The sequence below is a fragment of the Balaenoptera borealis genome, assembly GCF_965194805.1.
Source record: "Balaenoptera borealis genome assembly, contig: HAP1_SCAFFOLD_1674, whole genome shotgun sequence".
Lineage (NCBI taxonomy): Eukaryota > Metazoa > Chordata > Mammalia > Artiodactyla > Balaenopteridae > Balaenoptera > Balaenoptera borealis.
In genome coordinates this window covers 35,578-97,885 of record NW_028122564.1, presented here as the reverse complement: position 1 = coordinate 97,885, position 62,308 = coordinate 35,578, and the positions used below count along the sequence as shown (strand labels likewise).

The window sequence follows — 62,308 nt, the reverse complement described above, 5'->3', positions numbered from 1 at the left end:
AATGTAAATTGGTGCACTATGGAAAACAGTATGGAAGTTCCTTAAAAAAAAGAAAAATAAAGTTACCATGTGATCCAGCAATCCCACTCCTTGGCATATAACTGGAGAAAACTCTAATGTGAAAAGATACATGCACCCCAAATGTTCATAGCAGCACTATTTACAATAGCCAAGACATGGAAGCAACCTAAATGTCCATTGACACGAATGGATAAAGATGTGGAATATATACAATGGAATACTACTCAGCCATGAAAAAGAATAAAATAATGCCATTTACAGCAACATGGATGGACCTAGAGATCATCATACTAAGTGAAGTAAGTCAAAGAAAGACAAATACCATATGATATCACTTACATGTGGTATCTAAAATATGATACAAATGAACTTATTTACAAAACAAACAGACTCACAAACATAGAAAACACACTTATGGTTACCAAAGGGGAAAGGAGGGGGGAGGAGTAAATTAAGAGTTTGGGATTAGCAGACACAAACTACTATATATAGAACAGATAAACAACAAGGTCCTACAATATAGCACAGGGAACTATATTCAATATCTTGTAATAACCTGTAATGAAAAAGAATATGAAAAGATTATATATATGTATAACTGAATCACTTTGCTGTACACCAGAAACTAATACAACGTTGTAAATCAACTATACTTCAATTAAAAAAAAGAAAAAGAAAACCTCCTTAATATCTCTTCTAATATGTCTGTTGAATTCTTATACATGTTCCTGCACTTAATTTGTTGTCATTACGGTACATAATGAATCTCTGGATATTTTGCCATACATTCATGAGAAAATGAAAGTGAAAAAGGTAAATAACTTTATCTTACAGACCCTGTGAAAGGTTGACCTAGAAAAATAAAAGAACTCACTCTTTAGTAAAGTGGTATAATGCGACATTATTGAACAAAACTCACTATTTCATTTTGAGCAAATTAGACCATAGATATATTAAAATGTAGTTGATAATATTTAGTTCTTTGTAAAAAAGATGTTGAAAAATTAGCAGGATGACACACTTTACAAAATAAAGTCGATCAAAGTTTGTTAGAATACAGTTCTTATTAAGAAAACTGAGGTGGCTCTGAAAAGATCCTTTGGTCTGCGATGCTCAGGTGGTCCGGAGGCAGCTCATTTGCCGGTGATGTACCGAAGTAGTGCCTTGGTGGCGCTGGTTATGGCGTGCTTGCCCCTCTTCCCAGGCAGCAGCAGGCGCACGGAGGTCTGCATGTCTCTGGAGGTGAGGGTGGAGCGCTTGCTGGAGCGGACCAGGCGCGCCGCCTCGTCGGCGATTCGCTCAAAGATGTACTTCACGAACGAATCCATGACGTTCACGGCCTCCTGCGAGAGGCTCAGGCCCTCCTGGACCCGCTGCAGCACCCTTCCGAAATAGGTGGCAAAGCTGTCGAAGCCGTCAGAGAGGCGGCGGCGGCTGCAGCGGCGGCGGCGGCTGCAGTGGCGACGGCGGCTGCAGCGGCGGCGGCGGCGGCTGCAGCGGCGACGGCGGCTGCAGCGGCGCTTCGGGTTCTTCGGCTCGGCTTCCTTGGTGCCCGGGCTTTCTTCAGACGTCTCAGACAAAGGCTCAAGCATGTCGGAATCGTCTTCCCCGCAGCTCAGAGGGAAGGACAGTGCGGCCGTCGAGGTCCCTTGGCCCGGTTTCTACTCCCTGCCTTCTATGACGTCACGGGCAATGCTCACATCTGATTGGATAAAATGCAAAGCAGGGAGGTCTGTCACTAAGGGACCCCATGTCACCTGTGATTGGATGGCCCCCTGCTTGGCCTCCAGTCAGCCAATCACAGTGGAAATCTGGTGACTTTAAACTTTCCGTGACCTCTACCAGAAAATCTTTGAACTATGCCCCATGTAGGCAAAGTTCACCTCAGCTGATTTATGCCTACTATTTATGCATGAGAACTCTGAAAAGATGTCACCCAAGTCACCTACACTGAAGAAAAATCAGTTTGAGCTTCCTGAGCGAGTCTGACCTCCCTAACTCAAGTCGTCGCCGCCATCAGAATGACTTTAGCCACTTGGCGGGCCATTTTACTCCCACATAGTATCTTGTCTTTCCATGGCTGAGCCTCCGTGGCTTGAGCCGGAAGTCTCTGACATGGTCTGCAGAGTGCTCCTCGAAATCATGGGACATAATTGACCATCTACTGCCTCCAATTATGATCAAAACCCCCAGTGAATTAGAAAACATTGAAATCTCAAAGCCACATTGTCCAAAGTTGGAACACAAACAGAAATGGGAATACTTTTAAAATTAGTAAAAATACTTAAACATTTCTCAAATATAAAATTTTCTTAACATTCCTTAGGTCCTCAAAATACCCCACATGCTTGAATTTGTGAACAAACGTAAGAGTTGTTGATTGAAAACAATGATTAATTCTCTAAGAAAACACCATAGGAAGAATGGAAGGAATAAATGGGAAGTTCTTTAAAATAAAAGCGTATTTCTTGCAAGAATACATGACAATACAGACAAAGGCATTTCTTTAATGTGTTTCCTTACCAATAAATTGCAGAATTGGAATCAAAAATGACTTAAGAAGAATTGAAAAAGGGGGGGGGGTTCATCAATGTGGTTTCATCTGAAATGGTCAAGATTCCAAAGCTGTGTCCATTTGCACTTTTAAAGAACTGCTATTTCTACTGCTCATGAAATGTTTCCAATTATGAAAGCGGAAAGCTCATCTTTATTACCAGAAAATGTAATATGGTGGTAAAACCAGTGAAGGAAGCTTGCCGTTCCTTATTTCTAAAGAATCCCATTTACCAATGAAAATACAAAAATCCCACTTGATGTGTTAGTAGTCAAATCCTTCCCTTACTTGTATACAAGGGACAAGAGACACATACAGTACAATCTCTGAATTCAAATCATTAACTTACAGTGATTAAAAACAAGCTAGCAAGCAAACAACAGGGAAGGAACCCCTCCAGTTTCCTCCACAATCTCCAAGTCTGAACCTCCCAAGAATGCTTTTATTTGTTTTTCCCTGGCCACTTTCCCACACTGGGCCAAAGGCTGTGGCTCACAAGCTTCCAGTCCATCACTGGCCGAACCAGTGAACAGGACGTGAGCTGCTCTCATTGGACACTCTTATCATCCAAGTGTTGCATAACTGCAGTATTTAGCTATGTCTTGTTTACTTGATTCTTCAAAGGAACTGTAATCATTATTGCAACTTTTGTGTACAGTCATTGTTTTACATTTACCTCTACTTGCTAATTTATTCTATTAACATTCCTACCTGCATCTCAGATCATCTGCTGTGATCTTTTTCCATCTTCCTAAATTACATTCTTTAGAAGTTCCTTTAACATGGTGTCAGTTGATGTAAACACGATAAGATTTCATTTTTCTCAAAAGTCTTTATTTCTCAGTTAAGCTCTAGAAGGAAGCCAGCACTGAGATGGGGTTAATTATGTGGGAATGTTAATCAGGATTACCATCTGAGGATGGGATGAGACATATATTTATACGCTCCCCTTGTTCAGACATTGGATGTGACCGTCTCAGGAAGTCCCTAACTTTGGGCAAATTAGCTCTCTGAAGCTGAGGAAATATCTGAAAGGGTCAATGGCTGAGGACTAGCACCTGACTGTACTCTCAGCAGCCGGTGGAGCAAGTCTACATTAGAGTGTGGTTTGGGGAGGTCCATCTTCATGTGTAGCATAGCTTCACTATTAAATGATCCCTTGGCTAGATATGCAACTCTAGGATGACAGTTACTTTCTCTCAGCACTTGCTTTTGGCTTCAATTTATTAAGACAAAGAGGTCTGCAGTCACACTATTTGGTATTCCTTTTTTAGGCACTGCGTCTTTTTGTCTGCTATTTTGATCTCTAGGGTTACCTTGAAGGTTTACTATGATTTGTCAGGTCTGCTTCCTGCATGGAGGAACTTATGGCTTCCCCTAACTCTGGGAATTACCAGCCATTTTCCTTTGAATAGTATTTTTCCAATATTCACCCAGTTTTATGCTTCTGGAATGCCTATGTGATACTTATCACCTACTTACTCCATTCCTTGAGTCTCTTTGCCTCACCTTTATCCTTTTTTTTTTCTTTTACTTTCTGTGAAGTATTCTATATTATTTCTATTATTTTATCTGTCTTCTAGTTCACCAATCCTCTGTCCAGCTATATCTCATTGGTTATGTAAAATTTCTTGAATCTTTTGTTCATATAATGAATGTTTGCATTTTCACAAAGAATACATTACAAACTTGGAAGGAATAGAATCAGATTCATCTGAATGACTTAGAGTAGCATCTCCAGATATTAGGGAATGGGGAATAGGTTTTTTTCTGGAACTTTTTGATTTTGATATTTCTATACCATTTTTGGATTTTTCTCTTACGTTTTCAATGAATTCTGTAACAAAGATAATGTTGAATAAGTTTGATTGGGATATGTTTGCTATATTAATACTATTTTCCAGGGTTGCTTATAATTTCTTATTGAAGTAGTAAACCTGTTTCCCTCAATTAGTCTTTTTTATTGAGATATAATGGACATAAAACATTAGTTTCATAATGATTCGATATATGTATATATTATGAAATGATCACCCCAATAATTCTAGTTAACAGCCACCACCACACACAGTTACACATTTTTTTTCTTGTGATAAGAACTTTTAAGGTCTACTTTCTTAGCAACATTCAAATATACAATACAGTATTTAACTATAGCCACCATGCTGTATATTACATGTCTGCGAATTATTTAATTAAAATTGGAAGTTTGGACCTTACTTCAATCTTTACTGTTAACCATACCATTAGATCATAATTGCCCCTTTTCTTCAATCACCTTCTGAAGTGAATGATCAGATGTACTCCTTTTATCTTCCAGTCTTCAACATCAAAACCCATTTTTCCTCTCTCTATCCTAGATTTCATATCTGTCATTCACCTTTGCACTCCCAGTCTTCACTGTCTATATGGTATATTTTAAATGGCATTTCACTAATCCTTCTATTCTATTTCTGAAATTTTAGGTGCAAAACACCCAAAGAGCTATAAAAATGTCCCAACAGATTCATTTTCTTAAAATAACTTCTCACATAATACAATATGTATGAGACTAGTATGCAAGATCAAGATTGGCAAAACATTTGTATGTCATACGGACAAACACTAGGATTTTGAAGCAGCGGTAGTGAGCATGATGGAAATAAAATGACTTACGCTGTGCATTCCAACTGGTTTACAGTTCTATCTTTGAAATGAGCATGGTTTCAAAAGAGGCTTTGGCTCCCAAAGTTTTGTCCCCTATGTGTATGACGATCTCAAGGCACTATTCAGAGGGATTTACTTGTAGTTGATCTCCTGACAATTTTCCTGATCACCTTGGAAAGAAAATTCTTCTTTCTTCAAGTTCTTTAATGAGATTTTTCTAATATTCCCGAATAATTTTAACTAATGACCCTCATGAAGGGGGTCCAATTATCCTAAATCCTTACTCTAATTTCCCAAGGAGAACTCTGGAAGTATAATGGCTCATCAGAGATCTTCCACAATGGGCTGAAAAACAAACAAAGAAATTTGTACCCAGTCCTGGATCAGGCGTTTCCTCCCTTCGTGCTGCACTACTTAGGAAAACAATTTCTAGTTTCTTGCCCTGCCCACAACCTTTCTCTTGAGTTCATACAGTTCTGCTAAAGCTACATAGATTTGTCTCTCCTGGAGGTTCCTGTCCCTCTTCTGATGGGTTCAAGGAAAGTTTTTTTTTGTTTTTTTTTTTCACACACACACACTGTATTTTATTTTTACAAGAGATAAATAGACTGACACCAAGCATTGTACATGGATGACCACAACAAAAGCAACAATGATTGCAATTACCAAACATGAAACACACTCATACTATGTCATAATATTGACATTCAGTCCAGTAATCCTCCACTGTAACAGCTGCTTTACTTTGCAGTGAAAACTGATTTGTATATTCTTTGCCTCTGAGTCCTTGTGGGATTTTTTTTTTTTAATTCAAACAGAAAGTCACAAAAATTATACTCATCCTCATCAGTTCACTCAGTCCCATGTAATTAATTTTTTTTTCATCTTGATCTTTTGTTAGCACTTTTATGAGTTCATCAGTTATTCATTAGAGTTCTGAAAATGTTTATTCATTCAGTTCAGCAGTACAGTCAGTTACCAGAAACCTGTACTTGTCAGAGTCTTTTCCATGAATTTCTTGAAGATGAAACCCTTTTATAGGAACGTATTTGCAAAAGCATCAGAGTACACCCAGAACTGTCTGTAAATGACAAAAGACTTAAAAATGACCACGGTTAAAGATTTGATGAAAGTTCATAATAATGCAGTTGACAAGAAAATTAGTTATTTCTGAGATATACATTTTAAAGTAATAACTAGGATTATGACCTATAACATTATACCAGAACATATAAGGTTTTTAGAAATTTCATGTAATGTCTGAAACATTTATATTAACATATTTCCATACAAGTAACCCAATGAAAGTTTAGTATTCGTTGTTTTGTTTGTTTGTTTGTTTATACTGCAGGTTCTTATTAGTCATCAAGGAAAGTTTTGGTTTTTGCAGATTATCCAGCTTTTGCCTCTTTGTTTGGCTCAAAGTGATATTCTTCACAGAAGAACTTACAAATTATTTTAAAAGTACAAATACAGTCCTTTAAAATATTGAACTAATAATGGAGTTTAAAGAAAGTCATAAACAATTCCTAAGGGTTGAAATCACTGAGTATCTTCTCCCTTCACAGAAGTAAGAAGCTAAAAATAAAAAAATTAAACTAAGCAATGAATAGTCGGAGTGAAAAGAGGATGAATGAAGTCACCTTTTTTCTCTTAATGGGAAACTAAATAATCAATATGATGGAAGAGTCAGCACATGTGCCAATCTACAGCTCAGGTTTCATATCACATATACTTTGAATTGCGTCCCCTGAAATTCTTATATTGAAGTCCTAAACCCCAGTACCTCAAATGTAATCTTACTTGGAGTTAGGGTCATGAATGAGGCAATCAAATTAAAATCTGATATCCAGACCAGATTCTGGTAGAGTTCTTTGAAGCATGTACTCACTCGAAACATTCTCCTTTCTGTCAATCTGTGTGTCTGTATTTCTATGTCCAGGGGCCCAGGAGTAGGAGGATGGTATGTCTACAATGGTCAGAAACTTCATGCCACCAGAGGGAAAGGTTTGCCCTGGATTATAGGGATTCACTGCATGCAGGAGTTCACCCAGATAAGAGTGAGTCAAGTGGGAAAGTATTCCATAGTTTAACAACACTGTGGCCCAAGGAACCCAGGACCTTGTGCTACGGACATATCATGTGTGTGGCACCCAGCAGCATCTCAAAAAGCATGTGTTGTGTGGCACTATTTGTTAGATTTGTGAAAGATGCTCATTCCCAGACACTTCTCAGATGGATTAAGCATGTCTGTTCCCCTTCCTCTTGACTCTGGCAGGCCTATAATTGCTTTGACCAATGGAGTATGAAAGAAGTGATGTTATGCCCATTACAGAGCTAATCTTTAAGAGGACACATAGCTTCTGCTTTGCTGTTTGAGAGTTCTGAGCCGACAAGTAAAAATCTGCCTATCCTGCTGGACAACCCCTTGGAGAGGTACCTCCATGGCACCAGTATGAGTGTTAGTTGTCTTTTACGTTGCAGAGTAGTTTAAAGGGTCAGTTACACTTCTGTTTTGGTCAATAAATGGAATAGAAAATGGGGGAACTTTCCATTCAAGACATGAAAAATAACTTGACGAAATTATTTATATACATTATTGAATATGCTCACCTCTGTGTGAAAAGTGACAGAAATTAATACTTCATTGAGATCTTTAATAAATGTGGTTGCTTGAATGGCTGCACCCTTAATGAAAAACTGGACTTTTTCTAATGGAAAGGGAAGATGCCAGAAAAAAAGAATTCTACACCATGCCCTAGATTTGGGGTCAGGAAAAGTCTCCTTGAGAATTTGTAATCACAAAGGTGTCCTCCTGTAGCTTTGGGGTTCATGTTAACACTATCATTACGGTCCGAAGAATTCCCTGTTGTAAACTTTCTTCCATGGTTTGATCATCATGTTGTATTTACCAGTAATAAAAAATAGCATTTATCCTTTCATGATTGGAACTATTTTGTTAGCAGTAGAATTAGCCGCTCCTTGAAGCCCTCACAGGAAACACACTTGGAAACCTGACCATTAGGATCTTAGCTCATTGAAGACCTCCATTTCTTCAAGTCTTCCTAAGTCCTTCTCGGTTCAATGTTTGTAATTTATTTTTACATAAATACATTAAAGATATACTTTGCTTGAGTTACGTAGGTTTTTGAAAGGAATGTGTTTCTAATTTTTAAATATTTCCCTTTTACTGATTAGTTTCTTCTCACTCGGAAGGTTTCTAGGGAATTAGAAAAATAATTTCTTTCAACTAACACATATTTTTGCATCAATTCCAGTATGTGTGGTATTTGGGGTACCTAAGTAATGTTAAAAAAATTAAAATTTGCTAAATGTTAAATATTTTTAGTATTTATGTACAAGTATCCGATTTCTGTTTGTGGCCTGTCTTTGGAGAATGTGGTTTTACTGTTCTTTCTGATTCCCTGTAAGTTTGATAAGAATTGGAGGTAAGGGCTGGTCAGTTATGTCCTATGACTGATTTTGAGGAGCACTCTGCTGACCAAGTCAGAGAGTTCCTGCTCAAGCCACGGTGGCTCAGCCATGGAAAGAGAAAATTCTGTGTTGAGAAAAATGGCCCCCAAGTGGCCAGAGTCATTTTGATGGTGGCAAAGGTTTGACTTATAGAGACTCTCTCAGGGAACTCAAACTGATTTTTCTTCAATGTAGGTGACTTGGGTGACATCTTTTCAAAGTTCTCATGCATAAATAGTAGGCATAAATCAGCTGAAGTGAACGGATGACCTTTTCCTCCATGGGGCATAGTTCAAAGATTTTTCTAGTGGAGGTCACGGAAAGTTTAAAGGTCACCAGATTTCCACTGGGATTGGTTGACGGGAGGCCAAGCAGGGTGGCATCCAATGACACGTGACACGGGGTGCCTTAGTGACAGGCCTCCCTGCCTTGCATTTTGTCCAGTCAGATATGGACGTTGCCTGTGACATCAGAGAACGCAGGGATTATAAACCCGGCCACTGGCCCTCAGCAGCCTCATTGTCCTTCCCTCTGAGCTGTGGGGAAGGTGGCTCCGACATGGCCGAGCCTTGCCGTGAGACTTCTTCTGAGGAAAGCCTGGGCACCAAAGAGCCCACAGAGGCCGAACCAAAGAGCCCAAAGCAGAAGACGCCAAGGCGTTGTCGCCGCTGCTGCCCAGACAGTTTCATCACCTGTTTCCCCAGGGTGCTGAAGCAGGGTTTCACGAGGGCCTGGACATCTTCGAGCCCATCGCCGAGGAGGCTGCACCCCTGGCCAGCTCCACCAAGCGCTCCACCATCACCTTCAGAGAGATCCAGACCTCCGTACCCCTGCTGCTGCCCAGGGAGATTGGCAAGCACGCCATGTCCTAGGCCACCAAGGCAGTCATCAGGTACACCATCCTCAAATGAGCTGCTTCAGAACCACCTGAGCCTTGCAAACCAAAGGGTCTTTTCAGAGCCACTCACTTGTCAGGAAAAGACCTGTAGCACTGAAGAGTCAGATTGACTCTAGTTTTTCGACCTGTGCCATACTACTGCCCATCACTAAAACATTTTGAAGTTGAAGTAAACATCAAACATTATCAGTTCTACTTGAATATATGTCTGTAGTGCAGTTTGTTCCAACAAAAATTGTGACTATTCCTTAACCGTACTGCATTTCATAACTTACCTGAACAGTCATTTTAGTTCTAGGTCAGCCTTTATAGAGTTCCTTAAGGTCTAAATTATTTTTGTATTAATTTTATTTTGCATTTTAATTCTCATTCCCTGGGAGGATGTTGTGGAATTTACTAGAGATACTTTATGTGTGATATAGCCAGAGATAAAGTGAGGAAGCAAATAAGCCCACCGATACATCCCTCTTCAACCTTTTTCGACATGTCCCATAATATTAAGTCATTTAAATGCACACATGAGTACTCAAACATATTACAAAATAGCTACCTGAAACTTCCAAGAAACAATTCACTTTTTTAAGTCACTGGTTTCTGAAATTACTACTGGAATTCATTCAGATTCATACAATTTATTGTTTCCCAATCGAGAATTTTTTGATTTTTAGAACCTTCAGGACCTTGCAGGAACCTTCAGACCTTCAGGACCTGCAATTTTGCATCACTGGATGATGAGAGTATCCAGTGAGAGGAGCTCAGGCCCCACCCTCCACTGATGCAGCCGAGGAGGGACTGGCAGCCCGTGAGCCACAGCTATTGGTCCAAAGAGTGGTGGAGTGACCAGGCCTGAACCAATAACAGCCTTCCTGTGATACTCAATCCCGAGATAGAGTAGGAAGGAGGTGTGATAGCTTCCCTGTTGTTTCTCTGTTCAAGTACTTGCTTTGCACCATGGTGATTTAAGTACAGGCATCCAGATTTGGTAGTGGGACATGTCTCCATCTCCTTGCATCAAAATAAGAGGAGGATGTTCAGCGGTTAAGAGAAGTAAGATGACTCCTTCTCCTACCTCAAGTCTTTTGAGTGTTAATGCTCATGATAATATTTATTTAATTTAACATCTGTTGTGTTCTCTTCTTGGTGCATTGACTTTTTTAGATTTGGTTTTTCTATAGGTATATTGCTGAATTTCAAGATAGTTAATAATGTTCCAATTCTTTTTCTTTGAATTGACCTCCAGTTTCCTCCATCAGTCAAGAGACAACACACAGCCAGTCATGATGACCACCTACAGAGATGGGAAAGAACGCCATGCTTTTAAGAAGTTACATTGCTAGTGTCAGAAGAAAGGTAACAAAACAATTTTTATGGTTGAGCAGACATTCCCATCTTTAAGGAGATCTAGTAAATGTGAAATGCATATGTACACTACACATTAGGGAGGGAAGGTGGAGGCCCAGATGGACACAGTGAGAGAATTTTATCTTGAAATTTTCTTGTCCTGCTTTAAAATATAAATTTGGTTTCATCATATGATAACTTTCCTAGATTTACTGCACAGCTAACTCAGTTTTCCTAAATGCTGTATAAGCTTTTAAAAATATTCCATAATAATAATAAGCTAAAATCTTGATAAGGAGGATTATTTGTCCTAATTCCTGATCTATTGCTATCAAAGAGAGCTCTGGAAGTAAAACTGACCCTGGCATGCATGCAATTCTCAATGAAGCTCTTTCTAGTTTCCTGACCTGCCCTCATCTTTCTCTACAGCAAGTGGTTCTCTGTCAAATGCAGAATTCTACATGTGGGGTCTCTTCTGTGAGAGTCTTATCTCTCTTTTGATGAGTCCATGAAATTTTTGTAGTTTATTCAGCTTTAGTCTCATTGTTTGGCTAAGGGTGATATCCTTCCAAGGTTTTTACATCCAAATCAATTGTTATTTTTACCTATCATATATGTTCAAATAAAACTCTTAACACTGGTGATAAAATACTGAACTTTAAAGCAAATTATAAAACATTTCAAAGGACTGAATCCCACAATATGTTCCTGCTTCACAAAGTATGAAGCTAGAAATCAATGTTTTTAAAAGAAACAATTAGAAAATCATCAACTTTGTCAAAAATCAGCAATATATTTTTAGAAAAATTATACGAGTAAAGAGGCACTGTGCCAAGAAAAACACAATGATAATATTAATATATTAACATTCACTTGAATATTACCATTCAAATTCTAGAAGAAAAAGAAAAATCTTTATTTGCTGACCATCATCTTCTTATTCGATGCAATTGTCCAGAGACACGGGGCACTATGTGCTCTGGATTTATATCCTTAAATCACCAAGATGAAAAACAAGTAAAGTAACAAGACCAGGTGACAGAGAATCCTACACTTTCAGCCTCAATTTTCTGGCTGAATATCACAGGACGGCTGTGATTGGTTCAGGCCTGGTCACTTCACCACTCTTTGGACCAATAGCTGTGGCTCACTGGCTGCCAGTACCTCAGTGGCTGCATAAGGGTGGGGCCTGAGCTGCTCTCACTGGATACTCTCATCATCCAGTGATGCAAAATTGCAGGTCCTGAAGGTCTGTGTTCTGAAAATCAAAAAAATTCTGGATTGGGAAAGAATAAATTGTATGAATTAAGAAATAAGGAAACAATCCCATTTACGATTGCAGTAAAAAAACACTGAAATACCCAGGAATAAACCTATCTAAGGAGGTAAAAGACATATACTCGGAAAAGTATAAGACACTGATGAAAGAAAGTGAAGACAGGAGAGAGTGATCAAGATGGTGGAGTAGTAGGATGTGAAAGTCACTCCTCCCACAAGTACACCAAAAATACATCTACTTGTGGAATGACTCTCACAGAATATCTACTGAACACTGGCAGAAGACCTCAAGCTTCTGAAAGTTCAAGAAAATCTCCACATAAATGGGTAGGACAAAAGAAGAAAAGAAAGGAATCAGGACGGGACCTGTGCCCCGGGAGGGACCTGTGAAAGAGGAAAGGTTCCTATACCATGGGAAGTCCCCTCACCAGCGGGGAGATCGGCTGGGACTAATGGGAAGCTTGGAGGTTCGGAGCAGAGCACAGCAACTGGTTTGTGGCAGCCAGAACAGAGAGAGAACTGCACAGATGGTCAATGCCACAACCCTGCACTTGCCTGCCTGAGATGTGCATCCACCAGTGTGGGCAGGAGCTGGGTGCAGAAACTTGGGCTTTGGAGATCAGACCCGGGGAGACGACTGGGGTTGGCTGTGCAGAAACAGTCTGAAGGGGCTGGAGTCTGCTGCAACCGCTGCTGAGCGTGTACCTGGAGGAAACCCGGGCTCACCTTAGAGGCCAGGCACCATTGTCTGGGGGGTGTGCAAGGAGAGGGAAAGGACCCACCTTTGCAGCCTTTTCCCCTGCGTGTGCTCTCAGGTGACAGAACAACACCTACAGAAGCTCCAGGAGCAGTTGTGAGCCACCTCCTCTACCATTGCAGGCTCCGGGGGCACACATGAGCAGCCACCACTGCCAAGAGCCCCAGGATCTGGCACCAGCTGCCGTATCTGCCCACCCCGTATCAAGGGGATAATGGCCAGCACGTGCTGAGGAAAGAGGCAGCAGGCATCCATGCTAAAAACAGCCCTCGCAACAAAAATATCAAACCCACACCAGCTACACAGGGATGCTCCCACATATAAATAGCCCTCCAAGAACACAGAAGAAAACTGTTTCCCCTAAACTCATAGGGTAAGAGAAATATAAGTAAAATGAAGAAGCAGAACCACTCCCAGTTAAAAGACCAAGAGAATTTTCCTGAAAGAACAAACAATGCAACAGACCTCTTCAGTTTAATAGATATAGATTTCAAATAGGAGATAATGAAAATACTAAAGGAATTAAGAAAGGCTATTGACAGAAATGCAGAGTACTATCAAAAGGAGCTAGAAACTATAAGGGGGAGCCAAGAAAAATTTGAAAACTCATTTGCTGAGGTGAAAGCTGAGCTAAAGGCAATGAATAGCAGAATGAATAATGCAGAGGAACAAATAAGTCATCTGGAAGACAGAAGAATGGAAATCACAAAATCAGAACAGCAGACAGAAAGCCAAATGAAAAAAGAAATGAAAGCAATATCAGAGATCTATGGGCTCACGTAAAGCGTGCCAATCTACACATAATAGGGATTCCACATGGGAACGAAAGAGAAAAGGGGATCGAAAACGTATTTCAAGATATTATGGCTGAAAACTTCCCAAAACTAAAGAAGGAAACAGAAATCCAGGTACAGGAAGCACAGAGGGTTCCAAACAAGATGAACTCAAAAGGACCTACACCAAGACATATTATAATTAAATGGCAAAATTTAAAGATAAAGAGAGGATTCTAAAAGCAGCAAGAAAAAAACGAAGAGTTAATTACAAGGGTACCCCCATAAGGCTATAAGTTGATTTCTCTACAGAAAAGTTGCAGGCCAGAAGGGAGTGGCAAGATATATTCAAAATCCTAAAAGGGAAAAATCTGCAACCTAGGATACTCTACCCATCAGGATAATCATATAGAATAGAAGGAAAGATTTCTCAGACAAGCAAAATCTAAAAGAATACAGCAATCCTAAATCTATTCTAAAAGAAATATTAAAAGGTCTTCTCTACACAGAAAAGAAGCAAGAATCTATAGGAAAGAGAAAATCACAATTGGAAAATAAACCACTTAAATAAGCCCATACACAGATTTTAAAAAATCAAAACACTTTTGGGAAAAGGATGATAACCACAATGAACAACAAAAGGATAAACAAGATGCAAAAGAGGACATCAAAATCGTAAAAGGTTGGGGAGAAGAGTAAGAAAATGTAGAGTTTTTTCTTTTATTAGAATGTGTTTGAGCCTATATGACTCTCACTCTAAAGCAAGTAGATATAGGAAGGGGGTTAGACTTGAAAAACAGGGTAACCACAAACCAAAAACATCCAATAGATTCACTAAAACCAAAAAGAAAAAAACACAAGCATAAAATAAAAGGAAATTATCAAACTACAAAAAGACAAAGAAAGGAACAGAGAAGAAGCACAGAATCAACTGGAAAACAAGGTTTAGAATAGCAATAAATTCATATATCTATCTATCTATCTATCTATCTATCTATCTATCAATACTTACCTTAAATGTCAATGGACTAAATCCTCCAGGCAAAAGACATAGAGTGGCAGATTGGATTAAAAAAAAACAAAACAAACAAGAGCCTATAATATACTGCCTACAAGAGACCCACTTCAGGGTAAAGGACACACATAGATTGAAAGTGAGGGGATCGAGAAAGATATTTCATGCAAATGGAAATGACAAGAAAGTGGGGGTTCCATAGTCATGTCAGACAAAATAGACTTTAAAACAAAGGCCATAAAGAAAGATAAAGAGGGACACTATATAATGGTGAAAGGATCAATACATGAGGAGGATTTTACACTCGTCAACATATATGCACCAAATATAGGAACACCTGAATACAGAAAACAACTACTAACAGACATAAAGGGAGAAATCAACAGGAATACAATAAGAGAAGGAGAATTTAACACCCTTCTCACAGCAATGGAGAGATCTTCTATACAGAAAATCCATAAAGCAAGAGAGATCCTAAATGATACAATAGAACAGTTAAACTTAATTGATATTTTCAGGACATTACATTAAAAAAGCCAGAATGAACATTCTTGTCAAGTGCACATGGAACATTCTCTAGGACTGACCACATGCTAGGGCACAAAACAAAACCTCAAAAATTTAAGAGTATAGAAATTATTTCAAGCATCTTCTCTGACCACAAGGACAGGAAACTAGAAATCAAACACGGGAAAAGAAATGAGGAAAAAGACGACTACATGGAGCCTAAACAACATGCTACTAAAAAACTGTGGGTCAACAAGGAAATCAAAGAAGGAATTAAAGGAATTAAAAAATACCTTGAGACAAATGACAATGAAAACACAACCATACAAAATCTATGGGATGCAGCAAAAGCAGGTCTGAGAGGGAATTTCATAGCGATACAGGCCTTCCTCAGAAAACAAGAAAAATCTCAAATAGACAACTTAACTAACCACTTTAAAAAATTAGAAAAAGAAGAATAAATAAAACCTAAAGTCAGCAGAAGGAAGGAAATAATAAAGATCACAGAGGAAATAAATAAAACAGGTATTAAAAAAATAGGAAAAAAAACAATAAAACCAAGAGCTCGTTCTTGGAAAAGGTAAACAAAATTGACAAACCTCTGGCCAGGCTCACCAAGAAGAAAAGAGAGAGAACCCAAACAAACAAAATAAGAAATGAAAAAGGAGACATAACAACTGATACAGCAGAAATACAAAAAACATAAGGGAATACTATGAACAATTATATGCCAACAAATTTGACAACCTAGAAGAAATGGACAAGTTTCTAGAAACATACAGCCCACCAAAACTGAATTACTAAGAAACAGATAATTTGAACAGACTGATCACTAGAAGTGGAATAGAATCTGTAAAAAAAAAAAAAAAATCACCCTGATACCAAAACCAGACAAAGACATCACCAAAAAAGAAAATTACAGGTCAACATCTTTGATGAATATAGATGAAAAAATTATCAACAAAATATTAACAAACTGAATCCAACAACACACACACAAAAGATCATACACCACAACCTAGTGGGATTCATCCCAAGTTCACAAGGATGGTTCAACATACACAAATCAATCAATGTGATACACCCATCAACAAAAGAAAAGACAAATACCCCATGATCATCTAAATAGATGCAGAAAAAGCATTTGAAAAATTCAACATCCATTCATGAAAAAAACTCTTACCAAAGTGGGTATAAAGGGATCATATCTCAACATAATAAAAGCCATTTGTTTATGACAAACCCACAGCCAATATAACACTCAACAGGGAAAAGCTGAAAGCCTTCCAGCTAAAATCTGGAACAAGGCAAGGATGCCCACTCTCACCTCTTCTATTCAGCATAGTATTGGAAGTGCTAGCCACAGCAATCAGAGAAGAAAAAGAAATAAAAAGTATCCAAATTGGAAGTGAAGAAGTAAAATTGTCATTATATGCAGACGACATGATACTATATAGAGAAAACCCTCAAGACTCCACACAAAAACTACTAGAGCTGATAAACAAAGTCAGCAAGGTAGCAGGATGCAAGATTAACATACAGAAATTGACTGCATTTCTTTACACTAACAATGAAATATCAGAAAGGGAATGTAAAAAAAAAATACCTTTTAAAATTGCACCCCCAAAAATAAAATACTCAGGAATAAACCTGAGCAAGGAGGTGAAAGACTTATACACTGAGAACTATAAAACATTAATAAAGGAAATTGAAAATAATTAAAAATATGAAAAGATATCCCATGCTCTTGGAGTGGAAGAATCAATATTGTAAAAATGGCCATACTACCCAAAGCAATCTACAGATTTAATGCGATCCCAATCAAATTACCCATGACATATTTCACAGTACTAGCACAAATAAACCTAAAATTTATATGGAACCATAAAAGACCCAGAACTGCCAAAGAAATCCTGAAGAAAAAGAACAAAGCAGGTGGCACAACCCTCCCAGACCTCAGACAATACTACAAAGCTACAGTAATCAAAATGGCATGGTTTTGGCACAAAAAAACATATATGGATCAATGGAAGAGAATAGAGAGCCCAGAAATAAACCCACACACCTACAGTCAATTAAACTTCAACAAACGAGGCAAAAGTATACAATGGGAAAAAGACAGGCTCTTCTGCAAGTGGTGTTGGGAAAGTTGGACAGCTGCATGTAAATCAATGAAGTTAGAACACACGCTCACACCATACAGAAAAATAAACTCAAAATGGCTTAAAGACTTAAACAGAAGACATGACACCATAAAATTTCTACAAGAGATCATAGGCAAAACGTTCTCTGACATAAATCATACAAATGTTTTCTTAGGTCAGCCTCCCTAGGCAATAGAAATTAAATAAAAAATAAACAAATGGGACCTAATGAAACCTACAAGCTTTTGCACAGCAAAGGAAACCATAAACAACATGAAAAGACAACTTATGGAATGGGAGAAATTTTTGCAAATGACCTACAAGGGCTTAATTTCCAAAATATACAAACAGCTCATACAAATCAACACCACCACCAAAAACACAAATCAAACAACGGGCAGAAGACTTAAATAGACATTTCTCCAAAGAAGAAATACAGATGGTCAATAGGCACATGAAAAGACTCTCAACATTGCTAATTATTAGAAAATGCAAATCAAAACTACAATGAGGTACCACCTCACACGGGTGAGAATGGCCATCATCAAAAAGTCTACACACAATAAATGCTGGAGAGCTTGTGGAGAAGAGGGAACCTGGAAATTCCCTGGCAGTCCAGTGATTAGGACTCTGTGCTTTCACTGCTGAGGATGTGGGTTCAATGCCTGGTAGGGGAACTAAGATTCCACAGGCCACGTGGCGTGGCCAAAAAAAAAAAGAAATTTCAAAAGGAGAAAACGGAACCCTCCTGCACTGTTGGTGGGAATGTAAGTTTGTACATACATTGTGGAGAACAGTATGGAGATTCCTAAAAAACTAAAAATAGATCTATCATATGATCCAGCAAACCCACACCTGAGCATATATCCAGAGAAAACTCTAATTCAAAAAGATACATGCACACCAATGTTCATAGCAGCACTATTTACAGTGGCCAAGACATGGAATCAACCTAAATGTCCATCAACAGATGAATGGATAAAGAAGATGTGGTACATATATACAATGGAATATGACTCAGCCATAAAAAGAATGAAATAAGGCCTTTTGCAACAATATGGATAGACCTAGAGATTATCATACTAAGTGACATAAGTCAGACAAAGACAAATATAATATGATATCATCTATATGTAGAATCTAAAACTACATGAAGGGAAAAACAACAAGTGAGCTATCACACCTCTTTCCAACTTGATCTCCGGGCTGAGTATCACAGGAAGGCTGTTATTAGTTCAGCTCTGGACGCCCCACCACACTCTGGGCCAACTGCTTTGGCTCGCGGGCTGCCAGCCCCTCATGGGCTGCTGCTCTGGAGATGCTGGTTACACCAGCTGTCAGTGGATGATCCCTTCACCCGTGCACAACTGCAGTTCAGTCAAGATTTTTGGATGAAAACCGAAAAGGGAAAGACTGCAAAAAGTAAAAATAAAAAAAAAAGATTCAGAGAAATATGAATTAGGTACAAAGAAATTTCACAAGTTATGGTGCTTGACTCTAGAAAATTAGTTTTCTCTCAGTTTACACTGCTCTGGGGTCCTATTTTGTGTATTTAACTGAATTAGGATTTGAGGTATGTTGAAGGAGAATAAACGGGTAGGTGTGGTTTTTATATCTGTTACTGCATTTTATCGGCTACTATATCCCACATAAGAATCTCTGGATGATACTGCTATATACAGGTGGAAGCAATGGCAATATCACAGTCCTCACACCGAGAACACAAATGAAAAATGGTTACTCATAAAATGATTAAAAATAATTCATCGTTAACACATTTAAATTTCTTTTATTTAGCATGATTTGGTTTCCTAAAATACCTCGCATGGAGGATAAATATAAGAGAGGTTGGTTGGGGGGGGGGGGAAAAAAAACACTCAACAATGTCCCTATTCTTTAAGAAACCACCAGAGGAGAGAAAAGGAATCAATTGGAAATACTTAAAAATTAAGATCAAATTACTTTCAAGAGCCTAAGATAATACAATCAAAAGCGTATTTGAATGTATTCATGGAGAAATAAGTTACAGAAATTGAACCAAAAAGGGACTTTAGAAGAATTGAAGAAATGTGGGTCATCAGTGTGGTTTCCTCCCCAAATGACTAGGCTTCCAATAGTGTTTCCTCTTGGACTTTTAAGGGACAGCTAATCCTACCACTAAGAAAATGGTTTCAATCATGAAGGGGAAAAAGCTAATTTTTATTACTAGAAAATGGAATGGAATGATACAACCAGTGAAAATAGCTTACTACACCAAATTTCCGAAGAGTTCTTTTTACAAATGAGTTTATAAAAAAATCTTACTTGAAATACTCGTCATTAACTTCTTGCCATATTGTTGTTTTTTTGTCTTCTTTTTTTTTAAAATTGGGCCCGCTGCCGGTCAAGCTGCTGCTGCCTCAGGTCGCTGCCCTCATCATCTAAGACACTGTAGGGAATCCAGTCGGAACGCGGCTTGCAAGTCATGTCTCTCGGGGGCCGGGCGGCAGCTGCGGCTCCGGAGCCCGGGGCCCGCGGGGGTCGGCGCGGGGGCCCTGCTCAGCTCCCGGGCCGCCCAGGGCCGCATCCTTCCGGGCCGGGGCCTTGGGCCCCGCCGAGGCCCGCGCTGCACGCCAGGGTCCCGGCCGCGGGCTCGGCGAGCGACCGCCTGCGCAGCGCGACGGGCGAAGCGGCGGAGTGCGCGGTGCCGCCGCGGGCGTGCGTGCGCGCGCGCGCGTGCAGGCGGCAGGAGAGGCCGTCCGCACCGCCCGGCGCCGCTAGAGGGCGCTCTTGCCACAATTTGATGCACGGGACAAAAGACAGGTCCGGTACAGTCTCTGAATTCATATCATTAAATCACCGTGATTAACAGCCAACCAGCAAAGAAACCACAGTGAATGAAACGTACCGGTATACTCTATAATCTCTACAGGCCGAATTTCCCAAGAAGGCTCTTATTGCTTTACGCTGTGCCACAGTCTAATATTTTGGCCCAATGGCAAGGAATCACATCCCTTTCTCCCCTCAATCTCAAAAGCTGCACGTGCCGGGAAGACTCTTTTTTGCTTCAAGCCCAGGACAACTCTTCACACTTTGAGTCCATGGCTAGGCCTCAGGAGCTGCAGGACTTTCATTGGCTGAGCCGATGCCGAGTGGCCCTTGAGCTGCTCTGATTGGATGCTTCCAGCATCCTCCGCAGGATGCCACTGTGCATGTCAAAAAGGTTTCTGTTTTCAAAAACAGGAAAATGCACTCTTGGGGCGGGGGGGGGGCGGGGGGGGGAACCAACTAAGATTAATCTGAACCAGTCAGATTAGTAACTTCAGTTTCTTCCACCTTGGATAGGTATTTTTTCTTGGACATTTTGCTTTCATTATTTCCGTGCTGTGTTTGGGTCCTCGATTCTGCTTTTAAATGATTTCCCTGACACTGGTCATGTTGAAAAACTTTGAATGGGTTATGTTTGTCCTTATAATACTATTTTCTCAGAGTTGATGCTTATCATTAGTTGTTTAAGCAGTAAAGCTCTTTCCCTTAGTTTATCATTTGAGTAAACCACACTGTTAGATCATGTTTACTCACGGGGTGCCCTTTCTCCTTAATCACCTTTTGAAATCAGTAATCACATGTACTTCTTTGGTCTTACCCTCTTCAACATCATACCACTGTATTCCTCTCTTTCTTCCATTTCCTGTGTGTCAGTCGTCCTTGAGCTTCTCCTAGAGCTCTTCTCACCCAAAATTTTGTTTCCGGTGTGTGAGATCATCCTGAGATACCGGAGAGAGGGATTTACCTGAAGGTCCTTTGGTGGTAGTTTGTTCTGGTCTCCTTGGGTGTCTAATCCTTTTTTGTCTTTGAAATATTTTCCTACGATTCTTATCATATTCAACAATCTAAATACATAACATTCCCATACCGGTGGCTCATTTATCATAAATCCTTCGTCTGATGGCCCCAAGAACAGTTTCTCAGGGCTAATGGTCCGACAGAGTTCTCCACTGGACCAGAGAAAAAAGAATTTTAGAGCTCTCCTCGATCAGGCAATGGCCCCCTGCATAGCCACACACCTCAGAGTGGTCACGCTCTCTCTAGTATCCTGCCCTGTCAAATTCTTTCTCCTGAGTTTGTGGGTTTCTGAAAACATTAAGAAAACATTTTCTGTTTTGTCTCCCACGACGGTGCTGTCCCTTTTCTCAGGGCCTGATTTCAGTAGGTTGTCCATAATATGTCTCACTGGGTGCGTGACGTACTTTTCATGTTTTCACATCCTAATCAACAGGGAATTTTACAAATTATTTTCAGAGTACAAAACGAAGGCCAAACGTAACTGAAGAAACATTGGTGTCTAAAACAAATCACAATTCACATTTTAAAGCACTTATAAGGACTGAAATGATAGACTATCTTCCCTCTTCACAGTGGTGGAAAGTCAGAAACTTTGTAAGAGTGATAAAAACTATTCACTCTTCAAATTCTTGAGGAAAATTACATGGAATGTGTCACCTTATTTTCCCATAAACAGTCAGCAGTGTTCTCTTTTTTATTATTATGGTTATAGGAGTATCGACAAAACATTGCTTACAATCAAACATCAATTTTAGCACACAGACAAAAGTCCTTTCTATACACTATTAAATTTGAAGCAATGGGATATGAACTGTACCAGGGATGATGAAAAAAGAAAGGAGGGCTACACGAGAATCCTGACAAGTACCACCCATAACGGCAGAAGCATTCAGCTGGCCCATAGATACATGAGAAATAATAAATAATTGCTGCTTTAGTCCACTAAGCTTGAAGTCATTTACAATGCAGAAATTGGTAAATGATGCACTATTATGAAAAAATTCAGTATTTAGCAGATAGCTCAGGGATTGAATGCATTAATTCACCAAAAACATCTGCTTAAGTAAGACTTTCCATCAATATTCTATGCTTACATGTGTTGGAAGAACTCAAATCTGTTACTATACCACCTCGTAAGCATCAAACCAGTGTTTATGTGTGAACAGAACCAGTGTTCTCTTAATAGAAGAGTCAGGAGATATGCCCACCTATATCTCAAAATTCATGTCTTTGTGGGTTGAATTCTTTCTCCCTAAAGCTCCTATGTTGATGTCCTAAACCTCTGCACCTAACAAGTGATTCTATACAGAGATAGGATCTCTACAGAACAAATCAACTTAAACTGCCTTCATTAGGATGACCCCGAATACAAAATGACCTGTATCCATATTCAAAGGGGAAATATGGGCATAGACACCCTCATAGAGGGAGAAAACTGGGAACAGATGGAGGGGTGTCTCTGCCATCTCCACAAGCCAAGGAGAGAGGCCTGGAACACAGGCTTCCTTCACACCAGTCTGAAGGAACCAAACCCGCTGACATCCTGATATCGACTTCTGACCTCCAGAAGTGTGAGACATTATGTACGTGTCCTTCAAGGAAACCAATCTCTGGCATTTTGTACATCAGCCCCAGGTAACCAGCACGATTAGAAACATACAATGAAGCAAGCAAAGAGCAAGCAAATAATCACACCTGATACCCTCCTTGTTACCAAGGCTGAACATCCACGAAGGCACTTACCCCTTCAGCCCACAAATCCAGCTTGAACTTTGGACCCACGGTTGTGGCTCACCGTTGCTGGCCTCTCATTGGCTGACTCAGAGGCGAGTGGTGCTTCAGCTTCTCTGATTGGATCTCCCATCCTCCGAGGCCTGTAGCAACAAGGTGGTTTGTTTTGTTTTGTTTTTTAAATTTTATTTATTTATTTATTTATTTATGGCTGTGTTGGGTCTTCGTTTCTGTGCGAGGACTTTCTCTAGTTGAGGCAAGTGGGGGCCACTCTTCATCGCGGTCTCTCTTGTTGCGGAGCACAGGCTCCAGACACACAGGCTCAGCAATTGTCGCTCACGGGCCTAGTCGCTCTGCGGCATGTGGGATCCTCCCAGACCAGGGCTCGAACCCGTGTCCACTGCATTGGCAGGCAGATTCTCAACCACTGCGCCACCAGGGAAGCCCCACAAGGTGGTTTTGAAAAAGAGTAAAGACTGAAAAGGATAGAAGCAGATTACCGGAACAAGTTCGAGCAGATCCTTCAGTTCCAACATTAAATTTTTTCTCGGTAGATTAGAATCTGCGATCGATTTTTCTCCTGGAACTTTCACATTTAGTTATTCGTTTACCATGTTTGGATCCACACTTTAAATGAATTCCATAATACGGGTAGTGGAGAAAAGAGTTTGAATGCGATATAATTGTCCTAGCAATACTATTATCCACGCGGTGACAGTTCTCATAAGTTGATTAGGCCGTGAAGGCTCTCCCTCAGTTTGTCTTTACAGTAAATCACACCGTTAGATCGCGATTGAGCAATCTAGGTGCCCTTCTTTCCTCAAGCACCCACTGAAGTGGATAATCACAATCGCTCACTCCCCCTTCCCAAATTCAACGGCATAAATAACTAAATTCCCATTATCTTTGTTTCTTTCTCGATTTCCCACGTGTTGCTCACCCTTGCGCGCCCAGTCTTCACGCTCCAGCTCTATTGTGCTGAATTTGTAATATGCTAGAAAAATGATCCTATTTCATTTCTGAATCCACAGATGCAAAACACACAAAGCACAATAGCAGTGTCCTGGTGTACTAGATCTCTTAGAATGTTTTTACAGAGACCATAGCCTTGAGACCAGCACGCTAAAATAACCTAGGTAATGCATCTCTGTTTCATATGGAGAGAAACTGGCGTTTTGATGCAGCAACCATTAACATGATAGACATTAAGGGATTTTCCGTAGTCAGCTCTTTTCAAAGTGGTCCACACTTGTTTCTCAGAAAAGGCACCTGGCCCTACCAAGAGTTTTGAGTTCTGAAATTTTTTTTTCCCAGTGTGTACAACAATTTGTAGTTCCTACATAGAGGAAGGTATGCACTTGATTTCATGGTAGATTTTAATGGCAAGTTGTGCAGCAAGCGCTCCTTTTTTCAAACCCTTTTAAGTTTCACCTTTCCCGAATAATAGTAAGTAATGAACTTCATGAGGGGGCTTATTTGCCTAAATCCTATTTCTAGAGATCTCAAAGAGATCGCTGGAGGCAAGGTGGGCCCCCTTCTTACTTGCAATTGTGCGTGAACTCTCTCTAGTGTCCTGTCCTGCCCCCCATTTTACTCTTCAGCAAGTGGTGCTCTGTCCTAGCTGGAATATTTGGTTTCTGGTCTCTCCACAGAATGACTCCAAAATTTTTTTGAATTTTGTAGTTGATATGCCTTTTGTCTCATTGTTTGCCTGAGAGAGACATCCTTTACCAGCTTCTACATCCTAGTCAAAAGGGTTATTTACAACTTACTTTACATGTTCAAATGAAACACTGCACAATCATGATAAAGTATTGGGCTTTAAAGCAAATCGGAATATATTGCACAAGACTGAAATCCCACAGATCGTCCTCTCTCAACAGTCGTAGGAAGCTAGAAATCTGTTTAAAAAAAATAGTAAATCGGTAACCTCTTTGTAATTTGGCAATACACTTAGAGAAAAATGACACAAATAAAAAGCTTCCTGGGCCACGAAGATAAAACAATGGAAAAGAACAGATATGAACCTTAACATTCAAACCACTTGAGGTAAAAGCAGATATAATAGGTCTTCTATTGCTGATAAACCTCCTCTAAATGGATGCAAAGGGCTGAAGAAATGACTTCCTCTGGATTTAACTCCTTAAATCCCCATGATTAAACATAAGTAAGGAACCAAAAAAAATAAAATAAGGTAAATTATCACAGTTCCTTTCCCCTTAATCTCCAGGTGGATGACCACACAAAAGCTATTATCTGTTCAGCCCTGGTCACTGGACACCATTTCGAGCCAATGGCTGTAGCTCACAGGCTGCCAGACCCCCAGTGGAGACCGGAGCACGAGCTGCTCTCCCTGGACATTCTCCAAAGGCTGTAAAATTGCAGGTCATGAAAGTTTTCCTTTTAAAGATGGAAAGATTCTCTGCTAGGGAAGAATTGATTAGATGCATCTGTGGGAATTCTTTCAACAGTTTCAAAAACCAGGTAATCAGAAAAGTGAAATGTTTGTGAAAATTTTGTTTTGCCACTTCTGTAAGCTATTATCCGTCCCCATTTATATATTTAGATGTATGCTTACACTGGGATATGTTGAAACTGTATAATAGGGGTAGTTGATGCGTATCACTGCTCCTCCACATTTTCTATTGCATGTCACACATAAAATACTTCTGAAAAATTCCATAATACGCTCACGGGAGGATAGGAATAAATTGGGAAATGAAATTCATAGGAAAATAAGTTAGACCTCATAAAACTCTATAAAGCCCGACATAGAGAAAGCACTGAAACTGGGTTCAAGAAAAGGTTGGAATATTGTAGTTTATCTAGATTTTCTCTCTTTGTGTGGCTGAGAGTGACAGCCTTCACAGGTTGGTACATCCTACTCCAGGGGCACTGAGAATTTCTCTTTCATTTTTCAATTTTTTCTCAAAGTATAGGGGAGTTACAATATTATATCAGTTCAGGTTTATAACAAGTGATTCAAAAGTTTTATATATTATACTCTTTTTAAAGTGATTATTAAAGAACTGCTATATTTCCCTCTGCTGTACAGCATATCCTTGTTGCTTATTTTAAAATGCCAAATGAGTAATTTTAAATATGTGAAATATTAATCTCTAATGAAAACCATAGTACGTTACAAAGGATTGCAATCATGGAGTGCCTTCTCTCTCTCCAGCGTTGTGGGAAGCCAGAAATACATTTTTTGAGAAAAGGAATAGGAAAATCAACAAATCCTTGGAAATTCAGCAACATATTTATAGAAAAAGAAAAGAAGAAAAGTCAATGCACCAAGAAGAAAACACAATGGATATTAAATTCCATAAATATTATTAGAAGCATTAACATTCAAATGACTTGAGGTAGAGGAAGGCGTCATCTTAGTTATCTTAATTGCTGAACACCCTCCTGTTATTTTCATGCAAGGAGATAGAGACATGTCCCGCTACCAGATCTGGATGACTGTACTTACATCACCATGGTGAAAAGCAACTACGTGAAGGGAAAAACAACAAGTGAGCTATCACACCTCTTTCCAACTTGATCTCCGGGCTGAGTATCACAGGAAGGCTGTTATTAGTTCAGCTCTGGACGCCCCACCACACTCTGGGCCAACTGCTTTGGCTCGCGGGCTGCCAGCCCCTCGTGGGCTGCTGCTCTGGAGATGCTGGTTACACCTGCTATCAGTGGATGATCCCTTCATCCGTGCACAACTGCAGTTCAGTCAAGATTTTTGGATGAAAACCGAAAAGGGAAAGACTGCAAAAAGTAAAAATGCAAAAAAAAGATTCAGAGAAATCTGAATTAGGTACAAAGAAATTTCGCAAATTATGCTGCTTGACTCTAGAAAATTAGTTTTCTCTCAGTTTACACTGCTTTGGGGTCTTATTTTATGTATTTAACTGAATTAGGAATCGAGATATGTTGAAGGAGAATAAACGGGTAGGTGTGGTTTTTATATCTGTTACTGCATTTTATCGGCTACTATATCCCACATAAGAATCTCTGGATGATACTGCTATATACAGGTGGAAGAAATGGCAATATCACAGTCCTCACACTAAGAACACAAATGAAAAATGGTTACTCATAAAATGATTAAAAATAATTCATCGTTAACACATTTAAAATTCTTTTTTCTTAACATTATTTGGTTTCCTAAAATACCTCGCATGGAGGATAAATATAAGAGAGGTTGGTTGGGGGGGAAAAAAAAACACTCAACAATGTCCCTATTCTTTAAGAAACCACCAGAGGAGAGAAGAGGAATCAATAAATTGGAAATACTTAAAAATTAAGATCAAATTACTTTCAAGAGCCTAAGATAATACAATCAAAAGCGTATTTAAATGTATTCATGGAGAAATAAGTTACAGAAATTGAACCAAAAAGGGAGTTTTGTGGCAACCTGTGGGGATTCTTGAATGGCTTCATATGAAGGTAACTCCTTCCAAAGTTATTGCTCCTTATTATGAATTGATTGCTTCTTTAGTACAGATGGGAAGAACTCGATGTATGCAACTTTTTGGCTATGACCCTACGCACATAATTTTGCCTTATAATTCAGAACACTTCACTTGGTTATTACAACACAGCAATCTATGGGGACTAGGCTTTTGTGGTTATTCTGGCCCTATAGACAACCATTAGCCTGCTGATAAAATAATACAATTTAGTCTCACTACTCCTTACATTTTCCCCACAATTATTAAACGTTTCCCTCTACCAAATGCCTTTACTGTTGTTACAGATGGATCATCTAATGGCATTGCAGCTATAATCACAGATACTGGCATCCAAATTACAGAACATACTAACCTGCGCTCTGCTCAGCCAGTTGAATTACATGCCATTATTATGGCCTTTCAAAAATTTTCCACGGTATCTTTTAATCTATATTCTGATAGTCGTTATTTAGTTGAGGTCCTAGTAGCTTTGGAAACTGCCACACTTGGCCATACTAATGATGCTCAGTTGTTTCATACCTTTATGACTTTACAGCATTTAATTCGCACACATCAAGGTCCCGTCACGGTGCTTCATATCAGAGCGCAGTCTTCCCTGCCTGGACCGTTGACTTCTGGTAGCACTTGGGCTGATTCTCTCACTAAATCTGTAGCAGGTGTCGTGACCCAGCCTGCTGCTGTGCGACACGCTCAAAATTCTCATTCTTTACACCATCACTCTTCAGCCATGTTACAAAAACAATTTGCTATTTCTCGAGAGGCCGCTAGACAAACTGTTAAACAATGTTCCCAATGTGCTCCACATCTCCCAGTTCCTCGTTGCAGAGTCAATCCTCGCGGTCTTCGCCCTGCTCATATATGGCAAATGGATGTTACTCATGTTCAAAATTCAAGCTATACAAGAATCACATCTAGATGAAAATCATCCAACAGAAATTATAAAAGGGTTGGTTAGTCAACTACATTGGCTCAATCCCCAAAACTGGATTCAGGGTGGCTTATCTCTAGCCATTATGTGTTTTCTTATGTTGACAATTATCCCATGCTTTGTAAAATTTGTTCTGCAAAGATATGTTCATCTCAGTACTGAGCTCCATGGTTTGCGTTTACAACAACATGCTTTAAAAAAGAAAAAAGGGGGACCTGTGGGAGGCGTGCAGTCTTAGCCGGAGGTAACTCCTGGTGGAGACAGTATGTCTCTCACAAAAAGCAAAGTCACTTAAGGGCTTTGCCCCCTTGACTTGGAGTGCACTCTTTGTTCCAGGCCTGAGGGATGTAAAAGAGATTAGCGAAGCTATCTCAAGCCAGGAGACCTCAGGGAACTGAGAGTCCTGGTTGTTCCTTATGGCTGGGGGCTGTGCGTGCCTGGTTAAGGGAAGTTATTGTTCAGGAATGATCGTTGTAAACTTGCTGACGTCCGTGGTGGTGATTGAACTGAGACGATAAGCAATTTTATGGGTTCATTGTCTGATAATGGGTTCCTCTTCTGTCTATATAAGATTCAGTAGATTCTAAATAAAGTGCCTTGCAACCATCAGTTGTCTTGGTCCTTCTGATCCCATACTCGCGGTGCTATTCAGTCCCTTGCCCCTCTCCGTCGGGACCTGGAAGGCCCTCTGCGGTGGCTGGACCATCGCAGTGGGTTAGGTCTGGCCCTTGGGCCAGGTGTGTCTCCTGTCTACTACCCAGTCTTCTGTCCATTATACATGGCACTAGCCTATGTTCCTATGTGTAGTGAATCACTTTTCAAGGGCTCAGAGGATACACGCTTCTCTGAGGTTAACCAGCAGGTAATATAAGAAGACACTAAGTACCTTCAAATAAAAGGAAGTGAGGTATTAATTTTCCTCTTTCCCTAAACTCTTCTGGTAGATTAGAAGAAAAATTCTTGGAATCATGCAGCATATACTCTTCAGTATGGCTCCTTTCCTGAACATAATGTGTGTTTTATATCACTGTTGTCCACAGCTGTAGACTGTTCATTCTCATTGGTATACAGTATTACATCATGTGGGTGTTTTGTAATATATCCATCCATTATGAGTATTTGGGTTTTTTACAGCTTTGACTAATTATGAATAATGTTCCTATGAATGATCTTGTATATACCTTTGGAATGGACATTTAATTTCCTTTCTCTTGGGCCTGTACCTAAGAATGGCTTTTCTAAGTCATAGGGTTTTTGTATGTTGAGCTCAGTAGATCCTGCCAAATGGTTTCTCACAGTGATTGATTCCCATCAATATTCCAACCAGCAGTGTGTGAGAGTTCTTCTGCTCCATATCCTTGCCAACACTTGCTATTTTCCATCTTTCTCATTTTTTTTTGTTGTTCTTGTAGGCACGTGGTGGAATATTTTGTGGTTTAAAGTTTAATTTCTCTAAAATCTTAAGTCTCTTTACATCCAAATACCCTCCTCTTCTTTTAATTTCCATTTATTTACTTCAACTGGATCTTTTTCATGTGAAAGTTTACATTCTGGATTATGCTGATTGTATCTCTACTGTGCTGTTTGTTCTGTTCCTCTGGCCCATCCTACTTCCTTTAAATTGGTAATTACTGTACATATAGAGGCTTGCTCAGATTCAGATTTGTGGAAAGAGTACCTGAGAAGTGGTGTTGTACTTCCTGTAGCCCTACGTCAGGAGCCTCATCATGTCAGGCTGTCTTTCCTCCTGTGCCCTTGAGACTGATCACTGGGTCCAGGTGTTATCATCCTGGTCCACCCATTATGAAATTTCCCATCTGCCTTTTGACTCATGGCTTTTGTAGCCCCTTAAAGATTATGGCCTAGATCTACATTTCATTAGTGGTTGTAAAGGATGATGTTTTAATTTAATAATTTATTAGCTAGAATTCTTCTGTAAAACAAACTTCCCCTCCTTAATTACAAGGTTACCTTGAGGTCTGGTCCACACAGAAGGGAAGGATGAATGTTTAATTCTTTTACACTATTTCCACTTTCAAAAATAGTGATTTGTTTCCCTGGGATCCTCCAAAGGTGAACAGCGAGTTGGTTTTATTTGTTCTTTCATAGATGTTCATATATTTCATGTTTTAATACATTGCAGTCATTAATGTTTTTGGTGTTCAAATTTTTCCTTCCTCAGTCTCTGTAACCCCCATCTTTTGTGTCTTTTGTGTCCTTGACATACTTTCTGGTAATGGAATCTTGTCTAGACTCATCTGGTACAATCCCTATCCAGACCTGGTATCAGCCATTTCTCTAAGGAAGCCTGGTTCCTTTTAGTGGGCAATGTTTTTATAACATTCAGTCTGGGACAAGAGTTGCTCATTGCTACTGGGTTGGTCTTGTTTCTTGTCCTTTAAGTGCATGGAGCTGGTAAATACGTATTATATTTGTTATGAGACTATATATCATGTCCTTCCATCCTGGGCTGCTCTTCTGTCACCTATGAGAAATCATTCATATCAGTTTTGTTTTAACCTTTCCAAAAAATATAATTATAACATGTATATTAGTTTTCTCCCCTTTTCATACATAAAAGGTGGCATATTCTACTCCAGTGCTGTGCAATGGAAATTTCTGCAGAAATGAAAATGCTGTGTATCTGCGTGTCCCACACAGTAGCCACTGGCTACCTAAGAGGCTGAACACCTAAAATGTGTCTACTGTGACTGAGGAACTAATTTTTAAATTATTTAATTTAATCTAATTAAATTTTAAATAGTTAAGTACGGCTAGTGGCTACTGTATTAGACAGCAGCAGCTCTACACAATTTTGTGCACCTTGGTTTTTCACTGAACAATATATCCTGGAGATGACTCCGTACCAGTACAGAGAGGGAGTCCTCATTGCTTCTATAACTGCATAATTCACCAGATGTAGATGGACCATAGGTGATCATCCAGCCCTCTGTTGGTGGACATGTCAGGCATAAGAGCAACCCAGAGGGGAGGTCCATCTTGTGAGAAATCTGTGAAAACTATCCACTAAATCAGGAGACTTAGATGTGCAGATCAGGGTCCTGGTCTGGGCTTGTCTTTGAGAACTTGGTCTCTATGCTTTCTGTCTCCTGTGGATCTGGGTCCAGGTCCCCACCACTGGGAGACAAGGTCCTAAATGAAGAAGAAACTCCATGTCACCTCTGATGGACCCCTCAGATAACTAAGTGGGAGGGACCACCCTCCTAGGGATAAGACAGACACAAAATCACTCTCGACATCTATCATGCAACCTGGCCAAGAGCTAAGAGAAAATAACCCTCTAGCTCGCACCCATGACAGAACCAAGACTGAAACCACACAGTGTTACTACCTTGACATTCACTGTCCTTCTGGGAGGGAAATCTTGTCAGGAGAAAGTAGTAGCCTCTTAGGGCTCTTCAAGAGAACAAAGGTGTGGGTTACGAGTTGCCTCGGTTTCCCAAGTACAACCTCTCCCCTCTCAACTGCATTATTTCCTGTTTAGATGCCAGGTTTCCAGGACTCAGGGTGAAGCCTGAACTAAACTTGTTTGGAATGGAGTCCCTTTGAGGTCATACCTCACCACCCTATGGCGTGCGCACTAACATCCACCTTGCTGCCTGTGGATGTCTCTAGTTACCCAGGTCTACTGATCAGGAGGGGGAAGGTATGGGATGCAGATGTGGAATTGGACTGACCATGCCTGGTACACAGTAGACACCTAATTCACATTTAATAAAGAAATGAGATGTAGATGCAGGAGTAAGCAGGAAATGAAAGCTACCTATATGTCCTTTCATTCTTTTTATACACATAAATTCTTCAAGGAGCAGTGGGATTACACAACAGCCTCTAAGTAGATTTGTGTGACACTATAGTGGGTTATCTATAAAATGGTACATTGATACCTACCTCACAGGTCTGTTGTGAGGAGAAATTAACAAACCAATAAGAAAAGGGGACCCTCATACACTGTTGGTGGGAATATAAATTGGTGTAGCCACTATGGTCGATAATATGGAAGTTCCTTAAAAAACTAAAAATAGAACTACTATATGATACAGCAATTCTACTCCTAGATATATATCCAGAAAAAAGAAAACACTAATTCGAAAAGATACATGTACCCCAATGTTCATAGTACATTGTTCATTATTTACAATAGGCAAGACATAGAAACAACCCAGGGTCGAGGAGAGCACCCAAGATGGTGGAGTAGAAAGACCCTGAGTTTACCTCCTCTCATGAGCACACCAAAATCACAACTATCTGCAGAAAAAACATCAATGAAAAAAAAATGGAACCTACCAGAAAAGATCTTCTACAACTAAAGACATAAGGAACCACAACAAGATGGGTAGGAGGGGCGTATTCACAATATAATCAAATCCCATACCCCATGGGTGGGCGACCCACAAACTGGAGAATAATTATATTGCAGAGGTTCTCCCACAGGAGTGAGAGTCCTGAGCCCCACGTCTGGCTCCCCATCCCATGGGTCTGGCACCAGGAAGACAAGTCCCCAGAATTTGTCTTTGTAAGCCAATGGGACTTAACTGCAGGAGCCCCACAGGGCTGGCAGAAATAGAGGTTTCACTCTTAAAGGGCACACACAATCTCACATGTGCCAGGACCAGGACAAAAGCATTGATTTGATAGGAGCCTAGGCTAGACCTACCTGCTGGGCTTGGAGAGTCTCCTGTAGAGGTGACGGGGTGGGGGGGAGTGGCTGTGGCTCCCCCTGGGGACATGGACATGGTGTCAGACATACTGGGGAATATTCAACCCTGTGAACACTCCTGGCAGCTGACATATTGGCTCATTAGTTCCAAGACCTGGTGCCAACCAACAGCCTATAGGCTCCAGTGCGGGGACACCTCAGGCCATATATCCAACTGGGTGGGGACACAGCACCATCCATCAGCAGACAGGCTGCCTAAAGGATAAAGAGCCGATAGCCACCTCTGGGCACACCCCTAGACACAGCCTAGCCCACCAGAGTGCCAAGATCAAGCTCCACTGAGCAGTGGACAGGCATCAGACCCTCCCAGCAGGAAGCCTACACAAGCCTCTAGACCATCTTCAACCACCAGGGGGTAGACAGCAGAAGTAAGAAAACTACAATCCCACCATGCAGGCCAGACCCTACCCTAGTGCCAGCTGGGCCCTGATCCTGCATGCTAGCAGGCCTACGCAACTTTCAGGACACCCCGGGCCCCATACCCAACTGTGTCAGGAACCACCCTCCCCCATCAATGATCTGAAACAAGTTCTGGGATCCCTGGGCCCTGCAGACAGACTCCAGAAACCAGCTCTGCCTGCCACTAGTGTGGCACTAACCCCAGGATCTAGCTTCACCTGCCAATGGGTGAGCAATAGCCCCAGAGGCTTTGGGACACTGGCTCCACCCACCAGTGAGCCAGCACTAGCCCTGGGGCCCCCTAGGATTCCTCAATGAGCCACCTCATGATCGGGCCCTGCTAAACAGCAGCCAGCAGCATCAGTACAAGGCAGGACCTGGCAACCAACCAGACTAGGGCCAACCAAGCCTACAAGGCCACCCACAAAGTCAGCCCACCACAACAAAAGGACCCATACAGCCCTCTTAGGGGGAACCCCTAGAGCATATACGTTGGGTGATTAGAGGGGAGTGCACTGCTGGGACACATAGGATGCCTCCTACAGAGGGTGACTTCTCCAAGGTTGAGAAACATAACTAACCTACCAGATACATAAAAATACAAATAGCAACTTAGACAAAATGAGGAGGCAGAGGAATATGTTCCAGACGAAGGATAAAGTTAAAACCCTAGAAGAACTAAGTGAAGTGGAGATAGGCAATCTACCTGAGGAAGAGTTCAGAGTAATGATTGTAAAGATGATCAAAGAACTTGGGAGGAGAATGGATGCACAGAGTGAGAAGTTAGAAGGTTTTAACAAAGAGAAAATATAAAGAACAACCAAACAGAGATGAAGAATATAATAAATGAAATGAAAAATACACTAGAAGGACTCAAAAGTAGACTAAATGATTCAGAAAAACGGATCAGTGAGCAGGAAGACCATCCATCAGGAAGCAGAGTTGTGGAACTCACTGCTGAAGAACATAAAAAAGAAAAAAGAATGAAAAGAAATGAGGACAGTTTAAGAGACCTCTGGGACAACATCAAGCACACGAATATTTACATTATAGGGGTTTCAGAAGGAGAAGAGAAAGAGAAAGGTCCCAAGAAACTATTTGAAGCGATAATAGCCAAAAACCTCCCTAATCTGGGAAAGGAAATAGTCACCCAAGTCCTGGAAGCCCAAAGAGGCCCATACAGGATTAACCCAAAGAGGAACACAACAAGACACATTGTAATCAAAATGATGAAAATTGAAGATAAAGAGAGAAGACTAAAAGCAGCAAGGGAAAAGTCACAAGTAACATACAAGGGCACTCCCAAAAGGCTATCAGCTGATTTTTCAGCAGAAACTCTGCAGGCCAGAAGGGAGTGGTCCAATATATTTAAAGTGATGAAAGGGAAAGCCTACAACCAAGAATACTCTACCCAGCAAGGCACTCATTCAGATTTAATGAAGAAATCAAAAGCTTTACAGATAAACAAAAGCTAAAATAATTCAGTACCACCAAACCAGCTTTACAACAAATGTTAAAGGAACGTCTCTAGGTGAAAAAAAAAAGGTCATGACTAGAAACAAGAAAATTATGGAATGAAAAAGCTCACTGGTAAAGGCAAACAGTAAAGGTAGGAAATCATCCACACACACAAAGTTAGTAGGGAGGTTAAAAGACAAAAGTATTAAAATCATCTGTATCCACAATAAGCAGTTAAGGGCTACACAAAACACTTAAGTGTAAAATATGATATCAAAAACAGTAATCATGAAGGAAACCAAGATGGCAGAGGAGTAGGGGGATGTGGAGTTCATCTCTCCCCACAAATGCATCAAGAATACATCTACAGGGCTTCCCTGGTGGTGCAGTGGTTGAGAATCTGCCTGCTAATGCAGGGGACACGGGTTTGAGCCCTGGTCTGGGAAGATCCCACATGCTGTGGAGCAACTAGGCCCGTGAGCCACAACTACTGAGCCTGCGCATCTGGAGCCTGTGCTCCGCAACAAGAGAGGCCGCGATAGTGAGAGGCCCGTGCACCGCGATGAAGAGTGGCCCCCGCTTGCCACAACTAGAGAAAGCCCTCGCACAGGAATGAAGACCCAACACAGTCAAAAATAAATAAATAAATAAAATTAAAAAAAAAAAAAGAATACATCTACAGATTAAACAATTCTCACAGAACATCAGCTGAACACTAGCAAAAGACCTTGGACACTGGAAAGGACAAGAGAGATCCCTGCATAACTGGGTAGGATGAAAGAAAGAAGGGAAAAAGAAGAGGAGAGGAAGCAGGACGGGATCTGCACCCCTAGGGGGGCAGGAGCTAAAGCAGAGGAGAGGTTCCTGCATCCAAGGAAGCCCCCTCACCAATGGGGAAATCAGTTGGGACAGAAGGGGGAGTATCTGAGGCTGTTGGAGGAGGGTGAAACAGCCGGTCTATGGCAGACAGGACAGAGTGAGACTTACATAGATGGTCCATGCCACAGCCCTGTGTGCCCCAGACTGGGATGTGTGTCCACCATACATGGGGGCTGAGAGCTGGAACCTGGGGATTGGAGAGCAAACTGTGGGGAGGACTGCTGTTGGCTGTGAGGAGACAGCCTGACGGGATGGGAGGGAGGAAATCCACAACCAGGAATGCTTGTGGAGGAAACCAGACTGCCATAGAAGCAAGGCTCCACTGTTGAATGACACGCAGGGGGTGGAGCCACCATTGCAGCCTCTCTCTCCACACACCGGCCCCTCCCCCACCCAGGTGCTGGGAAAAGCCCCCACCAGGGCTGGCCTTCTCGTGCCTGCCGCCAGGTGCTAGGAAAAGCCCCCACCAGGGCTGGCCTTCTCGTGCCTGCCGCCACACCTGCTGCCAGGCACTAGGAAAGGCTCCCACTAGGGCCAGAGCTCTCGCACACGTGGCTGCTGGCTTTCTTACGCAGCTGTCGCCACCGGGGCACCTGCGACCCAGGCAGTTGTGCCATCTCCACACCCTGCCCTTGCCGGGGCAGACCTGAGTGCTCCAGGGCAGCCTCGGGAGCAGACTAATGTGGGTGGCCCACAGGCAGAGGTGGGGCAAAACCCACAGCTGAGCCCCAGGGGCAGGGTGATTAAGGAAGAGGAACAAAAATCTTTCCATGAAGCTGCACAAACCACAGATTAAATCCCCATGATCAGCTTGGTAAACCCTGCATCTATGGAATATCTGAATGGACAATGAGTGTTCCCCAAACCGAAACCGGTCTAGTTCTAGCAGCTGTGGGCTTTGGGGACTAGTACACACAGGAGATGGGCCAGGTCAGAGTCTGAGCTGCCCCCACAGTGCCCACAGAGGGACCAGACACCTACCTAGAGGTTTTGGAGGGCCTGGTAGGGAGGTGGAGGGTGGCTGTGACTCATGGTGGGGGCAAGGATACTGACAGCTGAGACCCCAGGAAAATATAATTATTACTATTTTTTAATGTTTTGTTTGTTTTGTTGTCGTTTTATTATTATTTGTTTTTATTTCCTTCTTGTCATGAAGAACCTAAGGGCAAGACGGGAATAAAGACACAGACCTACTAGAGAATGGACTTGAGGATACGGGGAAGGGGAAGGGTAAGCTGGGACGAAGTGAGAGAGTGGCATGGACATATATGCACTACCAAATATAAAACCGATAGCTAGTGGGAAGCAGCCGCATAGCACAGGGAGATCAGCTCGGTGCTTTGTGACCACCTAGTGGGGTGGGATAGGGAGGGTGGGAGGGAGACACAAGAGGGAGGTGATATGGGGATATATGTATATGTATAGCTGATTCACTTTGTTATAAAGCAGAAACTAACACACCATTGTAAAGCAATTATAATCTAATAAAGGTGTTAAAAAAATGTGGTATATATACAATGGAATACTACTCAGCCATAAAAAAGATAAATTAACACCATTTACAGCAACATGGATGATCTAGAGATTATCATAGTAAGTGAAGTCAGACAAAGACAAATATCACATGACATCACTTATATGTGGAATCTAAAATATGACACAAATGAACTTATCTATGAAACAGAAACAGACTCACAGACATAGAGAACAGACAGGTGGTTACCAAAGGGGAAGCGGGGGGAGAAAGAAAGTAGGAGTTTGGCATTAACAGATACAGATACACACTACTATATATAAAATAGATAAATAACAAAGACCTACTGTATAGCATAGGAAACTATATTCAATATCTTGTAATAACCTATAATGGAAAAGAATCTGAAAAAGAATATATATATATATATATATATATATATATATATATAACTGAATCACTTTGCTGTACACCTGAAACATTATAAATCAACTATAGTTCAATAAGAAAAGTTTTTAAAAAAAGAACCCGTGTCCTCAACAGATGATTAGTTTAAGAAGATGTGGTATATATATACAATGAAGTATTACTCAGCCATAAATAAAATGAAATATTGCCTTTTGCAGCAACATGGATGGACCCAGAGATTATCATACTAAGTGATGTAAGTCAGAAAGAGAAAAACAAATATTATATGATATCAGTTATATGTGGAATCTAAAAAATACTACAAATGAATCTATATACAACACAGAAATAGACTCACACATATAGAAAACAAATTTATGGTTACCAAAGGTGAAAGGGAGGGAGAGGAGGGGTAAATCAGGAGTATGGGATTAACAGATACAAACTAATATACATAAAATATATAAGCTACAAGGTTTTACTGTATAGGCCAGGGAACTATATTCAGTATCTTATAATAACCTATAATAGAAAATAATCTGAAAAAAATATATATATATATAACTGAATCACTTTGCTGTATACCTGAAACTAACATAATAATGTAAATCAATTATACTTCAAAAAAAAACCCAATAGATGATATCTAACACACACTAATGTAAAACTTCAACAAATGTATGTATGGTTTCTCCTGTGTTCTCCCCCAACAAAAGAGATGACTTACACATGAACAATTCATAGAGATCATTGGGATTTGCAGTAGCAGGAAAAGAAATGTATACATATTTATATGATGGATTAGCTTCTGTGCCACTTCGCTGTAGATGAGTTAGCTAATTATGGTGAGGAAGAAGCAAATCATCCCCTCATTATTTTGTGCGTGTGTATGTACAATATAATGATTCAATATTTTTATATATATAAATATATATATATATATATCCCGTGAAATGATCACAACATAAGTCTAGTTAACATCCATCAACTTACATAGTTCCAATTTTTTTTCTTGTGATAAGGACTTTCAAGATCCATTCTCTTTAGCAACTTTCAAATATGCAATACAGCATTTTTAACTGTAGTCTTCATGTTGTACATTACATCTCCTGACTTACTTATTTTACAACTGAAAGTTTGTACCTTTTGACCCCCTTCACCCATTTCGCCCATCCCCACCCCCAACCTCAGGCAACCACCAATCTGTTCTCTATATCCATGAGCTCAGGTTTGTTTGTTTGGTTGCTTTTTGTTTTCATTTTTTGTTTTTCAGATTCCATATATAAGAGAGTTCTTATGGTATCTGTATTTCTCTATCTGATTTATTTCATTCAGCATGATGCCCTCACGGTCTATCAATTTTGTCCCAAATGGCAAGATTTCGTCCTTTTTTAAAGCTGAGTAATTTTCCGTTGTATATAAACATTTTCTTTATCCATTCACCCATCGATGGACACTTAGATTGTTTCTATGTCTTGGGTATTGTAAATAATACTGGAGGTTAACATGGTGGTGCAGATATCTTTTTGAGTTAGTGTGTTCATTTTCTTGGGATAAATATCCCAAGAAAGTGGAATTGCTGGAACGTGTGATAATTCTATTTTTAATTTTTGGAGGAACTTCCATAATGTTTTCCATAGTATGTGCACCAATTAACATTCCCATCAACAGTACCAAAGGGTTCCCTTTTCTCCCACCCTCGCCAGTACTTGTTATTTCTGGTCTTTTTGATAATCGCCATTCTGACAGGTGTGAGGTGATATATCATTGTGGTTTTGATTTGCATTTCCTTAATAATTAATGATGCTAAGCATCTTTTCATGTACTTGTTGCCCTCTCTGTCTTCTTTGGAAATTTTTCTTTTCACATCCTTTTTATTTTTAAATCAGGTCGTTTGGGATTTTTTGCTGTTGAGTTGTATGAGTTGCTTAAATATTTTGGATATTAACCCCTTATCAGATATCATTACTTTTTATTTGATGGTTGCTGATCTTTTTCACCTTTCATTTTGACATTGGAATAGCAGCCTCCCATTGATCCCCAGAAAGGAGAAAGGACAATAACAGAGTATAAGGATGGGTCTGCTGTACAATAGACTGAAAACAGGAGACTTGAGTCCCAAATATCAGATTGGTCTTTGCCTACAGGACCATGGGTAGTCATCTTCCCTGTCTGGTCTCAGCCCTAACACAGGAAAACATTGCATATCCCAATGGTTAGAGTGGGGGGAAAACTTGGGCACATTTAATTACTGGTTTCATGATCTTTAGCAAATGTTGAGCCTCCATATAGATGAGACCCAAATGTAATGTCTATGCATGACTTATGCATACATGGAGACTATAAGGAGAGAGTTATGGACTGAATTGTATCTCCCCAAAATTCATGTTGAAATCCTAACCCCTAGTACCACAGAATGTGGCTGTTTGAGGAGATATGGCCTTTAAAAAGGTTATTAAGGTAAAATAAGTTCATATGGAAGGGCCCTAAACCAATATAGCTGGTGTCCTTAAAGGAGGAGATTAGGACACAGAAAACACAGACCTGGGAATGACCATGTAAGGATACAGCGAGAAAGTGGCCATCTGTCAGCCAAGGAGGGAAGCCTCAGGAGAAACCAAACCTACTGAAACTTTTACCTTGGGCTTCTAGCCTCCAGAACTTTGAGAAAATAAATTTCTGTTGTTTAAGCCACCCAGTCTGTGGTATTTTGTTATGAAAGCCCTAGAAATCTAATATAGGGAGGAAATGCACAAACGTGATATTTTTTAAAAAACTTAATGAGTGGTAAGATGGCAAATTGTTTATTAATATCTGGGTTTGGCTATAGTTTTCACTTTTTCTAAATTAGTATGGATCATCTTCAAAATCAGAATTAAAGCTTATGGAGGAATTCCTGGCTGTCCAGTGATTAGGACTCTGTGCTTCCACTGCAGGGGGCACGGGTTCGATCCCTGGTTGGGGAACTAAGATCCTGCATGTTATGCGGCACAGCCAAAAAGATAAAAAATAACAAAATAAAGCTCATGAAAACAGTGGCTGGTAGGAAATATTTCAGACATAGAGATAGTATAAAAAATAGTATATCAGGGAATTCCCTGGTGGCCAATGGTTAGGACTCTGCGCTTTCACTTCTGTGGCCCAGGTTCAATCCCTGATCGGGGAACTAAGATCCCACAAGCTGTGCAGTGCCGCCAAAACAAAACAAAACAAAAACAGACACTGGGGATCTCTCATCACACCAGAAACAACCATGCTAGCACCATGATCTTGGCCTCTAGAACTGTAAGAAAAATTTAAAAATAAATAAATAAAAATTAAAAAAAAAACTTCTTTAAAAAAAACAAGAAAATAGTATATCAGACTTCAGTATACTCACATTAAGAAATAAAACATTACATGTAGAGGTGAAAGACACTGGTGCACCCTTCTATGATTTCCCAGAGGTAACCATTATCAAGATATGGGGGGTTTTACTCTTGAAATCTTTCTTTACATTTTCTCCTCAAGTGAAGTATAGTATTGTTTTGTTGCATGTTTTACTCATAGATGCCTGGCTCCCTAATGGAAAAGGAGAAAGGAAGAAACATAAGGAGAACAAATCCACATTCACCTCTCAACAGTGTGACCTGCCATTTATGCTTCCTTGCCATGTGACTTCTCTTTCTAGAGTTTCTAAAATGGACACACCCATTGTCTCACTTTATATGCTGTAGGTGGCACCAATAGAATATTATTATCCACCACATACTATTTTCAGTCACTTTTTTATCCACTGTGTCAAAATCTTAGAGTTCCCAGGTGCCAGGTAGCCCAAAACAATGACGCAGTGTCTCCTGAACATGAAACTTCTTCCTTTTATCCAGGCCTAATTTTCTGTCTTTCATTCACACTGTTGCTTATCTAGGCCTGTACATCTAGAACCTAATATGAGCCAACCGGATGAAAGAAGACAGTGATTGAAGGGAGTTAGTTTTCCTGTGTCCGGATTAATACCCAGATCCCTCAGTTGGTTTAGGGATGCAGGCTGTAGAGAACTTGAGCTGAATTTGTATTACAAGTGTTGGGCATGTGTATATTTTCCTTTCCTTTTATTATTTTTATTTGCACAAGGAAGTACTTCAAAGGTGTTTTCATTCACCTGTGTTGATTGTTCCTGGGGACTTACCTGAATGATCCTGTGACTAAACTTCCCCTGAATTCTCCCTTCTGGAAACTGTGGGGCCGAGTGCTGGGTGATCTCATGCAGTTCCTCACCCTTTCCCTCCCCTGTGGCACTCACTGCTTTGCTAACTGGGTGGCAAAACTGATGAACATGCTTTCAATTCAAGGGGCTTTATTTGGAGGGCACAGAAAGAAGCATGTTGTGAAATTTACTTTCATCTCTTGACCTTCACTAAAATCCTGGGAAGTGGAGACATTGTCTGACTGCTGAATGTAAGGTTTATTTGAGAGACATATTTGCCCGTCCGCTAGGCATCTGTTATGTCCCTGAAGCTGCCCAGTTGGGACTGTCATGTGGTATATTCATGAACTACTTCTGGAACCATGCTATTCTATTACCTAATTCCCTTGGCTTAGGGATGTTCCTCATTCTGACACTGACCAGTTTCCTGGGCTGGAGTTTTTTTTGTTTTGTTTTGTTTCTTCACTTCCCAAACTAAGACACTTTTGTTGTAAATAAAAATAGAAAGTGCAGGAGGTGGGAAAAATTGTTTGAAACCCTTAAAGTCTACTACTTATGAATAAGCACTGTTACCATTTCTTCATATATTTTCTCAGAAATTTTACTTTGCAAATGTTACCGTATTTAAGAATGTAAATGAGATAATATCCTTAAACTTTTGTAAAATGCCTTTTTAATATAAATATCATATTATGAAGGTCAATTCATGCCAATCAATATAAATGCACATAATAATAAAAATGGCAGTAGAAACACTAATGGCCAATTTAGGTATGATAATCATAAGAACTGCTAATTATAACTGCTGACTCCCTCAGTTCCCCACACTGTGGTAAGTGCTAAACCTGTACTTGCTCATTTAATCCTCATCACAACCTATGAGGAGGAGCTCCTGTTGCCCGACTAGCCATCAGGGAGCTGAGGCACAGTGATGGCGGTGCTAGCCAGTCACAAGATGAAGCTATGAACCAATTCTGGGTGGCAGCTGAGCCCCACATCTAACGAGTGTACACGAGCGCTTCTCATCTCATGAGACACTCAACCTTACTGTTCATCAGGGCACAGCAAAATAAAACTAATTAAGGTCCCATGGTTTTGTTCTCAGTTAACTAGGCAAAAGTTTAAAATATTGATTTTAATCAGTGTGGTTTGGAATTTGAGGACCTGTGTCCTGTTACATTGTGGAAGGGGCTCCTCCAGATCTTGCTCCCTTCCTGTGTCTCTGGGATGTTCCTATTCTAAAGTGAATGGCTTTTCCTGTGCTTGGGGCAGAAAGTGCTTGTTTCTCCAGCCATTTTAATATTTTATGTAATTGCAAGAGCAATAGGTATTTATTATAGTTAAAAATAGGTGATATAGGGGCTTCCCTGGTGGCGCAGTGGTTGAGAGTCTGCCTGCCGATGCAGGTGACACGGGTTCGAGCCCTGGTCTGGGAAGATCCCACATGCCGCGGAGCAACTGGGCCCGTGAGCCACAACTACTGAGCCTGTGCGTCTGGAGCCTGTGCTCCGCAACAAGAGAGGCCGCGATAGTGAGAGGCCCGCGCACCGCGATGAAGAGTGGCCCCCGCCTGCCGCAACTGGAGAAACCCCTCGCACAGAAACGAAGACCTAACACAGCCATAAATAAATAAATAAAAATTTTAAAAAAAAAGGTGATATAGAAAGGTAAACAAAATAATAGTACCTCAAAGCCCACCACGGATAGAAAAGCTCTTCTAATGTTTTCACCTGCATTATATTCCTCCAGAATTATTCTTATGCAGTTATTATATATTTATACATGTATGCATACATTTATATATTTACATACAAAGCATAAGATCTCACCTTACATTTAATTTTGTAACTTATCTCACTGTAGTGGGTTGAATTGTGTGCCCCCCAATATTTTCAAATCATAACACCCCCATACCTTAGTTGGAAATAGGGTCTTTGCAGATATAAATAAGTTAAAGATCTCGAGAGATGATTGGATTCAGGATCGTCCCTAAACCCAATGACTAATGTCCTTATAAGAGAAAGGAGGGAGATTTCACACACACAGGGAAGAAGGCTATGTGAAGAGAGAGGCAGAGACTGGAGTTATGCTGCCACAAACCAAGGGAAGCCAGGAGCCACCAGAAGCTGGAAGAGGAAAGGATGAATTCTCCTCTGGAAGCTTCAGAGGAAGCTTGGCCCTGCCAACACCTTGATTTCAGATTTCTGGTCTCTAAAACTACGAGATAATGAATTTATTTTAATCATTATGTTGTACACCTGAAACTAATATGTTATATGTCAATTATATCTAGATTTTTTTTTCTAATGGCTGTGTTGGGTCTTCGTTTCTGTGCGAGGGCTTTCTCTAGTTGCGGCAAGTGGGGGCCACTCTTCATCGCGGTGCGTGGGCCTCTCACTATCGCGGCCTCTCTTGTTGCGGAGCACAGGCTCCAGACTCGCAGGCTCAGCAATTGTGGCTCATGGGCCTAGTTGCTCCGCGGCATGTGGGATCTTCCCAGACCAGGGCTCGAACCCGTGTCCCCTGCATTAGCAGGCAGATTCTCAACCACTGCGCCACCAGGGAAGCCCCAAGAGATAATGAATTTTTGTTGTTCTAAGCCACGAAGTTCCTGGTACATAATTAGTTACAGCAGCCCTAAGGAAACTAATACACTCACTAACTACATATCCCAAATGTCATTGAATAAACATCAGACTGTATCCTATTTTTTCATGTCTATGGGGACAGTAATGCCAAAAAAGATATATTTTAAAGATTAATATGACTAAATTTCTCTTAGGTGCTATTGATTTTTATGTATTGATTATATTGTTGCTAACCTCCATTTTTTTTTAAAGATTTTTTTTGATGTGGACCATTTTTAAAGTCTTTATTGAATTTGTTACAATATTGCTTCTGTTTTCTGTTTTGGTTTTTTGGCCACGAGGCATGTGGAATCTTAGCTCCCCGACCAGGGATCGAATCCATACCCCCCTGCATTGGAAGGCAAAGTCTTAACCACTGGATCACCAGGGAAGTCCCACCAATCTCATTTTATAGATGAAAAACTGAGGAACAGGGAGAACAAGGACTTGGCCCAGGACTGCACAGTTAGGGAGCAGGACAGCTTGGATTTGTACCCAGCACCTCCTGCTCCAGAGCTTGGGAAATTGTCAAAGATTTGTTAAGTGACAGGAGCAGTCTATACAAGCACACTTATTTTGGGCATCATTAAAAGTAGTAGTATTCATATATTAATATATTTATATAAAATATCTGGACTTAGTGACAAAAAGTAGCTTGTGACCTTGGTGTTGTTCATTGTATCAACTACATGAGCATGTTCATTGTAATCATGGGGGCAGAATTGATCTACAGTGAGATAAGGAGACAGTGGGAATGAGGAATGTTTGCAGGGAAAGCAGAAAACTTTCTGATGTTAATAAGGAATGCAGAAAACTCTTTCTGGAAGTTTGATTTTAAAGAGGAAAAGAGAGAGCAAGAGACATAGAGATAGAGACAGGGACAGAGATGGAGACAGAAAGGCTTGTGGCTGCATGGGGATGAGGGTGCCAAGGAAGGATTCTTTCAAAATCTTCAGTTCCTTGAAAGTTTCAAAGTTAATATGCAGGAGCCATATCATCTCAGATTTAACCATTGAATTTTCCCATATTTCCCTCTTATCTCCACTTTAGAGTTAATGAGATGCCTCTAATGGAATAGTATGGGTTTTGAGCTCAGTATATATTTAGTTATTAGTGAATGGAAGAGTGGATAATTGTGTATCAAAGAAATGGTAGTACAAATAATAAATGCTGAAGAGGGTGTGGAGAAAAGGGAACCCTCCTACACTGTTGGTGGGAATGTAAATTGGTGCAACCACTACGGAAAACAGTATGGAGATTCCTCAAAAAACTAAAAATAGAGTTGCCATATGATCCAACAATCCCACTCCTGGGCATATAGCCAGACAAAACTCTAATTTGAAAAGATACATGCACCTCAATGTTCACTGCAGCACTATTTACAATAGCCAAGACATGGAAACAACCTAAATATCCATCAACAGATGAATGGATAAAGAAGATATGGTACATATACAATGGAATACTACTCAGCCATAAAAAAGAATGAAATAATGCCATTTGTGGCAACATGGATGGACCTAGAGATTATCATACTAAGCGAAGTAAGTCAGAAAGAGAAAGACAAATGCCATATGATATCACTTATATGTGAAATCTAAAACATGACACAAATGAACATATCTACAAAACAGAAACAGACTCACAGACACAGAGAACAGACCTGTGGTTGCCAACGGGTGGTGGGGAGGGAAGGTTGGGAGTTTGGGATTAGCAGATGCAAACTATTATATATAAGATGGATAAACAACGAGGTCCTACTGTATATCATAGGGAACTATAATCAATATCCTGTGATATTGATGCAAGAGGGAGGAGATATGGGGATATATGTATATGTATAGCTGATTCACTTTGTTATACAGCAGAAACTAACACAACATTGTAAAGCAATTATACTCCAATAAAGATGTTAAAAAAAAAAGATATCACACACACACACACACACACACACACAAAGAAAATTAAAGGCCAATATCACTGATGAACAGAGATGCAAAAATCCTCAACAAAATACTAGCAAACTGAATCCAATACTTTAAAAGGATCATACACCATGATCAAATGGGATTTATCCCAGGGATGCAAGGATTTTTCAATAGCCGCAGATCAATCAGTGTGACACACCACATTAACAAATTGAAGAATCAAAACCATATGATCAACTCAGTACGTGCAGAAAAAACTGTTGATAAAATTCAACACCCATTTATGATAAAAACTCCCCAGAAAGCAGGCATAGAGGGAACATAACTCGACATAATAAAGGCCATATATGACAAACTCACAGCTAACATCATACTCAATGGTGAAAAGCTGAAAGCATTTCCTCTAAGATCAGGAAAAGACCAGGATGCCCACTCATGCCACTTTTATTCAACATAGTTTTGGAAGTCCTAGCCACAGCAATCAGACAAGAAAAAGAAATAAAAGGAATCCAAACTGGAAAGGAAGAAATAAAACTGTCACTGTTTGCAGATGATATGATACTATACATAGAGAATCCTAAAGATGCCACCAGGAAACTACTAAAGCTCATCAATGAATTCAGTAAAGTTGCTGGATACAAAATTAACATACAGAAATTGTTTGCATTTCTATACACTAACAACAAAGTATCAGAAAGAGAAATTAAGGAAACAATCCTATTTACCATCCTTTATTAATTTTTATGTAGACAAATTGTCATATTTTCTCTTGGCTGTGTACCTAGGCGTGGAACTGCTGGGTCATATGGTAACTCTCTGTTTAACTGTTTGACGAACTGCCAGACTGTTTTCATGACTCTGACAGTCTTTAAGAGTACAGGCATACTTTGTTATCTTCTCGTGATTAGACTGTGGTTGTGGGTTTTGAGAAAAAATACCAAGGAGTTGAAGTGCCCCTCTCATCACATCATATCTGAAAGGACATGGTACCCATGTGACACCACTGGGTCACTGGAAAGGCTGACCTTCATCACTGGGTTAAGATGCTGTCGAGTTTCTCCAGTGTACAGTAACTGTTTTCCATTCACCTACTCAATTCTTTAGAAGTGACTCACTAAGTCAGCCCTGCCCTCAGAGGTGGAAGGGGGAAGGTTCACCTCATGGAGGGAAGGTATCTATATATATTATTTTGAATTGTTCAATAAAGAAAATTTATCTCCTCTCCCACTTCTTTATTAATTCATTTATTTATATTAGTATGGATTCATGTATATTTTTATTATAAAGTTTGTGTTATTTTACTGAATGGATACATCCTAAAACTGTGAATTCTGTGATGCAGTACAAGTATTTTGACTTGAGTCAGGAACCTGCCAAAGAGTTACCACCACCATTATATTTCAGCACTAGTATATTATATGTCTAATTGTGGTATATTAGACCATACTTTAGGCAATATATTTAACCATGGCAGAGTGTGAGACATCATTTTAGATGATTTCATTGCATACTCGGAAATCCATTAAGAAAGAAATAAAAACAGGTAAGACAGAGTTTATTTAAATGACCATAAAAATTATTGCTAACATGCCTTAAATTTATTTGCAAAATCCTTTTCAATGAAGCAAAAATATGGGATGTAAGGGAAAATGTGTGCTTCATTTGAAAGTCCAATGTCTAAAGCACAGCCTTCAAATTGTCTGACTGATTCTATGGAAGGTATTTTACAATTTGAGCTTTTTAGCAACTGGTAGCATTACAACATAATCCTTGTCTATATACACGCAAATGAATTCTGTCCTGGGGACAGAAATACCTCCTGGAGAAATACTTATTTGTCTCCATTTGAACCTTCATTTCAACACTCATGGTCTATAAATTTGACAAAGAGGTGGATGTTGACATTGTCAAGGTAAATTTCAGTGGACGTGTGGGAGAACACAGCCCCGTTAGATAAGGGATGAAGTCTGAGTCAGAGGGCAGATGCAGGGAGATGTGAGTTGAGTATCAAGAATTCTTTGTAGAACTTTGGTACAAAGGGAAGAATCTATGTAAAGAGGACAGTAACTAGAGATGTGAAGAGGGGTTTGAGGCATTAAATTATGTTTTCAAATCATCAATTATAAGGGACTTGAGCAGGTTGAAATCTTAATGGGAAGGAGCCATCTCTTTTTAGATTTAACATCTGAATTTACCGCACCAGTCTTTCCACATTTTACTTCCTAGTTTCCATCTGGAGAAGCCTAAAACTTAACCAAAGGGATGGTGTGGAGTTTGATCTTAATGCCTGTTAACTGTATGAGTGGATGGATAGATGGATGCAGGATTTGTCAAACATGTGCTGGGAATTCACAGACTTTTATCTCCAAGTGTAGAGCTCCTCATGCAGATGATTGAACCCATGGTGGTGGGTGGCTGAGAGGATGTGGCTTCTCAGGACTCTGCAACTGACGGCTGCAAGATGGGAGCCCTCAACGTCAGTGTTCAGAAGCGCATTTAGGCAGACTGCCACACCTTATGTCCTGGAGGGATCCATCCCTGACCTGAGCAGGTGAGTTCACAGACAGGCTTGCCTTCCACCTGGGGGAACGGGACTACTGTCTGCTCAGAAGCATGTTGTGGTCTAGCTCTTGTGCCATTTGGAAAGATTTAAGAAAGTATAGATTTGGCACCTCTCTAAACTTGAATTCAACATATATAACAGAGATATTTTTTACCTTCTAGGCATACACACTATCATTAGGAGCCCCCAGAGTCCACACACATACATACACACACACACACTGGAGCTTACAAGCAGGCAGTAGCATTAGGAGAACCTGCAGGCTCATGCGGCTGTCGCTCATTGTTAGGCTGCCTAGGTAACTAGACCCATTTGCATTAAAAAAATAAGGACAATTATGATTAACAGAGTCTTTTGTATAGGAGAAAAGCTTTTATTTTAAATAACTTTGGTATCTAGTTAAATATGATGACAACAGATTTTCCACTTATCACGTCGGAAAGTATAACAATAAACTATTGAGGATTTCCAGTGGGTGAGCATGTGGGGAAGCCTACACATTCTGATATTGCTGGTGGGGACATCAGTCAGTACGTCTTTCCGGGTTGATTTGTCAATGTGTATTAAAGAGTCTGTGCACTTGCAGTCTGTATGCATTTGGGGCCTGCTCCTTCAAGTATTAATCCTCAGCATGACAACTGTCCCTCTATTAGAGAGTGCATATTCCTTATGACACAGGTTGTCTGGGGACTCTGCTTTCAAAATAACGGTTCAAACATACTCCCTTGTTTGTTTGTTTTAGCTTTATTGAGGTATAATTGATATACCAAAAAATTACAAATGTTCAATGTATACGTCTTCTTGAATTTGGACGTATGCATACACCCATAATACAATCACTACAACCAACATTCTAAACATATCCATCACCTCCAAAATTTTCCTTGTGTTCTTTTCACACTCCCCTGTTTTTACAGAGTAGGAAATTGAGGTCGAATCAGGTCTGCTGACTTGTAAAAATACAGGCAGACCTAGCATCCTGGAATCAGAAACAAAGATACAGATTATAAAGGTGACACAGGTCAGCAGGAAAGCAAAATTTACTTGACTTTGGTGTGATGTGTGGCTGAGCATCATGCAGTCTGTGTTTGGACATGTAAGGTGCTGGTCTCTGCTTTTCCTCTTAGTAGCAGGATGACCCCCAGCCAGGTTACCTAATCTCTGTCCATCGTCATTTCACCAGCTACAAAATGGTGTAGAAATCATATTCTCTACCTACCAGGAATGTTGTGGGAAGTATATGAGATTAAAAAGTAGCACACATTCAGGAAAGCTGAGTTCTCCATGGTTTCCTGAGGTCAAGAGTCCTGCTTTTTGCAAGTTTTAAGTTCCAACCATCCTATGACATTGCATAAATGGTCATTCAATTATGAAATAGTACAAGGACTTATTGAGTTCATCTGATACAGAGTGTGATAAGAGCTGTAGTGAAGACTGGAAAGTTATTACTTGGAAATCACTGCTTCTTCCTTCCCAACTACAGTCTTAAATGGAAAGGCTCTTTCCTAAATGGGATCTCATTTACCTCTATATCTGAGAGATTTTATCCAAAAAACAACGAGCACAAGGGAAATGACTTACCCAAAGCTGGATGATGTGCCTGGCCCCAGTGTCCTATTGCATTGTTCCTTTGTAAAGCCTCCTCTTTTTGGGTTATGTTGCATGTACTGTTCTTGAAAAATTAACGCAGAAGATAAAAAGTGGAATGCGAAAGTATATGAATAAAGTGAAATGGGGTAATGGTTTTGATGGTTTCTTTTTCAAACCCTATGGAGCTGATCCAGTGATTGTTTACCTTCTTCCTACACTAACTGACAAGTTACTCCAGCAAAGAGATAGGACACAGAAGTTAATACATAATGGAAACTTATACATTTCCCTTCTGCTTAACACTTCCAATTATCATCATACAGTCATGCTATTTGTCAATCCCAAACTCCCTAACTATCCCTTCCCTCCACCCTTCCCCCCTGGTCAGTCATGCTATTTGGATTACGTCAAGGGAATCTCCTATAAAGGAAGAATGGGTATGGGATAGGAGAGGAACTAACATCTATTGAGTGCCCTGTGTACCATATGCTATGTATGACACCTGATATATTTTGTTCTTTTGCTCCTCGGAACAACTGTCTCATATAGCTATAAATGTTTCCATTTTATAAATTAGAAAAGGCAAACTCAGAAATATTATGTAATTTCTAAGACTATTGCCATAAGTGTAGAGATCACAGAAGTCCTAATCCTGAGGCAGTGCTCTCCTCATTTTTACTTTGTGGCCATGCAAGCCTTTGGGATAAGTGTTTTGAACTGAGTATGCTTTCCTTGACAAGTCATGCATGTATGGATGGATACTAATACTTTTCTTTCTCCAAGTGGACACTTTCAGTAAATATAAGCATCTAGATCTCAAAAAGAGATCTGGGCCATGGCTTTTCGCTGGAGTGTCTGGCAAATAATATTCACCCAGTAAAAATGCATTGAAATCACGAATCCATGGATCAGTGAATGCATGTAGAGCTCCTACAACAAAATACCAAAACGATCTGTAAACAGTTCACAGATGAAGAAATGGCCAATAATCACAAGAAAATATGTTCTAACTCACCAATAATTTAAGGAATGCAAATGAAAGCATTTAAATATCCTTTTATCACCTATCATCTGACAAATATAGAAAACAACGAATAAAAATCAACAAAAAAATCACAAATAAAAACTTGAAAACTGGCTCTGTGTGTGGAGGCGGAGAAGCAACTTCAGTACAAGTCCAGGATACAGAACGCTGTTAGAAATAAATTTAAATATTATGGACAACAGTTTAGAGGTGGGTAAGAAACGAGAATGCCCCGATGCTTTATGAGGGAATTTAAACTACTGAAATAAGCCACAGGGGGACTTCCCTGGCAGTCCAGTGGTTAAGACTTCGCCTTCCAATGCAGGGGGTGTGGGTTCGATCCCTGGTCAGGGAGCTAAGATCCCACATGCCTTGCAGCCAAACAACCAAAACATAAAACAGAAGTAATATTGTAACAAATTCAATAAAGACTTTAAAAATGGTCCACATCAAAAAAAAAAAAAAAATCCGCCCCCCCCCCCCCAAAAAAAAGTGAAGTCCCAGGGAAGATGTTTAGCATTGCAGGGAAATTTTTTCACATGGACAAAAGTAAGCTGGTAAGAGGATATTTGCTGCAGCATTGCATGAAATAGAAAAGAAAAAAGGTAAAATATAGGAAGCAATCTAAATGTCCATAACTATATGACTAAAGGCTAACAAACCATTTATACTTCTCTATGGGCTTCAAGGCAAAATAGAAAAAACTTTAATTCCAGAATTAGCTGCTGATCAGGAGATAAAAAAATTGTATCCCTGATTAATTAAAATCCACTACAGTCAATACTCTGGTCTGAATAATGGTCATAATAATGGATAACTTGAATAGTTGTTAGGATTAAAGGACATGAATATAAAGTACAATTTCTTAAAGCACCTCCTTACATAACATCTTCCTTCATATCACACTTTCCTAACATATCACAGTGCAGAAATAAATGAAATAGAGACAAAGAAGACAATAGCAAAGATCAATAAAACTAAAAGCTGGTTCTTTGAGAAGATAGATAAACAAAATTGATAAACCTTTAGCCAGACTCGAGAAAAAAAGGGAGAGAACGCAAATCAATAAAATTAGAAATGAAAATGGAGAAGTTACAACTGACGCCACAGAAATACAAAGGATTATAAGAGACTACTACAAACAACTGCATGCCAATAAAATGGACAACCTTGAAGAAATGGACAAATTCTTGGAAAGGTACAATTTTCCAAGACTGAACCAGGAAGAATTAGAAAATATAAACAGACCCATCACAAGTAATGAAATTGAAACTGTAATTAAAAATCTTCCAACAAACAAAAGTCCAGGACCAGATGGCTTCACAGGCGAATTCTATCAAACATTTAGAGAAGAGCTAACACCTATCCTTCTCAAACTCTTCCAAAAAATTGCAGAGGGAGGAACACTCCCAAATTCGTTCTACAAGGCCACCATCATCCTGATACCAAAACCAGACAAAGATATCACAAAAAAAGAAAATTACAGACCAATATCACTGATGAACATAGATGCAAAAATCCTCAACAAAATACCAGCAAACAGAATCCAACAACACATTGAAAGAACCATACACCATGATCAAGTGGGATTTATCCCAGGAATGCAAGGATTCTTCAATATACGCAAATCAATCAGTGTGATACACCATATTAACAAATAAAGGAATAAAAACCATATGATTATCTCAATAGATGCAGAAAAAGCTTCTGACAAAATTCAACACCCATTTATGATAAAACCTCTCCAGAAAATGGGCATAGAGGGAACCTACCTCAACATAATAAAGGCCATATATGACAAACCCACAGCCAACATCTTCCTCAATGGTGAAAAACTGAAAGCATTTCCACTAAGATCAGGAACAAGACAAGGATATCCACTCACCACTCTTATTCAACATAGTTTTGGACGTCCTAGCCACGGCAATCAGAGAAGAAAAAGAAATAAAAGGAATACAAATTGGAAAAGAAGAAGTAAAACTGTCACTGTTTGCAGATGACATGATACTATAGATAGAAAATCCTAAAGATGCCACCAGAAAACTACTAGAACTAATCAATGAATCTGGTAAAGTTGCAGGATACAAAATTAATGCACAGAAATCTCTTACATTCTTATACACTAACAATGAAAAATCAGAAAGAGAAATTAAGGAAACAATCCCATTCACCATCGCAACAACAAGAATAAAATACCTAGCAATAAACTGACCGAAGGAGACAAAAGACCTGTATGCAGAAAACTAGAAGACACTGATGAAAGAAATCAAAGATGACATAAACAGATGGAGAAATATACCATGTTCTTGGATTGGAAGAATGAGTATTGTGAAAATGACGGTACTACTCAAAGCAATCTACAGATTCAATGCAATCCCTATCAAATTACCAATGACATTCCTCACAGAATTAGAACAAAAAAATTTACAATTCGTATGCAAACACAAAAGACCCAAAACATCCAAAGCAATCTTGAGAAAGAAAAACAGAGCTGGAAGAATCAGGCTCCCGGACTTCAAACTATACTACAAAGCTACAGTAATCAAGACAGTGTGGTACTGGCACAAAAACAGAAATATCGATCAGTGGTACAGGATAAAAAGCCCAGAGATAAACCCACGCACATATGGTCACCTAATTTATGACAAAGGAGGCAAGAACATACAGTGGAGAAAAGACAGCCTCTTTAATAAGTGGTGCTGGGAAAACTGGACAGCTACATGTAAAAGAATGAAATTAGAACACTCCCTGACACCATACACAAAAATAAACTCAAAATCGTCTAAAGACCTAAATGTAAGACCGGACACTATAAAACTCTTAGAGGAAAACATAGGAAAAACACTCTTTGACGCAAACCACAGCAAGGTCTTTTTTGACCCACCTCCTAGAGTAATGAAAATAAAAGCAAAAATAAACAAATGGGACCTAATGAAACTTAAAAGCTTTTGCACAGCAAAGGAAACCATAAACAAGACAAAAAGACAACCCCCAGAATGGGAGAAAATATTTGCAAAGGAAGCAATGGACAAAGGATTAATCTCCAAAATTTACAAGCAGCTCATGCAGCTCAATATCAAAAAAACAAACAACCCAATTAAAAAATGGGCAGAAGGCCTAAATAGACATTTCTCCAAAGGAGACATACAGATGGCCAAGAGGCACATGAAAAGATGCTCAACATCACAAATTATTAGAGAAATGCAAATCAAAACTACAATGTGGTATCACCTCACACCAGTTAGAATGGCCATCATCAAAAAAATCTACAAACAATAAATGCTGGAGAAGGTGTGGAGGAAAGGGAACCCTCTTGCACTGTTGGTGGGAATGTAAATTGATACAGCCACTATGGAGAACAGTATGGAGTTTCCTTAAAAACTAAAAATAGGACTACCATATGACCCAACAATCCCACTACTGGGCATATACCCTGAGAAAACCATAATTCAAAAGGACACATGTATCTCAATGTTCATTGCAGCACTATTTACAATAGACAGGACATGGAAGCAACCTAAATGTCCAACGACAGATGAATGGGTAAAGAAGGTGTGGCACATATATACAATGCAATATTACTCAGCCACACAAAGGAATGAAACTGGGTCATTTGTAGAGATGTGGATGGATCTAGAGTGTGTCATACAGAGTGAAGTAAGCCAGAAAGAGAAAAACAAATATGTATATTAACACATATATGTGGAATCTAGAAAAATGGTACAGATGAACCTATTTGCAGGGCAGGAATAGAGACGTAGACATAGAAAACGGACATGTGGACACAGTGGGGGAAGGGGATGGTGGGACGAATTGGGAGATTAGGATCGACATATATATACTACCATGCGTGAAACACATAGCTAGCGGGAACATGCTATTATGAACATGCTATAAAGCACAGGAAGCTCAGCTCAGTGCTCTGTGATGACCTAGATGGGGGGGATGGGGGGGTCGCTGGGAGGGAGGTCCAAGAGGGAGGGGATATAGGTATACATATAGCTGATTCACTTCACTGTACAGCAGAAGTAACACAACACTGTAAAGCAATTATACTCTAATAAAAAAAAGTACAATTTCTTAAAGCACTTCCTTACATATCACTTTCCTTCCCTCCAGATCACCTGTCTCAATGGCAACACCTGAGCTTCTGTCTGAGCCCTACTCCCCGCTTCAGGGATCAGCCAATGGATGTGGCCCAGACACCCAGGTCTCTTGGCACAAGGGGCAGAGTTTCATCTCCTCTGTCATCTTCCTCACCCTGAGGGTTTGGTGAGTGAGTACCCATGGGGCCACAATAGCAGGGAGTGTGATCGACCACTTCTCCAGCCCTGGAAGCCCATCTTCTAAAAGGGAGGCTGCTCTGTGTCCTCTAGGGAGGGCGAGGGATAGAACCTCATCCCATCCTGCCACTTATGTGGCCAGGTGACCTAGGCTCTGTCAGCCTGAGCTTGGGCATCTGTGACGTGGGACTCATGATACCTGTGTCACAGAGCTGTCCTGAGGGGTGAATGAGGAAACCTGTCCAGAGTATATGGCATGTGGTGGGACTTCAGTGCCCTTTAAGTGTTGGGGCACAGAAGTAGGGGCTGCCTGAGCCTCGGGGCTAAGACAGGCATTGTGAAAAGTCATTTCTCTCTGTTTCTCCTACAGAGATTACATACATCTAGAGGAAGGGAGCAAATATCTCTCTGACATATGTTGACTTGAAGAGTTTGAGATAGTAGGTTCTCTTCATTCTCTGGTGTTACAGAAGCTCCTAAGAGCTGCTCCACATCATACCTGTGTGCTGATCCTAATCCGGTTCCCCACGCTGGGAAGACAGGTTTGCCTTTGACTCACCTGATGAGCTCAGTGAGAGGTGGCACCAGAGCAGCGAGGTGTGGTGTTTGCCTAACTGCTGCTCCTGGACTGCTCTGTACGTTAATATGTTTATAGGAAAATTTGGGACTCACCCCACATTCACCAGTGCAGCGGTCCTCAGATCATGCATCATCCAGCCACATCACACCAGGACTGCAGCCATCTGCTGTCTCCCTGAGAGGCAAAATTCCGAGGGTTACTAACATTTCTTTGACACACAATTATCCATTCTTCCATTCACTAATAACTAAATATATATTGAGCTTTAGAGCCCATACTATTCCACTGAAAGTGCCTTATTAACTCTGTGGTTCAAATGAGAGGGTAGAAAGAGAAATGCATGTATGGGCAAATTCAGGGGTTATTTCTGAGATGAGCTGGCTCCTTCACATTAACTCTTAAAGTTGTTGAAGTTTCAAAGAATTGATTTTTTTAAAAGCTCTCTCTTTGTTCCCTCATCAAAGTTCCAGAAAGAGTTTTCTGCATTCCCTGTTAACATTCCATTTCCCACTGTCTCCTTATCTCACTGCGCAGTAGCTTCTGTCTCCATGATTGCAATGAACGTGTTCTCACCAAGGTCACAAGCTACCTTTTTGTCACTAAGTCCAGATATTTTATATAAATATATTAATATATGAATACTATTACTTTTAATGACCATCTAACATATGTATGCTTGTATAGACTGCTCCTTTCACATAACAACAAATCTTTGACAGTTTCCCAGGTTCTGGAGCATGAGGAGCTGGGAACAAACCCAAAATGCTCTGTTCCCAAACTATGCTGTCCTGAGCCAAGTCCTTATGTCTCTGTCCCTCAGCTTTTCATCTATGAAACACCATATCTAATTCATAATACACCTGTGAGCATAAATGAGTCAATGCCTAAAAAACACTTGGTTATAATGCATTTTAGTCATTTTTATTTCTTTGTCTCTATCTTTATTGGGTATGAGCATTTCTACTATCCCTATGGTATAGACTGATTTTTAATCACAATCACTGACCCTTGGAGGTATGCTGATAGAAGATGAGCAGGTCACAAAACCATATGTAGGATGAGAGCTTATCTTTTGTACATAAATATGTAAATCCAGGCATGCATGTGTAAATGTATAAGTACCAGCATAAGAAAATTTCTGAAACAATGTAATACAGATGAAAACCTTAGCAGGGCTTTTCTTTTGGTGGTATGTTTGAGGATATTTTATTTCCTTTTTATGTTAATTAATTTTTAGTATAAAAATGCTTTGTGTTATTTATTTTTTACTGTAATAAACACCCCACAATACACATTCTTTCACTTATATAAAATAATAAAATGCAGAGAAATTTAAGCATTCTCAGCCCTACAGGAAACCTACAAGAAAGCCACTCAACTTTAGAAAAGGAACATCCAGGGGCACAGGAAGGGAGACAAGATGTTGGGGGAGCCCCTACTGGTAGGACAGGTCACAGGTCCCCATATTCCAAACCACACTAATTATTATCAGTATTTAAATCTCTGCTTAGTTAACTAGGAAAAAAGCATGGTATCTTACTGTGTTTCATTTTGCTTTACCCTGATTGAAAGTAGGGTTGAAGGTCTTATCATCTGAAAGGCAGTAATGTACACTGCTTAGATGAAGGGCTCAAGAGCCACAAGCCTGTGTTCAAATCTAAGCCTCAGCACTTGCTAGTCCTGCCCTTGCTGTGCCTCAGTGTCCCCTTCTGTTTAAAGTCTCCTCATAGGTTATAGTGAGGATGAAACAAGTAGGTATAAGTTTAGCCTTTACAACAGTGTTGGGCACTGAGGAAGTCGGCAATAAATATTAATCATTCTTATCATACCTAAATTGAACATTAGTGTTTCTACTGCCATTTTTATTGTGTGGGCTTATAATGACCTTCATAATATAATGTTTGTCAAAAACAGCAGCTTACAAAGCTGTAACTAGGATATCATCTCATAACTATTCTTTAAATATGCAGTTATATTTGCATAATAAAATTTCTGAAAATAAATATTCAAATGATAACAGTGCTTATCCATGAGTAATAGGCTTTTAAGGGTTTCTAATGATTTTTCCCTCTCCTGCTTTATCCATTTTTTATCTGTATCAAAAGTGTCTTGATTTTGGAAGGGAAAAAATATATAAGAATAAATAAATATCCCTAGCCCTTTCCACAGGAAAGTGGCTCAGCATCAGAGTGAGGAACATCCTTAAGCCAAGGGAATTAGGTAATAGCATAGTGCCAGAAGTAGTTCATGAATCTACCACATGACAGTCCCAATTGGGCAGCTTCAGGGACATTACAGATGCCTAGGAGAGGGGCAAGTATGTCTCTCAAATAAACCTTACATTTAGCAGTCAGACAATGTCTCCACTTCCCAGGATTCTAGTTAAGGTCATGAGATGAAAGTAGTTTCACAACATGCTTCCTTCTGTTCTCTCCCAAATAAAGCCCCTTGAACTGAAACCAGGTTCATTGGTTTAACCACACAGTTAGCCAAGCCCAATTTGCAGCTTATCTGTCAGGAGGAAAAGTAGAGTGATTCATACATCAAATATTCTGGCTCTTCAGGGGCTTCCCAAGGGACTAGTTGCTGTCTCACCTGACCGGAGGCACTGACAGAGAACCAGTATACCTTGGATGCCTGGGGGCTACTGAGAACGAATGAGAGCGCTGCAGCCTATTGTCCAACCAGAGAACCTGCAGTACCACAGACAGACACCAGAGGGAGAAAGACATTACAAACTCAAAAAAAAAAAAAACCCAGCAAATCTCTCAAATTAGGAAATTACATGAACAAGTCCAGAGAAGATGCATCATCAAAACAGGGTTGGGCTTCCCTGGTGGCGCAGTGGTTGAGAATCTGCCTGCTAATGCAGGGGACACGGGTTCGAGCCCTGGTCTGGGAAGATCCCACATGCCACGGAGCGGCTGGGCCCGTGAGCCACAACTACTGAGCCTGCGCGTCTGGAGCCTGTGCCCCGCAACGGGAGGGGCCGCGATAGTGAAAGGCTCGCGCACCGCGATGAAGAGCGGTCCCCGCACCGCGATGAAGAGTGGCCCCCACTTGCCGCAACTAGAGAAAGCCCTCGCACGAACCGAAGACCCAGCACAGCCAAAAATAAATAAATAAATAAAAATTTAAAAAGTAGCTATAAAAAATAAATAAATAAATAGAACTGCCCTCCTTGGGTTTCAGCACTGCTGGTGTTCTCAGAAACAGATACATTAGATTGTGTTTTGAAAAAAAAAAAAAAACAAAAAAAAACAGGGTTGCAAGGCCCCGAGAATCTCTAGCCACGCTGAGTGGAGACAATCTTACCCTGTATAAAACCAGTCCATAAAGACTGAGAGAGAAGACTGCTTTTTCAAATGCACAAATCCCAGAAAATAGTAATAAGGCATACAGAGAAACAGGGAAACTTGGCCCAATCAAAGGAACAAAATAAATCTCAAGAAACCAATCATAAAGAAATGAAGATCTACAAATTATCTGACGAATTCAAAATAATCATCTAAGACAACTAAACAAAATCAGGAAAATGAGCATGCACAAAATGAGAATATCAACAGAGATAGAAATTATAAAAAAGAACCAAACAAATTCTGCAGCTGAAGAATATAATAATTGAATTGAAAATTTCGTTAGAGGGGTTCAACAGAATATTTGATCAAGCAGAAGAAAGAATCAGCAAACGTGAAGATAGGTCATTTGAAATTATGGAGTCAGAGGAACAAAAAGAAAAAAGAATGAAGAAAAGTGAAGAAAGCTTAAGGGACTTACAGTACACCAACAAGAAGATCAATATATACATTACAGGATTCCAAGAAGGAGGAGACAGAGAAAAGGGGGCAGAGAGTTTATTTGAAGAAATAATGGCCACAAATTTCACAAATGGACATCCAGCTTCAAGAAGCTCAAATGACTTTAACTAGGATGAACACAAACAGGCATTATAATCAAACTGTCAAAAGTTGAGACAATGAGAGAATCTTGATAGAAGCAAGAGAAAGTGGACGACCACGTACCAAAAACTATAAGTGGATTTCTCAGAAGACCAGAAGGGAGTAGGATGATATATTCAAAGTGCTGAAAGAAAAAAAAAATCCCAAACAAGAATACTTTATCTGAAAAAACTTTCCTTCAAAAATGAAGGAGAAATAAAGACCTTCCCAGATATACAAAAGCTGAGGGAGTTCATCATAATTAGACCTACCTTATAAGAAATGCTAAAGGGAGTCCTTCAAGTTGAAACCAAAGGATGTGAGACAGCATCATGTGTATTCAGTAGAAACCATATTTCAAATTTTGAATTTTGATCTTTCCCCAGGCTAGTGATATGCGATATGATACTCTCTTGTAATGCTGGGCGGCAGCATCGAGCCACAGCTCCTGGTCAGTCACAAGATCACTAGGGTAAACAACCGATACCCTTCCAACCATCCTGTACCCATACAACCATTTTGCTTTTCACCTCCAGTTCAGTATTCAATAAATTACTTGAGATACTCAACACTTTATTATAAAATAGGCTTTGTGTTTGATGATTTTGCCCAACTGTAGGCTAATATAAGTGCTCTGAGCATGTTTAAGGTAAGTTAGATTTGGTAGATTTGGTAGGTTTGGTGTATTAAATGCATTTTCAACTTACAATGGGTTTCTCAGGACGTAACATCTCTGACCAATCAAGTAGCAATGAATGACTCTAGTCCCCAGACGGAATCCTCTAAACACATATCCCACTGAAAGAGACCAGACTCCTTTGGAGAAATGGCTGATTCCAGCTCCAAAGAAGGAATTGTACCACATGTGTCTAGACCGCACTCTCATACCAGAAAGCACGTCAAAAGGACTCATAAACCAGCTTGAAGGGTCTCCCACTGGCCAAAGATAGAACAATTTGACATCAAGTTAAATAATGACTACAATGGACAAATATACAAATGTCTATGAGTCATGATAACATTCTAAAAGAAAAGCAAAACACAAATAAAACCAACTCACTGCTCACCTTTGGAGGATCCCAGGGAAATGACTCTCATTCTTTTAAAAAGTGGAAATACTGCAAAAGAATTAAAAACATTCGTCCTTCCCTTCCTGTGCAAACTATACCTCCGCATAACCTAACTGTTGATGGGGGGAGGTTCCTTTTACAGTAGAATTCTGGCTAATAAATGCAAAAGAAATTACAGAATTAGAACATCACCTTTTTACAAACTTTAATGACAAGCAGATCTAGGCAACTATTTTGGGAGGCTGCAAAAAAAATGAGGTAAAAAGCAGATGGGGAAATTTAATAATGGATAGATCAGGTTGACAACACCTGAACCCAGTGATCAATTTAGTGTCAGAAGAGACAGCCAGACAGAATGAGCCTCCTGGTGTAAGGCTAAAAGTAGTACAACACCTCATCTGGAGCATTCTTGCCAAAAAATGTGAACTGGATCAAGCCTCTAAATCTAATCATCACTTTTACAGAAATAGGGGAGGAAAGCAGAAGAACATAAACAACACAATAAGGATACAATCAGCAGAATCAAGAATGCAAACTCCACAGGACAAAAGATGCAATTTCTTAAGCAAATAGTTGGAAGGTTAAAAAAAACAAGGAGGCCTTTTTTACATACATGACACTTCAGACTTCAGAGAAATTACAATGAAAACCACAATGAGATACTACAGCATGCTCACCTGAACAATAAAAATGAGAAAGATGGAAAATATCAAGTGTTGGTGAGGATAGGGAATATAGCCTGAAAAAACCACTTTGAAAACTACTTGGCAATTCCTACTGAGCTCAACATACACAAACC

The 62,308-nt window shown here is 40.0% G+C and overlaps 1 long non-coding RNA gene across 4 annotated transcripts; it reads right to left on the bottom strand.

Annotated features, from left to right (window-relative positions):
* Positions 1 to 1,607: 1,607 nt before the first annotated feature.
* On the bottom strand, positions 1,608 to 20,620 carry LOC309622158. Of its 4 annotated transcripts, XR_014240564.1 has the most exons (4): positions 19,713 to 20,620; positions 18,592 to 18,821; positions 12,099 to 12,192; positions 8,322 to 10,881 (listed from the first exon to the last, which is right to left on the bottom strand). It is a non-coding gene; the product is annotated as an uncharacterized lncRNA (long non-coding RNA). The 4 variants fall into 4 exon arrangements; XR_014240563.1 differs by lacking the exons at positions 8,322 to 10,881; positions 12,099 to 12,192 and adding an exon at positions 1,608 to 1,723; XR_014240565.1 differs by lacking the exon at positions 12,099 to 12,192.
* Between the last annotated feature and the right edge of the window lie 41,688 nt (positions 20,621 to 62,308).